This window comes from Quercus suber, unplaced genomic scaffold, assembly GCF_002906115.3.
Source record: "Quercus suber isolate HL8 unplaced genomic scaffold, Cork oak 2.0 scaffold_305, whole genome shotgun sequence".
Lineage (NCBI taxonomy): Eukaryota > Viridiplantae > Streptophyta > Magnoliopsida > Fagales > Fagaceae > Quercus > Quercus suber.
The window spans coordinates 650,165-722,253 of NW_027069761.1; the positions used below are offsets into that span (position 1 = coordinate 650,165).

At 35.2% G+C, this 72,089-nt stretch overlaps 4 protein-coding genes across 4 annotated transcripts; 1 reads left to right on the forward strand and 3 right to left on the reverse strand.

The window, feature by feature from the left end:
• Positions 1 to 8,262: 8,262 nt before the first annotated feature.
• Positions 8,263 to 10,781, reverse strand: LOC112003974 (uncharacterized). The gene is made up of 2 exons (XM_024036200.2): positions 10,445 to 10,781; positions 8,263 to 8,732 (listed from the first exon to the last, which is right to left on the reverse strand). The coding sequence occupies exons 1-2, from the start codon at positions 10,730 to 10,732 to the stop codon at positions 8,472 to 8,474; spliced, it is 549 nt and encodes a 182-aa protein (XP_023891968.2). The 5' UTR covers positions 10,733 to 10,781; the 3' UTR covers positions 8,263 to 8,471.
• Positions 10,782 to 16,616: 5,835 nt separating this feature from the next.
• LOC112025629 (auxin response factor 23) lies at positions 16,617 to 24,538 on the reverse strand. Its single transcript, XM_024058295.2, has 14 exons — positions 23,991 to 24,538; positions 22,709 to 22,821; positions 21,970 to 22,065; positions 21,752 to 21,808; positions 21,042 to 21,197; positions 20,409 to 20,493; positions 19,792 to 19,882; positions 19,450 to 19,614; positions 19,194 to 19,313; positions 18,772 to 18,847; positions 18,490 to 18,658; positions 17,666 to 18,330; positions 17,048 to 17,238; positions 16,617 to 16,932 (listed from the first exon to the last, which is right to left on the reverse strand). The coding sequence occupies exons 1-14, from the start codon at positions 24,061 to 24,063 to the stop codon at positions 16,839 to 16,841; spliced, it is 2,151 nt and encodes a 716-aa protein (XP_023914063.2). The 5' UTR covers positions 24,064 to 24,538; the 3' UTR covers positions 16,617 to 16,838.
• A 7,194-nt stretch (positions 24,539 to 31,732) lies between these two features.
• LOC112025621 (uncharacterized) lies at positions 31,733 to 35,011 on the reverse strand. Its single transcript, XM_024058284.2, has 2 exons — positions 34,624 to 35,011; positions 31,733 to 31,800 (listed from the first exon to the last, which is right to left on the reverse strand). Exons 1-2 carry the CDS (start codon positions 35,009 to 35,011, stop codon positions 31,733 to 31,735), a joined length of 456 nt encoding a protein of 151 aa, XP_023914052.2.
• Positions 35,012 to 42,601: 7,590 nt separating this feature from the next.
• LOC112038215 (receptor-like protein kinase FERONIA) lies at positions 42,602 to 46,111 on the forward strand. The gene is given in 3 exon segments (XM_024071020.2): positions 42,602 to 44,382; positions 44,993 to 45,298; positions 45,301 to 46,111. Coding segments are annotated over 3 exon segments (2,649 nt in total). The 5' UTR covers positions 42,602 to 42,728; the 3' UTR covers positions 45,990 to 46,111.
• Positions 46,112 to 72,089: the final 25,978 nt, after the last annotated feature.

Here is a 72,089-nt window from a genome sequence, read left to right on the forward strand (position 1 = left end):
GAAACTGTTCAATAAGGTTATAGTAAGTAGACTCAAGAAGAGGTTGGATGATGCTAAAGGGAAATGGGTAGAAGAACTGTCACATGTCTTATGGACTTACCGGACCACACCTCGTAGGTCTACAGGTGAAACGCCCTTCTCCATGACTTATGGGGCCGATGCTGTCATCCTTCTAGAGACAGGATTTCCTATGCTGAGAATAAGTTCCTTCACTGTAAGCAATAACAATGAATTGTTGGGGAGAAGCTTAGACTTAGTTGAAAAGTGAAGGAAAAGTGCCATGGTCCAATTAGCCTATTATCAACACAAGTTCAAGCAGGGATATGATGCCAACGTGAAACTAAGACCACTGACAATCAGAGATTTGGTCTTAAGAAAGGTTTTAGAAGCTGTGAAGAACCCAGCATAGGGAAATTAGGACCCAACTAGGAAGGGCCATATTGTATCATATCAGTGGCTAGAATAGGTATGTACTGTCTAGAAGATCTGGAAGAGAGGGTTGTACCACGTCCTTGGAATGTAAATAACCTTAGGAGGTACTATTATTAATAAAGGCTTCCTTCACCTAATTTGGGTTTTGTTGTATTATATGTTATGTGTTTTTCACCATTTATCTAAGTATTAAACAGAACCTTAACTATGCCTAGTTCCTCGAACCATCTGTTTTGGGAAAATTAATACAGTATGACATTTATCTAAGTGTTAAATAGAACCTTAGCTATGTCTGGTTCCTCGGACCATCTGCTTTGGGAAAATTAACACATTATGACATTTATCTAAGTGTTAAATAGAAACTTAGTTATGCCTGGTTCCTCGGACCATCTGTTTTGGAAAATTAACACAGTATGACATTTATCTAAGTGTTAAACAGAACTTTAGCTATGACTGGTTCCTCAGACCATCTGCTTTGGGAAAATTAACACAGTATGACATTTATCTAAGTATCAAACAAAACCTTGGTCATGCCTGATTCTCAGACCACATACCTGGGGAAATGGATAACTTTTAATTATTACTCTAGTTGTTAAATAGACCTTAGGCTATGCGTGGCTCCTCGGACCACATACTTAAGGCAAATTGACACTTTCCCTTAAATTGCAAGGTGTCAGGGCAAAACTTTGGTTATTGTAGACTTTGTGAGATACATATTCAAGGTATTATTACTCCAAATAGCAATGATCTACATTATAACAAGGGTCCCAAATGGATGCTTATGAGCATCACTTAAAACATTTATGGGCATACCTGTATTTGTGCAAAAGTTGACTACCCCTTTTTGACTTTATAATCTTGATTGTGGGTAAAGCACAAAGCAATGTTAAACCAATATGCATGTTGCAATGCTAAATACTTCTTGAAATTAAGATTATACCTTGCCAAGATGATTAACTTAGCTAAATTCGCCTGTTTTTGTTGACAATCAAATGAAGCGGGACAATTACTTTGTTATTCAAGAAGGTTGGTAAGAGAAGTGGTACATCACTATTACCTTTATTAAGTAAATGTCCGAAAGGGAAATCATATCAATTTTAGTACACACATCACAAAGAGAAGGAAAATACTCATGACTTTCATTAAATAAAAGCCTTAAAATAAAACATGTCAAATATAAAAAGACAAGTCAGTTACACACTAAAAAGAAAAAGAAAAACAATCTATTTCTTCATTTTAATTACAAGTTTATCTTTTGCATCTTTGGAAGATTGTGCGTTTGCTGCCGTGGTGGGCACTTCGGCCTTTTCCTTGAGATCCTCTTTTGGGGGTACAGTAAGGGTTGCCAACACCAACTCCAACTCCATACTTTGAGAGGATTCTTTTTCCTTAGAGGTATCCTTTGGAGTAGGAGGAGGAAGGTCAAAGCCTTAGACTGTTTCTCTATTGGCCTTCCTTGTCTTTGAGGTGCCCTCAACCTACTCTAATACCTTGGTAGTAATGACGGCTGCAGGAGGAGCCTTAAGTGGGTCGCCTTGAACTTCATCTGCCTTCGAGGACACTGGGTCGGCTGTGGAGTCCGAAGAGTTTAAAGCGCATATGGCTGGGGGTAAGAGATGTTTTTTGCTCTCTTAAGCATAGAGGAAGCCTTAACCCTAGCTTGGTTGAGGGCTTCACTCCATGTTAGGGTGCAATAAGTTCTACATACGGCCGGGACCTCGACCCTAAGGGTATCCTCAGTCTCGGCCACCCCAACCTCATACCCATGTTGCTCAATTTCGTCTTTAGCCTTCTATGCCTTTTCCTTAGCTTTCTTAGCAAGAAGCCTGGCTTTCTCGACCTCTTCCAATTTCTTTTTTATAGCGGCAATTTGGGTCTTTGAGGTGGCTAGCTGATCCTCAACGCTGCGCAGCTGCAGCCTTTGACTCTTGGCTCGCTTCTCTACATTTCAAGGGCAGCTGCCGCGTATTTTCTTTCTTTTTCCTCATCTTGTAGCTTTTTCTTCATCTCCTAGAGGCTCTTCTGGCCTCTTGAAAAGGCCTCCACGACAGCGTTAAGCCTTCCCTCCTCCTCTTTCATCTGCCGGTGGCAAGAGTTGGTCATCCTTTTGCTCGGAAGGAGGCTTGAACAGCCTGCCAAAGAAAAAATTGGGGGGGGGGGTTTAAAAAAAAAATAGTATAAATAATAAGTCAAGTATAATGAAAAAAGAGAAAATTGTTAAGTAGAATCATACTATAGCCAAATATCTTTTAAGACTAAGGAAGACCTCATGCCTTCTCATGGACCGTAGCTCGCCCATGTCTCCGGAGAGCAGCAAAGCTTGCTCCACTGCATCAACCATGTAGCCGGCCTTTCTGCCTTGAAAGTCCCTAATGGAAACATCATCTAGCAAGGGGGCCCCATCCAACATTAGGGCCGGAAGCCAGGCTACGGGCTCGAGCAGAGGGTCATTCCTCCTCTTATTACCCTTCTGCCCTGTTTTGACTTGTTTAGGTACTCTTTGAACCTCGTCCTCGCGAGGGAGAAGGGTTTGTCCAGCTTCCATCACCTCCTTCCCTTTTTGTTCTCTTTTCCTCTTTAGGTTAGCCGATTAAGGAGGGGGCAGAGCAGGTGGAGGAGTGGGAGGCTTGGTATGGGATGCCTTTCCAAGTGCATCCCTCATAGGTTAGGACTCTATTAAATCTAGTAAACTGGATTTGGGTTTGCGTTGAATGCCTATCTCATTAATTACTAGGGAGAAATGTGGGTCGAGATCAGGGATAGAAGTTTCCTGGGATGAGACTCGGTTGAAAACTTCAAACTTGTCCTCAGAATCGGTCACTTCTACCACCTCTTCTTCTTCTGAATTAGTGGTGCGAGACGAAGTGGCAACTCCGGTAAATTGTTGTGATGAGGAGGCCCCTACTTTTGGTATGCCTTCCGATATTGGAGTTGAACCTTGGGCACCCTCAGTTTTTGGATTAGGAAAAAGAATGGGCTGTGTGGAGAATGTACCTTCTGAAACGGGTGCACCTTGGTGAGGAGAAAACCAAGGACGACTATGTTAAGTTCTAAAGACTTAGGATTTGGTGTATTTAGAACTCTAATGTGTAATTTTGGCAAACTATGATCAAAACAATATGTTTAGTCTTGTTTAGGCTTGCTTAAAGTTGTGTAATTCATGTAAAGTTGGAATCGAGAGGCTGCAGATGCATTGGTGCATTTCAGCCTAGTTCGATTGATCAAAAGTTAGACTTGATCGATCGAAAGTTGGCCAGAATTTTTTTCTGCAGAATTTCCAACTCAGTCCTATCTCATTAAACGTTTTGGTTTTCTGTTTTTGCCCTAGGTATATAAGGCAAAACCTTAGCCACGTTTTTTAGAGTTGCTCTGGGTGTATTGTTGCTCATATTTTTGATGTTTGTGTGAATCTCTTGTGAGATCCTTGAGGAGCTTTCCTTCACATAAACTTAGGGTTTTCAAGGTAGAGATTACTTCAACATCTTGATGATCAACTCAGTTGCTGCCATTGAAGTTTAAAGAAAAACAAGCGTGGGTGCTTGTACTTGATTGGAGAATTCAAGAAAGAATGAGTTTGTGGATTCAGAGCTTGCACTTGGTCGTGTCAGTAAGTTCTACTGGTGGGTAGCATTAGGAAGTCAAGAGAGGGAGCTTGTAAATCCTTTTGTATGAATTTCGATTCTTTCATATAGTGGATTCAAGTTTATCTTGAGGATAGTTAGGTCAAATTCTCCCCAGGTTTTTACTGTGTGGTTTCTTGGATCATCATATTGTTGTGTTATTTACTTTTTCGCTGCTTTATATTCTTGATATGATTATGTGTTTGTGATAACCTAGATTTGCATAATTTGACTAAGTTAATCACTTGGCTAATTAACTAAGTTAATCTGGTTGGGTTAAGGGGTCTAAAACTGTTCATGCTACACTTGGCCTTAATCACGCACTTGGGAGCTTGAAAGCCAGACGAGATCGGCTTGTACCTTAAGATTATATGAGCCGCTCGTAATTGGCTGTCATCGTGTACAAAGACCTCGACTTTTAGTATGTTATCCAAGCTCTCCTTGTTCACTAAGCTAAAGTTCGGTTCGGTGGCGCACCTATCTGCAAATCATCAAGAACAAAAGGAATCTTTTGTGAAAAAGGGGGGGGGGGGGAACAAACTCCAAAAAGAAAGGAAAAATTAGTAAATAAACATTGTATACCCAAAACCCCATCTGGCTATCCCTCTTTCATTGGGCAGGGGAAGCCATTATGCTACTCCCCGGACACGATCAAAAAATCTTTTTTAAGGCCTTTGTTAGACTCCGGAAGGCACTGAATGAGTCTGACTTCGGGGTACCTAGATTTTAAGTAATACACTTGTCCCTTCAGATGGTGGAGGTTATAAACATAGTTGACATCATGATGGGTGAGCCCTAAACCCATCTTTTCATTGAGGGCATCTATGCATCCTAAAATCCTAAATACATTTGGAGCGCATTGAGTAGGGGCTAACCTATGAGCCCTAAGATAATCCCTAGTCACAGGGCTCATAGGAATTCTCATTCCCCTTTCTATGAATGCAATAATCGGGATCACTACTTCTCCCTCCTCCCTTTTTATATGCCACTCTCCCTTTTTACAATACCTAATACCTACATTTGAGGGAATCTTATACTTTGCCTTAAAATTTTCTATCCCCTCCTCAGAATCCACTAAGCTCTTAAATCTATCTGTTTCTAGGAAAGGTTGGGAGAACTAAAGAAATTAAGAAGGGAGAATGGTGCCAAGGAGAAAAGAAAGAGAGAATGTATAGAAAATTAAAGAGCAAAGTTCAAGAAGACTTACAGAAATAGTAAAGGTGTCCTCGGACATGCTTTTGGTATTTGTAAGAGTTTAGATGAGTTGAAAAGGCGTACAGGTTCAAAGTATGTGTGCTAGGACGGAGTGAATGCTAAAGTGAGAGGAGAAGTTGATTTAAAAGGTATTTATATTAAGGAGTAAGCTAGAAGCGGGAAAATTCCCGCTTGGTATCTAATAAAAACATCAGCCGTTGGATTTGTATTGCATCGTAGAACATGGGGGACATAAGGCCTAAAAATTTAATGAGGAATGCATTTCGTAAGCCAAAACGACAGAAGCGTGTCTTGGGTAGTTAAAAAGGTGTATTTGTGAGCAGAGATGGGACGAGACGGACACAGAGCAAATCTACTGAAGTCGAGATCCTCCTTTCTTCCTGAGGTGCCGGAAAGAAATATCTCGAGGGGCTATTGTAGGGATATTGGGCTCGGGAGCTCATCATTTATTCATGTTATGAGGCTATGGCCCAAACCGAGGACAAGGGTTGTCAAAGGAAAGGGAGTCTTTATTAGAAAAGACTGTACTAGTAAATAGAGGTTAACTTTGACCATAATGGCTTGAGAAGGTGGGCCGAGGGTAAATACATCCTCGGCTGATTGATGCCAAGGACAGAAGGCTTTGTCTATCACTTAGGATGACGTTTCAAGTAATCTTGTTGTTGTTGATAAGTACTGTGGAGGTGTTGGACAGGAAAGTGCCCTAAAATATCTAAGGAGAAAGCTGCTGCCTCCGCATTAAATCCACTGCAGCTACCTCTTTGGCCGCATTAATGTGGAGGTGATACTTGAACAATGTTGTTTTAGCCTTACAACTACTATACGATGACATAAGGGAAGGGTTGATGGGACAAGTATCAACACCAATTCTCCAGTATACATGTGTGAAGAGGATACAAAAAGGAGGAGAAGGCAACAAGAAGGGGGATCGGAAATAAAAGAGAAAGAGACTGTAGCTTCTAGGAACTAAATTGGTAAACCAATTTAAGAACAATATATATAAGAACAGACATCCTCGGACCTTTGCCGAGGACTATTTTTCTTCTATACAATTCTTCTTCCTTTCATTCTCCCATCATCTGAACCCATTCCAACATTTGTTTGATTTACTAAAACCCAGTTTTCTAACCCATTCTCTATAAATTCATTGTTTTGGGTTTTTTGGGCCCAGGTCGATCCACGTAATGAGTTGGGAATTCAAATCTGGTCCTTACAATGGTAATAAGAAGTTTTGACTCAATCAATTATTTGTTTGCAGTAATGGATAATTATTGTCTGTGACAATGTTATGGTATCGTGGCTATAGTCTATGACAATCGATTAGTTGAAACTTTTCTATTTCAGATGTCATCCATAGCAATGCCGAGTCACAGACTCACAGGAATGCAGAGTTTATGAAAGGAGAATTGAGAAGAAAACTCCACTTGCCAACAAAATGGTTGTGGTGGAAACATGCTTTTTTGGAGTCAATTTAGTTTAGCCACCTGGAAAACCCATCACCACAAGCTGCCATTTCATATGAGCTTGTAAGTCCTTGTTCTCTTCCTCCAACATCTTAGTCTGAGTGTTTCAGAAACCATCCAGGTTTCAAAGTCAAAGCTATCTAGAAGTGTCTCAGGCATTCTTTTAGAGAAAATGAAAGAATTGTTGATTTGTCACTTCTAGTAGTTGCCCCCAAGGTACTTTATATTTTGAATTGCTTTGGAATATGTTTTGACAAATGGTCCATTTGGACTGACGAGGGGAGGGGGGGGGGGGAGTAGAGTAGAGTAAAATTGGTCCAAAATTAGCCTATTTTAGCCAACTCTACTTTACTCCCCCTCTCCCCCCTCAATCCAAACGGGCTCTTAAACTGCAAGTAGTAGTACTGAATTTCAACGAACTCTTATAGTAAGTTATCTTATTAGATTTTAGTTTTAGAAAGTTGCATTTTTAATGAGGGCCATGTGGAGGTAAAATTTGCTGAATAGTAACTTTTTAAGAAAATTTTAGGTGAATAGCATGTATTTGAAGTTATTTAGTTGCGTAGACTTTTTTGGAACTCGAGTTTAAATCGAGTTTAACAAACTCGAGGTCCAACTAGTATAGGTTTGACGTGGAATTAAAAAATAAATAATAAAAACCATGTGGAACTCGAGTTTAGCAAACTTGAGTTCCAGACTGTAAAAATTAATTGATTGTATTCACAGAACACTAACACATTATTTCTTTGCACGCTTTGTTTTCTTTTCAGTCAAAGTCAATGCTTCAAATTTCAAAGGTTGGGCGTTAATTATTAGCTTTTTGACAAATGAAACTAAATGCGAACTAAATTCAAACCAGCGCTTCAAATTTCAAATTTTTGTTGGAACTTGGTAGTGAGAAGCAGTGGACACTTCATAAGAGGAGTGAAAAAGAAGGGCTTGGAGCTCGAGTTCCATGTGGTTTTTTTTAAAAAAAAAAAAAAAAAAAAAAACCCACATCAGACGATTACCCATTGGAACTCAAGTTTGATAAACTCGAGTTCAAAAAATAGTCTACATAACTAAATAATTTCAAACGCATGATATTCACTTAAAATTTTACTAAAAAGTTACTATTTAGCCAATTTTGCGGCCATGTGGAAGTTTAATATGATAGTGTTGAGTGGAAGTTACACAGAAAAGCATTGTTTTTGGCTCTACCAATTCATAAAGGATTTAAAAGATTATTGATCTGTAGCTCTATTTGAATACATTATATCAATAAGTATTTTTAACAAACTATATAAAGAGATTATGCCCAACTAATCTTGACAAAACAGTTGCATCTTATTATAGTTTATTAGTTTGAGATCTTTAGTTTTTAATAAATTTGGATTTAGAATAGGTCTTTTATCCCAAATGGGCCAAATCTATCTTTTTCCGTTCTTAAGTAAGTACACTGAAATGGACCAAAAGTGCTAAGCTGATGTAGCTCAACAGGAGCGTAACAACAATAAATATTATGTCTTAGCTTAAATATTATATAGATGAGCTTATCCCTATATATGTACACTTTGGATTTAATTCTTTCAAATAACACATATGAAGGAGGCCTTTTTAGCTATCCTGTCTTCAATACTCTCAAAGTTTGCAATTAGAAAATTCTGATTGATATACAAAATCAACTTCATAAGTGAAGGCACAAATAATTTTTCCAATTAAACAGAAGTTAGTTATGTTCAGAACCCAACTGGTTAAACAACTAGACCTGTTCTATACGTTGGGCAATTAAGTTCACTGCTGCGTTTGCTGAGGAGAATGCCCCATGAAAACTTTCTTGGTAGGAGATTGATTGTAACTCTCGAGCCATCTTCAACAAAATCTCGCCCAGGTCTGTTTGTTTCTCTAGCAAAGATTTGTAGTATAAATTGGCAGCAACCTTGCTGATTTCCACATTGGTTTCTTCTGGACAATACTCATCATCCAACCATTTATGCAGGGTAATCCTGAGCCACTCTGATTCCTGAAATAGATGCCAGAATGTCAATCAGTATCACTAAAGCCTAAATTGTGCATGAGCGTTCAAATGATTAATAATCATTTTAAATAAATTACAATGAAAATCTCAAAAGTAAATACAATAAATAAGCATTTCATATCATTTGAACTATTAAAAGATTGATTATAAATCATTCAAAAGAATTCCAGATTGAGGTGGAACACAACATTAATTCTTCCATCCCATGTGATGCAAAATTGACAGTAATGTTGGACACTTTTTCCCAGAGATAGCTAGCAAATAGAGATTCTGTAGGACAAAATTCTAAAATTTGAGAGGTAAAGCACTGTAGTCAAATGATGAGAGATGCCTGCCTACTAACAGGTGATCTAGCTCTAGCAGTTTCAATCAAGCCAAATCATTGAGTACATAGGGTGTGTTTCATACTTAAATGGCTCCCATTGTGGAAAATTTTGGTTTGCATAGAAAACTATTCAATGAAACAGAAAAATAACACCATATCTCCTTATATATGTAAAAGTAAAGGCAGCACCTCCTAGCAAACAGGACTGCTCCTCTCAATGGTGGAAGACGAAGAATTTCCAATGAACCTCACTGAATCATAGTTGATCCAAAGATAATACTATCTCACTGAATCAAATATTCTTCTTAAAAAATGACAATTCGAAACCTTGAAGAGCAGTGCTAGTGAAACAGCGACCCATCCACCTTCCAAGAGAACCGCATTATACCTTAAACTCAAGTGCCTACTACCGTGTATGGCTATTAGAATTTCAAGAACACAGCTTGATGATTGTTGGTTATTGATGGCGATGATAGCTGTGGTCTAGCTATAACAGCAATAAAATCAGCTGATCAAGACAATACAAACAGCTATACATAAAAGATCCATGCTTCAAAAGACATAGAACTGCCTAGCTTAGGAAGTCTGATTTCTAATTGGGTATTTCACTCCCAAAGGAAGTATTTTTGCCACCACAACTAAGCCTTAGTTCCAAAATTTTGGAGTTAATTATGGATCTCAATATATTAGTCAAGGTCTATCATATGTATTCTTTTTTGCCATTCTATTCTATCCGAAGTCATATTCTATGTTACTTCCTTAATTAACATGTCCTTTTTACTAGTTTAATTAATGTTATTTTTGTCATTCTCTATCATTTTGCGTTCCCTAAACTTGAATCAACTCACTATTTCTCACTAGTGCATTAATTGCTCTCCTCTAAACATGACTAAACCATCTCCAAGTTACCCTCCCTCCTCTTTTCATTAATAAGCGCCACCCTTATACTGATTTCCTCATTTTGAATATTATCTTTCTTTATATTTCAACTTGTCCATTTTAACATTCTTGTTTAAGCAACACTAATTTTATGAATATGTTTTTCTTAATAGCTCAACACTTAGTACCATAAAGCATAGTTGGTCTAGTCTTATAAAATTTTCATTATTAACCGTTAAAAAACATTATTAATCTTTAAAATAATCAATTAATAATAATAAAAAAATCCACCCGTTATCATTCTATGAATATCCCTAAATTTTTATGGTCACTACCCAACAATTCAACATTGCAAATTTACAATACCATGATTATTAAAATGGGGAAAAAGATATAAAAGCAATGCACACTAAGCTAGTAAACTGATATTGAAAACAAATTCTATAAGTTGAAGAGGAAAATGGGGTATGAAGATATTGGAAAAAGTTAATACCTCCAAAGCCTTGGAGGGGTCCAACCAATGGTCTGGGACCCTCAAGTCTTCAACTTGAGCATTTTGGCCATCTGGGTCTTCTTCTTCTTCTTCTTCTTCTTCAAACCCATTGGTTAGTGGGTTTGGATGAGACTGTGATTTTAGAACAGTGAGTGAATGCTTAAGAGGCTGAATTGGATGATGTGAGAGAGGGAAGTAGAGGACAGGAGAGGTAGCTGTGAGTGATGTATGAGGATTACTGTTTGGGATGAGTGTAGTAGTTGGTAGAGTAGAATACAAGGACCTCATGGTTTTGGAAATTTTTTGGGTTTGGGTTTCCTATTTTCAGTCACTTTCTGTTGGAGTGGGAATAAATGGGTTGGTCGCGGGAAAGGGTAGTTAACCGGTGAGGACAAGAACAATGTCGTTTCAGTAACATGTTCTTGATGAGAGTCGTTATGGTAGTTAATTACGACAATACTTCTCGACTTAATAAATTTACGTTCTTTAATTTTTTCTTCAACAACAACTCATTGAGTTTGAGCATATTGATATACCAATTTATTAGAGAAAGCCTCTATATAACTTTTGTGTTATGACTCTAATGTATCAATTATGAATGGTAGCCTAATATATAAAAAAGAGAAGGATTTATGTGAAAGTGATAAACAACATCTACTTGTTAGTCACATCAAAATCTTGACAAGAGTTGTAATACAAAAATTATAATTCTAGAAAAACTCAATTTATTACATCAATATTGTTTCATTACCACTTTTATATTCGCCTTACAAGTTATGTTTTTGCTAACATTTTGAGTGCATGATTGTTAAAACAAATCAAAACATTGCCACAATTTTGTTTTCTTTGCCAAGAATCTTATAGTTCAATTGGTATTTCGTGGTGTTTTTAACATAGATATCCAAGATTCAAATCTCCCTCGTCTATTGTTATAAAAATAAAAATAAAAATAAAAACAAATTTGTTTTCTTTGTGCTTTAACATGCATATCGGATGTTATACTGAAAAAAAAAAATCAAGAGTTATGGTGGCTTATGAAGGTGGGCAATGGTTGCCTTCACAATAAATTCCAATTGCCTTAAAAAAAAAAAAATTCAGTATCGCTCATAGGTGGCGCTACAAACTACAATATGGCTCTCTAGGAAGTTATTGCCTTAATAGATGAAATAGTTGTCTCAACAACACTTTTTCTTTTCTTTTTTTAAGTAGTTTTTAAGTCTTATGTTTCTTTTGAATTATCACGATTCACGAACAATATAAGTAAAAGCTCTGAAATTGCATACATTTTTACAGTGGCCCTCTATTAATTTTCAAGAGCCTAGTAAGATATTGATTCGCTTAAAAATGAACGAACCACATCCTATTCACATCTCAGGTAGGAGTATACTAACTCAAAATTTGTTCTTCATAGACCCATACACATAGGGGTAGCAAAATCAACCCAAACTCATTTGCCCACTCAAACCTACCTAATTAAATGAGATCCAAATCCACCAAATTATTAATTTGGTTAAATGGATATTAACCCAATTAAACCCAATTAACATTAATGTTTATTTGGTTTTAATTGGGTGCTCAAGTAGACCCAATTATGATCCAAGTATAATTTCCACGAATCACCCAACTCTAAAATACCCCAAAACCACTGAAAATGACCAAAAATACCTCATAAACCTAAAAACTGACCAGACCAAAATACTCTTAAAACTAAAAAAAAGGCTAAAATACCCCCTAAACCTAAAAATTAACCAAAATACCCCCTAAACTTAAAATATGATCAAAATACTCTCGGAACCTAAAAATTACCAAAATACCCCCATAAACCTAAAAAATGACCAAAATACCACATAAATCTAAAAAATGACCGAAATACCACCTAAACGTAAAAAATGAATGAAATACCCCCAAAACTTAAATATGACCAAAATAACCCTGAAGTCTAAAAATTGACCAAAATACCCTCTAAATCTAAAATTTGACCAAATACCCCTAAAACCTAAAAAAAGACCAAAATACCCCTTAAACCTAAAAAATGATCGAAAGACCCTCAAAACCTAAAAATTAACCGAAATACCCCAGAAACCGAAATACCCCAAAAACCTAAAATATGACCGAAATACCTTTGAAACCTAAATATGACCGAAATAACCCCTAAACCTAAAAAAATGACCAAAAATATCCCCAAAACCTATAAATTGACAAAAATGCCCCTTAAACCTGTAAGATGATAAAAATACACCCTAAACCTAAAAAAATGACTAAAATACTCCCTAAACATAAAAAAAATGACTAAAATACCTTCTAAACCTAAAAAATGACTAAAACACTCCCTAAACATAAAAAAATGACCAAAATACCCCCTAAACCTAAAAAAATGACTAAAATACCCCCGAGACCTAAAGAATGACCGAAATATCCTCAAAACCTAAAAAACGACTAAATGACCTAGAAAATTACTGATATAGCCCTAAAATCTAAAAATTAACGAAACACCCCCTAAAACTTAAAAAATTAGTGACATTCCCTTAAAGCCTACAAAATGACTAAAATACTCTTAAAACCTTTAATTTGATGAAAATACCCTCGACACATCCAAAATACCCTTGTCAGGGAGGTTTTTGCTACAAGGACCAAATATGCAAGATTAGTCCAAATCTCCCCTTGGGTTCTTTGGAAGTATTTATTTGTGGAAAATCAATCCTAAAATTCCAATGTATAATAAACAAAAGCTAATGGTGCTTTAACAAGAGAGAAATGAAAATGCCAATAACAAAAATACTGAAAAAAGCATAAGGACACAACAGTCCCGAAACTTCAAGCCATAGTCAACAAGAAGAGAAAATTGAGAGAGGTTGTGAGGAAGAGAGGGAAGGTTCCTCTGTACCCATATTTCCACCCCTAAGGTTCATAATTGTGAGAATGTTAGTTGGCTAAATGAGCTTTTGCTTTAAAGTTTCAGCTCTGCAGGTAGAACATGGATGGTTGATTTTTGAGTTGAAGAGAGAGTTTTATATAGAGTTTGGGGTGTTGCTAATGATTGGTTTTTGAGTAGTGGAAGAGGCTTTTATCCCCTATGATACTAATTTGGTGTTTTGGCTTGGGTTGCGTTTGTTTAGGAAAGAGTTTGACATGCTTTTATCATGATTTTGGAAATAAAGTGGCTGACTCTATTAGCTATTGTTTCCTTGTCATTGCAGGCTTTTGATAGCTGCATTTGGTGGCTACAATATGCTAGCTAATTGGTTTAGGGTTAGCTGTGTTTTTTGGGTGGAAAAAAAATATGGTAGAAAATTAGGTTAGGGCAGAAACCTTGGGCCACAGTTAGTACAAAAGCTCTTTTGGGGTGAGAATTTTGGGTACAAGACCTTCTCCATGAGCCTAAGGTTCTACCAGTGTCTCTTGCCACTTGGTAGGACGCATGGGCTGGGCTCATGTAAAAGGTCCTAAAGAAACCGACCCATACCCTCCAAACCACACTTTCTTAATTTCCCCCATAAATCACATAGGCTTGGGCCATGCTTAAAAAAATATATATAATATAATATAATACATGAATTGAGCTCACAAGGAAGTGGAGCTTGGTTGAATTAGGCTTGTACAAAATGTGTCGCAAAAATGGGTATCAACAACCTCAAACCCCTATTTTGATAATTTTAGAGTTTTCAGGTGTATTTTTTTCATCTTATAGGATTAGTGGTATTTTGGACATTATAAATATTTTGAGGGGTATTTTGGTCGTTTTAGAGGTTTCAGGGTATTTTTGGTAATTTTAGAGGTTTCGGGTTATTTGTGGTCATTTTAAGAGGTTTTGTGTTTATTTGGGTCATTTTAAAGGTTTAGGGGTATTTTCTTCATTTTATAGGTTTAAGGGTATTTTGGTCATTTTTAGGTTTTAGGGATATTTTTGTCATTTTTTAGGTTTAGGGGTATTTTTGTCATTTTATAGTTTTAGCGGGGGTATTTTGGTCATTTTATAGTTTTGGGGTATTTTGGTAATTTTCTTAGGTTTCAAGGGTATTTTGGTCATTTTAAGGTTTTGGAGTTATTTTGGTCAAGTTTTAGGCTTCGGGATTATTTTGGTCATTTTTTAGGTTTCGGGTTTCGGGGGTATTTCGGTCATTTTTTTATGATTAGGTGGTATTTTGGTTAATTTTTAAGTTTTAGGGGTATTTTGGTCATTTTCTAGGTTTCAGGAGTATTTTGGTAATTTTTTTTTTAAGTTTAGGGGTATTTTGTTAATTTTTAGATTTCAAGAATATTTTGATCAGTTTTTAGTTTTCGGGGGTATTTCGATCATTTTTTAGATTTTCGGAGGTATTTTGGTCATTTTTTAGGTTTTGGGAGTATTTTGATCAATTTTTAAGTTTAGTGGGTATTTTGGTCAATTTTTACGTTTTGGGGGTCTTTTGGTTATTTTTTAGATTTTAGGGGTATTTTGTTCTTTTTTAGGTTTCGAGAATATTTTGGTCATTTTTTTTTTAAATTTAGGGGGTATTTTGGTCGTTTTTTTTTAAATTTAGGGGGTATTTTTGTCATTTTCTTAGTTTTGAGGGTATTTTAGTCATTTTTTAAATTTAAAGGGTATTTTGGTCAATTTCAAGGTTTCAAGGATTTTTTGGTCATTTTTTAGGTTCTGGGAGTATTTTGGCTATTTTCAGTGTTTTTTTTTTATAGCATTTTTGGTGTTTTTTAGGATTAGGAGGTATTTTGGTAAATTTAAAAGATTTTATGAGTACGTTAGTCATTTTCAAGTTTTAGTGACATTTTAGTAATTTTGATTATTGGGTAATTGGGTGAATTGGGATTTACCTATAATAACTGGGTTGGGTTGGGTTTGGGTTAGAAGTAATTAGTTAAATGAGCAATAAATAGGTAAATGAGTTCGGGTTTGGGTTAGTTGGAATTTTTGGAACAATCTTAGGCATGCCCTCAATACAGCACCATATTCTACAAGCAACAGAAACAACCTTGCTGGTGCCTTTGGATAGCAAAAAATTCCCAAGAATGTATTTGGGATGGAGGAAAATCTTGAACTCGAGGAGTGAAGCTAGAAAGATAAAAATTGAAATTAGTATTGGTAGTGATAAATAAATTACAAATTATCCCAAAAGTTTAAATTATTAGGAAATTGTAGTTATAATCATTTAACCATAATTCTATCAGGTAGTTCTATGAATCTTTGGTTGGATTGGCAGCACTTGGATGTAGTTTTATAATTTATATACTAAATATAACCCAAGGATAGTATAGATGCTGGGAGCTTGGGAATTACTATTGAGGCCAAGGTTTCTGCCATTTATATCGGTTGCCGGCTTGGTCTAATGCTTTAGTGAAAGTTCAGATTAAACTTTTTTCTTGTGGAGCTCAAAAGTCATGACAAGCCATTGTGGGTTCCTTCTAAACCCAACAAGTTCTCAAAGTCAACCTCATATACTTGGAATGCCATTAGATCAAGGAAGGAAGAAGTTAAAACTCTGGCATGGTTTCCTTCAGCTCTACCAAACACGTGCTTTTATACTTTTATGTAACTAACTAACTATGCTCAATTGGCCTTCTAAGCTGTGTTTTCTGTAAAAACAGTTGGGAATGCAGAGATCATTTGTTCTTAGAGTGTGGTTTCACAAAGAGAGTTTGGTAAAAAGATCCTGGATCTTTGTTTGAACTCTAACCCACATACTGAATGGGTGAAGATGGTGGATTGGGGTAGGTACAAATGGAAAAGGAGTGGTGTACAAGCTACTATTAGTAAGCTGTCATGGGGAGCTACAATCTAGTAGTCTACTATATATAGATTCAAAGATACAAAAATGTCCAGAGTGAACAAGTTAAATCTGAAGAAAGTATTGTCCAATCCATCAAATGGGAGATAAGAGTGCGTGTAGCTGCTAAAGGAAGGTTAAGTGGTCCTGGTTTAAATAGAGCTTTATAGTGTTACCAGGGTATCCTGTGACTGTTCAGCATAATAGAGCTGATTGAATTGTACTTGTAGCCTTGTTTTTTTTCTTCTTTATATCCATAACTGAGATTGTGTACAGATAAGCCATTGGGCTATGACATCTATAACTGAGTTTGGTAGTGTGTTCTACTAAAAGTTCCTGATTGATTATCATCAGGGGGGAAAAAAAACAACCATCACCACCTTGCCAGTAGATAAAATAAATAGCAGCATTCATGTAGCAAGCATTGCTGCATTTAACTATTTAAAGTGCATAGGTTTTCATCCCAATACAACTAACAGCATAGCATATTGTATATAGCTATGTTCACATAATGTACTGACAAGTGATACCATCTCTCTCTCTCTCTCTCTCTCTCTCTCTCTCTCTCTCATATGTATTATTGAAGTATATAATCAGATGCAAAATAAGGCATAAGTAACCTCGACAAAGAGCAATTAGAGGGGAGTTGGATCTGGTGAGCCTGGCTTCTGCCTGTCAATCTCTTCCTTCGGATAGATGAGCATCTTTCGCACCATGAGGCAAAATTCTCTGCATATATAAAGCAATATCACCAGATTAGCCCAGTTATACCAATATCAAATCAAACTCCAAGACACCACCAAACACATTTTTTGAGACTGTAATAAGGGTTTTGGTCCTTAACTGCCATGGGTAATCTCCTATTGGCATCATGTCCTCTTCATCATCTGTAAAGGTTACATGCCACCCACTGCTTCCATTGATCAAACTTCCTTTGAAATCAAACATATGGTCAAGCTCTGAAATCAGTTCATCATACCCATCAAATCGCATTAGATCAACTGATCTTCCAAGAGCATTTCCATACTTGCGCACCTAGAAGAGTTGCAGTTTACAGTTACTCAAGATTAGCTTCTCCAATCAACTCAACCATAACAAGGATGTGAGAGGAAACAACTAGATTCCATGCCTGCACCATTATGCTTCTAAGGCAACTTCAAAGAAGAATGACTTTAAATGCCTACTTTATATGTGCTATAAAACAAATCAAAACTAAATGATATATAAAAGATGCACCCAGCTGCGTAGCTTCAATTAGGCACTATCATTTTAAACTCCACAAGGGTCCCAACCAACATATCTAGAAATTACGTGAGTACTTGCTTATATTTTAAGTGCAGGAACCTTAATCTCTGTGATGTTGCCACAATCTGATGACTTGTTATTCAAGTTCAGTAATGGCAATTCAATTAGTACTATTTGCCCTGTAAGTGGTAAAAGAAATTAAAAACAAATAAATTACCTTTGTACAACTCCTATTAGTGATAGAACAATTGTTGCATTGTTTGTCCAGAAGAACGTCCGAGATACTCTTAGAGGGCTCTGAAACCTGGATAGTTTGACAAACACTTGACTGAGATGTTAGAGGAACAGAACAAGGACTTGAAAGCTCACAATAAGTGGCTACTTGTGGTGAAGGGAGCTCCGGGTAACTATTAAATAGATTGACACCAAAGAGTCTGTATCTGTAACAGCCAGTTGGTGGGGCAAGCAGAGCTTCATTCTCATCCCTTGATTCAGAAGCCCTGCATTCCTGGTACCCAGAATTGCTAGAGGTGACATTTGAAACTGAAGTGTTTCTGCTAGCTGCAACATTGTCAGAGACTCCACATCCTGTAATTATTGGATGCCATTGGTGTGTGGGGCAAGGAGCCGCTATATTCTTACATAAATATGATATTTTGTTGCTGTTACATTTAGACAATCGTTCATGCATTGGACTGCATAGCTGATTCTCTAATCCCAAATGTCTATGGCCCCAATTAGGATTTGATGGGGCTACCAGATGTGGTAATACTTCAGGGGTTTGTGCACCCAGTTCTTGTGCACCAGTGTTCCTTTTATCTTGACCTTGAAAGACCCTTGGGTGTTTTGGACATGTATATTCAGCTGGATATTGACCCAAACCTAATAGAAAAGGGAATTTGATTAGTCAGAAAATAAACTGCATTTGATGATAAAGGCATTGAGATTAATAGAAAAATATCTCCCAGCTTTCTGAAATACAGAGAAATCTTCCAATAAGAGTTTGAAATTCAGAACACAAGATAAATGAGGGATACATACCATCTCTACTCAAGCAAGAACACTCGGACGATGGATTAACTGGTCGTTTCCTATTTTGTTCGGATATGATAGAAGTGGACCCCTTGTAAGTAGATTCTATCAGCTCAATGTTCCAAGGTGAAACCCTTTCCGGATGCAAAAATGTGTCCGGTGTGACATCCCATTGCACCTGAAAGGAGAAATACCTTGTGAAATAATTGCCATTGAGTAGAAGGATACTATAACTACAAATACTGTTGAAGGGCCAAAAGGCATCTTGAAGTCATGAAAACAGCTTGTTACCTCAAGACACCTCCATTCTGAACCAGGCCACCTAATGCAATCAATATCTTTGTTACCAACTATAGTGCCCATATACCTGATTGGCACAGTAATAACGTTCAGTCAAGAGAATGCAGAGGGCATATATATGTGCTTCAAAATGGGAAGATAAGCTGCAATCACTATTTTCATCAAACAATCGTTGGTTAAAAGTCATAGTGTGCCACGCTGCAATTAAAGCCTCTTCATTCATTTTTCTTAACTGCAGGGACATAAGCACTAACAATGTTGTATATATCTAGTTTCTTTTTCTTCTTTTCATTGGAGTGGGGAAGTGGGGTTGGAGTGATATGTCTTCAATATAACTTGAAATAAGCAAGAATAACAAGAAGATTAATTGTGAAAGATAGAGCTAAGTGGTTGGCAAAGACTTGTCTCATTACCTCTTTTCTGAACATTCTTCACCTTCAAACCGCATTCTGAATCTTGTTCCAATTGAATAGTGATTTTCAGCTGACTTCATGTACTGATCAAAAGGTATGATAAATTCGGAAGGACTTGTCCTGCAGAACATGAATTAAATGGTTTCTTGTTTATTACCTAAAAATATTTTGTCACCAATGATACAAAGATACAAAGTAAACCCCTGATAAAGGCATTGCACTCAATGATTCTTTGCATAAGATGATTACAGCGTACCAAGGGCGGTAGTATATGGTAAACATGGTTCCAGTAGAAACAGCATGGAAAGCACCAGCAAGTATGCCATGTTGCATGCTGTATCCAGATATGACAGATACTGATGGACTATTTAGTTGTTTCATAGCTCGGCGGACCCCAACACGAAGTTGTCCATTTTCCCCTCTGTTAAGCAACAATAACAATAACAATAATAGTAATGTCTACATATATTCAAGAAGTGCCAGGAAACACCCCCCCACCCCAACCCTCTTTTTAATACACATACACCAACCCCAAAAATCCTAGAACATATACCCACGGCAAGAGACAGTGAGAGAGAGAGAGAGAGAGAGAGAGAACCTAAGGAAGATAAATTCATCTCCAGCAACAAGCTTCTTTGCAGTCACAAAGTTACTCCAACCGCTAGTGAGCAAGTGCCGCTTCGGCTGACCTGATTCAATGTGGTTAAGTATTTGCAGCTTAAATCTAAGGTGTTGTAGGTATGAAAAAAATGCACGAGAAATATTCTCCAAAACGTAAACAACTTAATAGGGATATAAACTCAAATATAAAATGAACAAAACTGTGGCTATTCAAACATTGGTCCATTGTGAATTAAGGTGTTTGCATGGGTTGGGTTGGGTTGGTTATAGGACCTTTTCAATCCAACCCAACCCCATCGGTTCGGGAATTATCAAACCAAACCAGCCCAATCCTAAATTTGAAAACCAAAGCCTTTAGATCAATTGGGTTTGTTGTAGGGGTGTAGAATCAAGGAAACATCTAACTCTAATTTAAGATGGTAATCATGGCAATGTCTCCAACTTGTGTTTTTAAACGACCAGTAAAGAACAGTGAACTGATCCAATACAGAATACCCAAACATTCATGTTTAGCTTGTGATTCAGGAATGAAGTTGAAGCTTAGAATATTTCAAGCCTAGATGCTTTCAGAATAATTGAGCTTAGTAAACATACCACGATAAGTATGGCGAAAGTGCCATTCATAGCCATGCAAGTCCTTAGCAACCAATTCCTGTGCAGGTGTTTGCTGAGTTGTGTCCTGCAATAACATAGATAATATAAGAATGAACTGGCTTCTTCTCCAATACTTGAAGTGAGCTCAATGATGTACAAATAATTCCATAAGAGAATATGATAAAAGATTCTGTATGTACAAATACTTGCATAACGGAGAGGACTAACATTATACACTTATTTTTTATTTCTTGCAAATAATCTGAGCAGGAAGAAGAGAGAATGGGATTGGCTACATTTTAGGATTTCATAATATTACAAACCTAGAGAAGAGAACCCAAAATCTACTATTCTAAGGCTTCTTTAGGGAATAACTCATGTGAGCCTAACTCAAATATCATACCAACATTTTGTGGCCAGTCCATTCTTTTATTTATTTATTTTTCTCACACACTGCCTTTAATAAGTTGGAGATAGTTAAGATACAAAGTCTTGACAAGGACACTAACCATAGTTGCTAAGAGCCTTTTAGTTCAACTGGCATATCTTGAGATTTTCAACGAAGACATCCAGGGTTCAATCCCCCCACCCTCCCCCAACTATTGAATTATAAAAAAGAAAAAAGGCACTAACCAGAGGCGGGAGAAACTCAGTAGCATGGCGCTTGGGAACAGAGAATCCACCATGCGTACTTGTGTCAGAGGTAGTGAGAGTCTTGATAAAGGAGCATACACCAGTTCTCTGAGGCAAAAATAGAGCATTTTCATCCTCCGAACTTGGCTCGTCTTGCTGCAAGTAGCCAAAGCAATAACGGAATTCTTTTAATAATGGAAGTAGCAGGAGAAGACAGAAATATTACTTAAAGATGAAATTATTAAGATCAAACTCTTAACGGTATTTAGATGCACCAAGTGGTCACATGGATGGTCATTGACATCAGAAGTTTTAAAATGCTATCAAATGACCAGAATAAAGCTTAATGCCCCGAATTTTTTGACACCTCAATAAAACTACTGACAATTAGTGAACCCCAATTTTATAAGTAGAAACAAACTGTGGAAAGGAACACAGCAGAGACAAGAAATTTGCTTTTATCAGTTTCCAAAAACTAGATGAAAAATAAAATATCTCCTTGCACACAAATGCGGGCATTGGATTTACCATAAATCCTGCAAAGAGAACAGAACTCTCAAGTTGACAAATTAAAAATGGCTTTGAAAATCTATTAATCTCAGGTCCATGTAATTTCCAAATGCTCCCCAAGTTAGATAAGATAAGATACCATTCATTTATATGCACAAATGATATGTCGGACCCAAACATCTCAGCACTAATTAACTTACCTCTGCCACTGGAAGCAACGTAATTTGAGCAAACACCTCATCTGTGTTAGCTTCAGCCTGCAAAACCAAATCAATTAGAAAGAACTCCATAAGTTTGTATACATATGTGTGTGTTTGTGCAAGCTTGTATGTGTATTTTTTTTCGAGTAGCCTAAAGTTCCAATTCAAACACATTATCAAAATTAAGGAAAAAACCAAGAAAAAGAGAGATGATGTACCTTTAGCTGAACATAAACAACCTTGCAGAGGATCTTAGAACGTAAATTGTAAATTGGCATTTCCATTTTACCATCTTCAGAGGTGTACGCCTCAACCTATATCAAATTTCATATAACCAAGTATGAACTCAACTAACCAAGAAGAACAATAATGTTGCTACATCATAATATGTCAAGCAAACATGTCAATTAAACATATAGGGCACATTGGTTACTACATGGTATATGAACGCATCCATTAAAACTTACATGGGAGCAATGGAAAAATCAAAAGTCATCCCAAGATTTATAACATCTACTGATTTCATTAATTGCCACAACTTGATTTTCTACTATCTAGTGCCAGTGGATTCGATTTGAAAGATAGCCCCATCAAAGATGATGGATTCACACATAAAATCCTACAAGGACGAAAATAGGGCAATGCAATGCAACTATCATCAAATACCAAATGCGCACAAAATGTTTGTGTCTATCTTATCAAGTCACATATTCCAAATTGTGCCTTCATTATGTCCTTTACCAAAAAAGAAATCATATGTATATCTATGAAAACAATCTTTAGCAATGATTTTTGGTTTAGGCAATGAGTCAACATGTAACAGAAGATACAAAACTACAATCAGGATTCAAATAAATGTAGTTCAGGAAACAGAACAGAGTTAAGACTTACGAGGCAGGGGAGCTGATAAAATAATAAGACTATAGAAGAGAAAAAAGAGACAAACAAGAATGGAACCTGTTCCATGTGACCTTGAGGGAAGTAGAATACTCTCTCTCCAGCGCGCGGGATGTAAACAAGAGGTCCAGCACATGCATGCCATAGTTCAACATACAATTCATCTTTCTCTCCTAGGATCATTACAAGAAAAATTACCACCACGTACAACCAAACATAGTAACAGAAAACCACTCATAATCATACACAGAGAGAGAGAGAGAGAGAGAGACAAAACCCAGAACCCATATTTGGGATAAGTAAGTATAACATATTGGAACTCAATTTAGTGATGATTAAGCAAAACAATGTTAATCCAATTCTCATTCTGGTAATGACTAGCACAATAGAAAGTGAGAAACCCATTTCAATGGGATATTAATAGACCAAGACAGTCATTTGCATTAGCCTGAGTCTCAAAGGAAATACAGAAGTAGAATCAAAATACACAGTAGTGTTCATGGATTCTAATGAGATTTGAAAATCTAAATTCTGGAGCAAAAATTTGTAAAAACGGGAAAAAAAATTAACAAAATAAATAACATAGGAAAATATGAAACATGATTGAATGCAAAAAATAACATTAAAAAAAATCACATTTTTCAGGAAAACTTTCTTTAAAAAATAGGATTCATTAACATGCAAAACACATTTGTTCATTGGATTTATTTATTTATTTTAACTAGTCAAATCACCACTGAAAAATCAAAATTAAACATATCCAAACAGTCCAACACAAAACACACAAATAACAAAAATATAAATTAAAAACAAAAAAAAAAAAAAAAAAAGTGATGATTAAGCAAAACAATGTTAATCCAATTCTCATTCTGGTAATGACTAGCACAATAGAAAGTGAGAAACCCATTTCAATGGGATATTAATAGACCAAGACAGTCATTTGCATTAGCCTGAGTCTCAAAGGAAATACAGAAGTAGAATCAAAATACACAGTAGTGTTCATGGATTCTAATGAGATTTGAAAATCTAAATTCTGGAGCAAAAATTTGTAAAAACGGGAAAAAAAATTAACAAAATAAATAACATAGGAAAATATGAAACATGATTGAATGCAAAAAATAACATTAAAAAAAATCACATTTTTCAGGAAAACTTTCTTTAAAAAATAGGATTCATTAACATGCAAAACACATTTGTTCATTGGATTTATTTATTTATTTTAACTAGTCAAATCACCACTGAAAAATCAAAATTAAACATATCCAAACAGTCCAACACAAAACACACAAATAACAAAAATATAAATTAAAAACAAAAAAAAAAAAAAAAAAAGAGATCTTACCTTGGTTGCTGTGAGGAAGCAAGCCAGTGTGGATACGTCTTTTTCTCTCAGTACTTTCTGCAACGCTACCCATCTTTTTCTTTCTTTGTTTCTCTTCCAAGCTAGCAAACGAAAGCTTTGAGAAAGTAGAAAGAGAAGAGAAAATAAAGGAATACCCAGAAGATTAAAAGAGCCTAACACAACAAGTGTGAGAGAGAGAGAGAGAGAGAGAGAGAAAGGCTTAAGAATCAGGTGTGTACATCGTGTCCACAGCAGATCGTTCAATGTGTGAGACTGTTACAACAACTTACACTGCTACCTCTCTCTTTCTTTGTCATCTTCACTATCAAGCCAGAGCTAACACAGCCTCTCTTTCTCTCTCTAAAAGGTCTGTACTTACTGCCTCTGTGTGTGTGTGTATAGCGTGATGCCTTTGGTTCTGGTTGTAACGTTTGTTTTTGTGTATCTGAGAGAGAGAGAGAGAGAGAGAGAGAGAGGGAGGTTGTTTTTGTTTTTGTTTTTGTTTTAGTATGGAACAGCAAGTGGTACAAAGACAGGATATAATGTGGCGGGGGATATAAGGTAATCAAATCAAATATAGTGCTTTTGTTTGTACAACTTCTGCACATTTTTTCACTGCTTTTTCCTCTCTCTCTCTCTCTCTCTCTCTCTAGTGTTATAGCCATTAGCCCCTGGCTATATTTGCTAATTTGGGTCCGATAAGTTCAATGTGCATGCCTTGTATGTAAGCCAAGCCTGCATGCATGTCACGCCTGCGTGTCTTCTCCATAGCCTATACTTTTTCCCCGCATTTATTAGCCACCTTTCGGAATCTCGAAAATATAGTGTTTATTAAAAGATATTGTTTTTAATATTTTTGTTAGTAAAAAACGAATTATTAGTATTTTAATTTGTGCTTACTCTACTTCAACCAAAGTTTAGAAATGGAGAAAAATAAAAGTTGTACACATGACATATCAAAATTGAGGAAGCATAAAGCGGATACAAGAAGTGTGGAACATAGAAAAATTTATTCTATTATGTTATATATGTCTAATTTTCTTGTCTTTTAAACTCCGGTTACTTTATAAGAAAGTAATAATGAACTTGTTGCAAGTTGTGATTAGTGTAATATAAAGTGTATTATACTAATATTCCAAATGATTTTTATTCACCTCACACTATGTGCATAAGATAGGTAAAACAATGGACCAACTACTCTATAGACTACACCATATGTCTACTTTTCTTTCCTTTTAAAATTTTGTTACTTTGTAAGAAAAAAAAAAAATGAAGGCATGTTAAGTTGTGATTGGTTAGAAATAAAGTGAAACGCTCAATGTGGGACAATGAGTTGTTATTCCTCACGCGATATGGTTTTTATTCCCCTCACGCACCATGCGTACAGGTTAGGTAAAACAATAGATGCTAATTACCAAATAAAAATATTATGTCCCACTCTTAGTGTTGTAATTTATGCTTCATCATGTAGTCTACATCCCTTTATTTACTTTATAGAATAATTAAGGTTTGAAATTGAAAAAATAAAATAAAATAAAATGCACATCGTATTCTAGATGGTGGAAAAGAAATTAAATTACTAATGTGGTTCGAATAAAAATACTCAATACATTCTAAGTGTTCAACTTTATATTTTACTAATTGTAGCCTGCCACACACACACACACATATATATTTCCTTATATAGTAATTAAAGTTAAAGGAAAAAAAATCAATGGAATGTACAGTAGAGCACTAAGAATTTTTATTCAACATGTTCCCGTTATTAATTATTAAGTAAAAATTTAATTTGATTATTAACCTGTTAATTGTGTTAATTCAGTCTATCAATTTTCAAAATTAATTTTGTTTTATCATTGAATCTCCTCTTGACTCAATTTTTAATAAATTAGTCGCAATAATGACACTAATTAAGGTTGATAGGAAAATTGTGAACGTATTAAAATCAAGTCAATTTTGATTATTAATTTCGTTAAAATTTAAATGAAAAATGCACATAGCTAAGAATAATGTTAAATTAATTTTAAAATTCAAAAGATTTATTATTAATTTCGTTAAAATTTAAATGAAAAATGCATATAGCTAAGAATAATGTTAACTTAAGATTAAAATTCAAAAGATTGATTGACACAACTAATAGTCAAGCGACCAAATTGAACTTTGCCCAATATTAGTAGGGTCAAATTAGTAACTTAACCAAAAATGAAAAAAATAGAAAAAAATAAATAATGATGTATATATGTTTTTTCTTGGATGTTTGAGAGTTTTAAAAAAAAAAACACACACGTACATATAGTTTGAGTTAGGTTTGTATCATCTAATACATAAGTTTCTTTTTTAACAAATCAATTTTTGGATTTTGTGTCTTTTTACATCATACATGCTTGCAAAATATGATCAATTAATAACTATCTCACTTATAATTTTTTTGTTCTTTAAAGTGATACATAAAATTATTTTATGAAACAAATATAAATGACATACATCAAATTAACACGAATTTAAGAGAACGTGTAAATGAAACCAAAATGTATTTGTTAAATATTAAGCGTAGTATTAACAAAAAGTTATATCTTGTATATCTTAATCACATAGTTAACACTAATAAAATTTTACTCATTTCTGTTATTCTCAAAACAAAATAAAATAAAATAAATATTTCATCTTTATTTCAACAGTAAATTAATTAATATTATTCTCATTCTTGAAAAATATGCATATAAAAGAATAAAATAAAACATGGGAATTACTTCTTTTCCATTCCTTTTTAATATATTTTCTTCAAATTCAATCCATTGATATATTCCCCTCTTTATCTCTCTCATGTGGCATTCTATGCGTCGTAACATTTATCTTCTTTGTCTGTCTTTACTTTGAGGAAAAACATAGGATAATGGACCTCTAAGTTAATTTGTTCTCACAGGACCACCCTATACCATTGTGTTAGGGTCATATTTTTTATGTAATTGACTAATCATTTAACAAATCACACTTTACTTGAAACTGGGTAAATCTAAGTTGGGTTTAATGTATCAAGAAGTATGTTGTTTAAACATATCAAGTGGTATCATTAAAGATATGAAGTTTGATCCAAGAAATAAGTGAAAAAAAGTTGTTTCATTAAAGCTTGACACTAATTCGACACTAGCTGCTATCAAGGATTAATGAAGAAACTCGACACAGGCTTCATCTATTGAGAATTACGATTTTAGAATTCTCAGATGTAAAATTCGGCCCATGATGACTTGAATGTTTAGGGTTTCTCTCTCTACAACCCTAGTCATATATAATGCTTATTTTAAAAGTCATAAAGTACGGAAATAGAGACCTAGAACTCAAATGCTCTATGTAAATTACTGCATTTGTACGCCTTAAGGTGTTGTAACCAAGTGCTTTTTTATCTTCATCGTTTATGAAGTGAAGAACTTTGCAGTTAACAACAATCAATCAAGTTGTTGGAGTTAGTCACATACTGTGATTCATGCAAAGAAGTTAGTCATAGATTGGAGATTTGTGCAAAACAAAGAAGTCTACTACAAAATCAAGTTCAATTGGGTATTGAAGCAAATGTTCAACTATATGTTGGTATTTTGGGATAGGCCAAGATAATGGTAAAATTTCTTATACTAGTAACCGCTTGAGTATTGATTAGTGGATTTTTAGGAATGGTGACCTTAAATTCACCCGGTAGAGTCTTTGCCTTGTGAGAGGCTTTCCTCATTTGTCAACAATTACCGTGTTAATTTATTTTCCGTTACATTTAGTTTATTGGGTGATTTGTTGGTGCCTCCACGATTTGCATGTAATTTGACCTAATTAATCAATTTAGGTAATTGAATTAATTAGCCGGGATCAATCTATTTTAACCCAACATATTGATTAAAAATAGATATTCTATGGAGCAGTACCAAGTACCAACTATATGTGATGATTATATATAGAGATTATAACTTGGGTTAACCTCTAAATATGTACGTAGTTGCTATTAGCAAAAACATATTAATTACCAGAAAAAGATATTGAATTCTTATATATACCGGAGAGCTTCCACCCTACCCCCAAAAGTAAGAGTTATTTTGTTATTGTCTCAAGCTTTCAAGTAAGTTAATTGATAAAATCTTTTAAATCAAATCAAAATGTCCTAACAAAAAAGGACTAAATGTATGTTTGTTATTGCTCACATAGCCCTTAAATTAAAAAAAAAAGAAAAAAAAAAAAGAAAGAGAGAGAAGAAGTAATAAAAATAAATTTGAGGCTTGATTAAATTGTGCTTATGCATAAGAAAAAACAAAGTTTTAAACTGGTGTATCTCGAGAAACCAACACTCTTAATTTATAAATTAAGCTGCAACAAATTGACTAATTAACCCAACTTTTAAGGAATCATGTGCATACAGAATATATAGAGCATGCATTCATATCCCACCCTTGAATATCTCTTCTTCTTTTTAGCCAAATTATAGTCAGTTACTGACAAAATTGGTTTTACATCCATTAGCTACAAGTTGTAAATATATACATACATATATATATATATATAATTATTTTTGAAATTTTTAATTGGATATATCCCAAAATGAAGAGTAAAATGCATGTGTATTGTAAAACGTGGATGGTTAATTTAACCAAATTAACTTTGTTATACCCAGCGATTTTAATGATGATCCAAAGTGTCATCTTGGAACAATGGTTATGCATAGCAAACTGAACAATGGTTATTCATTTAAATAGTGAAGAGTCTGAAGACATTAAAACATTTTAACTGTTTCATATAAATCATGAGCCGCAGGCTAGGCATTGAACTATTGGCTGTAGCTCTCTATCTTAGTATAATTTTCTTAATTAATTGCCTAAATGGGGTTTAATGTAAACATTTGATTATCATATATAGACCCTCAGGCCTCAAGTTTTCAAGTTATTAATTACCCTATTTTCGTCACTATCTGCCTATTTGGATTCCAAAAATATGTCAACATTATCTCATTGGTTATTTGGTACATCCGACCATAAATGAGAGAGAGAGAGAGAGAGAGAGAGAGAGAGTGATAGAGAGCCTCTTTTTCTTTGGTAGGAGTAGGACTCAGCTATATATCCTATGGTAGAGAGAGAGAGAGAGAGGTTTTTGGTTTTTGATGCGGAAAGGCGAAGAGGCTGCATGGGTTACAACTTACAAGGTGAAAACGACAAGCATGCTGGGTGGTACATTCAAATTTAATGGCAAAGGCGGCTCCGTTAAGTTTAAGGTGGCATTTTAATTAGAAATTTTTTTGTTAATATTTTCGTAACAAATTATAAACAAACGAATTATTATATGTGGGGAAAAAAATAATTAGATTCAACTTGGGTCTAATTCTTTTTTTTACTAGACATGTTAAGATGTAGGAAAAAGTATATTATATTTCGGTAATACTAATTCAGTATTTATTTTGGTATTTTTTGTTCAATAAATGAGTGATACTTGTTTCAAAAACAGATATAGTTTTTTGAAACAAATATCACTCATTTATTGGGTAGAAAATACCAAAACAGATGCTGAATTAGTATTACCGAAATATAATATACATTCTAAAGACGTAGCATCTTATTTATTTATGATTTATTGTAAAAATATTATAAATATAATATATTTTTTAATTAATTAATTAATATATGACCACATTTATATTCTTGTTTTTTAAAAAACTAGTTAGGGTAGTACGTGCTTGCCGTGAAAAAAGAGTAGTGATTAAAATCAATTCTAGATTTTATTTATATCACAAAATAAAAATAAAAATCATTTAATTTTTAAAGTACATAGAAACTTACATTAATAATAAAAAAAAACATTAATTTTAAGAATTTTGATAATTATATCATAAAAAGTTAATCTTATTTGTAAAAGAATTTTGATCATATACAAAGTTAGGGTAGCTATTTAACATATAAATATCTATTTTACTATAATAGTTTTTTAGTACCTATAATATATCCACTTACTAAAAACGTCTAAGAATGATAACGAATATCATCATCTTCCAACAATAAACAACTGAGTTTTGCTAAGAAAATAAAAAAATAAAAAAAAGCTAAAGTTATGTGTCATCAAATTTTCCATTAGATAAATTATAAGTTTAAAAAATTTAAACTAAGAAAATCAATGTTCTTTAGATAATAAATAAAACACCTTATATTATCATTTCAACTTTTCAATAATTACTACCATCTAAAACTCAAAATATGTGAAAAAAAAATTTTGGAATGTTAAAATTTAGTGTGAGTATTTTAGACGTTACACAAGAAAATATTTTAAAAATCATAAACTTTCATTAGGGTTTAATTAAGAGAATAGTAATATGACATATTTGCTCTTTTTCAAAATATTAAGGGAAAATTTGCTTGATTTTAAAGTTTAAAAAGAAATTATAAACTAACCTAAACATAAAGGATGAAAAATGTTTTTAACCTAAGTTTTTGTTTTTTATTTTTGGGTGTAAAACTATGTGTTTTTACTTAAAATGGTGCGTAAAGAAAAAAAAAAAGGTTAACCCAAGAAAACTGTACGTGAAACAGTGAATTTTGGCTCAACAAAGTTTACTAAACTAACAAAAAATTTCTAAAAAAACAATAGAATGACACAATATTTTCATAATATTTTTATAATTTTGTTATATTTTATTTTAACTTGTAAAGAATTGACAGTTTAGTGGTTTTGAAAATATTGTAACGATAACAAGATGTCTTAATATTTATCACAAGAGAAATGTTATGTTCATGACATTTTCATAATAAATATAAGTAGTAGGTTGTTACAGGTTATTATTGTAGGCAAAAAAGTAGTTTCATCAGTAAGTTTAAATTAAAACCGATAATAATTTACCACCTATGATTTGTTATGAAAGTATTATGAAACATATTGTGGATGTAGCATTTCTTTTTTCACAATTCTTTATTTTTAGTTGTAGTTGGTTCCAGTATGATATTTTATTATTTTATTTTGACCTATAAAGAATTAACACTTTAACAATTGTGAAAATATTGTATGAATTTGTTGTGTTAATATATATATATATATATATTGAAATTGTGTTACTATTTTATTATAATGTGAAATAGTGTGTATTGGAAAAATAAAAAATAATGTAGCAAAACTACTATAGTTTTTACGCATTCACAGGCAAAAAAAAAAATCAGAGAAACATTAGAAATTGAACAAACATTAGTTCAACTGCAATATTAACCCAAAAAAGAAAAAAAAGAAAAAAAAGAAAAAAAGCCAGTGGAACAGTGCCACTTTAACAAACCAAAAGAATATTCCTTTTATATATATATATATATAGACTTAAAAGCCTAAAACGTCATTTCCATTTCCCAAACGGAAACAGGTTAACGCCGTTACTTTTCTCTTGCTGCCTTGCTGCCCGACCGTCCCCGCAACTGTACTCTACTGCAAGAAGGCGTCCAGAGAAGGACATGGGGTCCTTACCTAACGTGCCTTGTCTATTTCGAAGAGTAATACTTGCACCGTATATTTATGACAATGTTTGCCTTTTCACTCGAGATTATAAGAGTTATTTTATTATTATTTTTTTGATGAAAGACGATCTCATTAAAAGAAAAACTAAGGGATTACAAGAGAGGCAGGACAAGTCTTGTTCAAACAAACTCTATTATAGTCATCTTCAAACACTTTTAATACGTCCACGGATGAACTAGTAAACTCAATACAATCTTCTTCTTGGCTGTAACTCATCTTAGCTAAAGTGTTTACAACTCGATTCCCTTCTCGATAGCAATGTTTAAACTGTATCCGGCTGAATCAAGAGTTGAGTAACCTGCAATCATCCAATATAGGAGAGATAATATTATTCACATAGTGATTATTACTGAAGGCATCCACTACCGCTCTAGCATCTAGTTCAACAATTAGAGCTGCTATGTTAAGGTTGCAACACATAATAAGACCCTCCCTTAGTAATTAATAAGACCCTCCCTTATCACATTAGTTCACCTTTTTTTTTTTAACTGCTAAGAGTTATTGGCCATGTGAGTATTGCGGGGCTATTTCTTTTTTAGTTATTTAGTACTATAAAAATTTATTTTATCTATTTGATATTTTTACTTTACAAAACGTCTAGCATTAGTGATTTTATTTTAGTTTTAAACAAAATAAAATAATATAAATAACACAATAAAATAATATATCTATTATATTAAATAATTTATTTATTTATTATTTTTTCCCTATTCTTTAATGTCTTCATCACTATCTTTAGGCACCACCTCCACCACCAATGTGAAACTTAGCACCTAGTAACCCCAAATCAGCACAAACCCAACATAAACTCAGCACACAAACACAAACTAAGTGGAAATCCAACATAAACACAAACACAAACTCAGCTCACAAACACAAATCTAGCACAAACTCGATGAGAATGGGGCTTGGGTAATAGATCGATGATGAGGCTTGGGGAGATGGGGTCTCGACAGGATGGGTCTGTTGGTCGGCGAGATGTATTGGTGAGCTGGCTGGCATCGGCGAAGTAGAGAGGAGATGAGGGAGGCGCTAGAGAGAAAAAAAATGAGAAGGAAAAAAAGAAGAAATGAGAGAGAGAGAGAGAGAGAGAGAGAGAGAGAGAGAGAATATTTTTTTTAATGAGAGAAGAGAGAGAAGTTTAATAATAATAATAATAATAATAATAATTATTATTATTATTATTATTAGCTTCTTGCTACAGTGCATGGCACCACCACTAGAGCATCCTTTTTAAGTATTAGTGATGCTAAAAATAAAAATATAGCTATTTAGCACCACTAATGTGGATACTCTAATTGACTTTGATTGCTAATAAATATTATTATAGACTTAATCATTTGAGTTTTAAAACTAAAATTTCCATGACTGTTCATTTAAGTTGGTTTAATTATTAGTGGGTTCTAGTTAGTTCAAATGGTAAAGTCTCTAATAGTTGAATAAGAGATCTGGGGTTTAATATCCGTTTACACCAAAAACTGATTGGTGACTTGGTCTGATGACAAAGAGCTATCATCAGCAGCAAACGTCATAAATTGAAATTCTCTAAAAAAAATTTGGTTTAATTATTAAGCGAAAGACGTTTATATACATAGATAGATAAAATAAACCACACGGGGTGTGACTTGATGGTAGGAGTCCTTGTCCTAGCACCTAGAGAGAAGCAGTATGAACAATAGTCTTAGCAAAGCTCGTGTGGTACATGTGGTATTACTCATTGCCGTCACGTGTCGTAAACTCGATGAGTCCACACCAAAAACCTCATTTTTTTTTCATTCAGCAAAAAAAAAAAAAAAAAAAAAAAAAAAAAAGAAGAAGAAGATAAATAAGATAGACTTTGAACATAGTTTCATGATTATTATTATATTAGACACTAATTAATTTTCAATATACGTTAAATTAAATTTTTTTTTTTTACCAATTAAGCTAATTGAAACCCACAACAAATGAAATATGTATTGAATTTATGAAAAGTGAACATCAAAAGAGACTACTCTATTTCTAATACTAATATATGAATACTAGCTTCTTCATGCATGTTAAGTTCTTATTTTATTTTATTTTATTTTATGTCTAAGTTGTAACCACAAGTAAATATAATTTAAATACAAAATTTGTACATAATTTGAATTCTCAAATTTTCTATATATTATTATTATTATTATTATTCAATAGTTACCATGATTCTCAAAAAAAAAAAAAAAAAAAAAAAAATCAATAGTTACCATAAGAGGTAGGGCGGAATTTTTTTTTTTTTTTTTTTTTGAAGTATCAAAAATAGACATTAACAATTATATATATATATATATATAAACAAACAATGGACAAACCACCTAAGGGTTGAATTTCTTCCACAACACCACATAAGGGTTGAATTTCCATAATTAACTGCCAAATTAATTACATGGTAGGCTTTAGTTTGGAGAATATGTCGTATCATAGACCTAAACTAGGTTTTTTAAGAGAATATGGGATTGACTAGGATTTATAGCTTGTATATCTCTAACATTGCCTCTTAATTAAATTAAGGTGGAAACTGAGGACGTACAAATTGGGTTTAGAACGTGGAAGAAAGCATGACCACGTACGTAGGACTGAACTAGATCTATAATGTATTGAACTTAATATGAAATAAAACGTATACAAGATAGTTGTGTTCCCAACATTGAAGCTAGAAGATAAGGCTACTATGATCGAAGGGCAACTATTATCGGTTGCAATTTATTCAAGGAATTAAAGAGTGCAAGTTGTAAATTGTAAACGGCTAAATCCTATATTATCCTAAAGTTGCACGTACTATTTACTTTACAAATAGGATTAGAGTTACTTATACTACGTACAAATATTATTAATTAGGTCACAATTAAGAAACTATATAATATAACATATATATTTTTTTTAATGGTAAAATCACAACTTCTTTCGTTACTTAGGACAAACTGTCCTCACAAATTACATCCAACTGAATTTGGTTTGCTATTACAGGGGGTGTCTTCCACCCAAATTTGACAATCATGAATACTCATTGCTTCCCTAGCCGTAATGTGTGCAGCATTGTTAATCTGTCTGCGAATATGGCTTACCGACTAATACTTGAAGGAACTCAGCCCCATTTTTATACCCTCCACAACCTTCAGAATTGATCTTGGCCTCGGGTCTGCTCCTGTGACTGCTGTTACTACAACCTGAGCATCACTCTCTAATTCAACTTCCCATAATCCCAGGTCCCGAGCCAAAACAATCCCCTCTTCCATTGCCTTTGCTTCCACTTCCAAAGCTCCTAATGGGAGGTGCAATTTCTTACTCATCGCGCCCATAATCTGTCCATTCTCATTCTGGATTACCACCTCGATTCCGTTGCTTCTCTGGCTTGTGAACACTGCCCCATCAACGTTAACTTTGTGCCTCCCATTTCTAGGTGGACACCATTTATTTTTGCCAGGGGCTTGACTGCGACTAGGGGGTTGTGGCTCCTCGCCCACTTCCTTCGCATACTCCTTGGCTTTCATCGCAATTCACTTAGGATCTTTGCACCTCCCCTTGTGCTTGAATACATTCCGGTTGTTCCACACCATCCACGCAATGATAGCAAACAGCTCCCAATCCAAGACACCTTCCCTCTCTTTTAGCGACCACGCCACATCAATGAAGTCCTTCATAGGGTGATCTAGTTTAGGGAGATTGAGGCCCACTTCCTTCCATACTTCCGAAGCTACAATGCAGTCCCATAATCCATGGCCAGTTGATTCATAGTCACCACAGAAACCACAGCTACTATCCGAAGTCACTCTTCTTGAGGCTAAGCAAAAGTTTGTTGGGATAATGTTCTTACACGCCCTCCATAGAAAATGTTTTATTTTGTTTGGACATTGAAGCTTCCAAATCGACTTCCATAGCACGACAATCTTCTTCTTATCTGAGCAGTCTCCTACTTCTTTAGCCGAGTTTGCTTTCTTAAGTACCTTGAGGGCCACCCCATATGCACTCCTTACTGTAAAATTGCCATTCTTTGACCAGCCTAGAGCAGGGAGTCCTCCGGAAGTCTAGAACTTAAAGGCATTCTGATAATGACATCAGCTTCATGGGGAAGGAATGTTTCCTTGATTAGATCCACCTTCCACATTCTCGTATCCCCATCGATGAGTTGCGCAACCTTCACCAACTCCACGTTCGGTCCTTGGGGGCTGATTACCTTAAAGTTGTCTAGGGTTGGAATCCACTTATCACGCCAAATCTCCACTTTTCTGCCATTACCAACACACCATCTTGATCCCATTTCAATCGTTTCCTTTGCTGCCATTATACTTCGCCACACATAAGAGGGCTTCCTCCCCACTTGTGCTTCCATAAAAGAGCACCCCACAAGATACTTTGCTTTAAACACTCTATGGGTGAGAGAAGTTGGATTTTTGCTTATCCTCCAACCTTGCCTTGCGAGAAGAGCCAAGTTGAACGCTTTTAGGTCCTTAAACCCCATTCCCCTTTCCGATTTAGGTCGGCACAGATTTTCCCACGAAGTCCACTCCATCTTTCGCTCCTTATCTTTTTGCCCCCACCAAAATTCTCTCACCATTGAATTAAGATCATGACAAAGGGAATCCGGGAGCTTGAAGCAACTCATAGTGTAGGTTGTAGTCGTTTGGGCTACTACTTTAATCAAGATTTCTCTACCCACATTCGACAAAAGTTTTCCTTTCCATCCCGGAATTTTCCTTCCAACTTGGTCTTTGATGCGACTAAAAGCCTTATTTTTACCTTTCCCCACTAGAGTAGGCAGCCCCAAATACCTTTCGTGCTTGTGGATAATTTGAGCCCCAAAGATCTCTTTGATCTCCCCTTGTATCTCCTTGCTGGTATTTCTACTAAAGAAAAGGGATGTCTTCCCTTTATTCAATTTTTGCCCCGATTCGTTTTCATAGTCAGCCAACACCTTGAGCAGTCTATTCCTTTCATCAACACTTGCCCCTCCAAAGATGATGCAGTCATCGGCGAACAAGAGGTGAGAAATCCGTGGTGCCCCTCTACAGATTGAAACTCCACTAATCAAGCCCCCACTCTCCTCCTTTCTAAGCATGACTGTGAACCCCTCTGCACACAATAGGAAGAGGTAAGGTGAGATAGGATCGCCTTGGTGCAAATCCCTCATTGGTATAATCTTTTCTTTTGGCTCCCCATTTATGTGCACCGAATAGGATACAATTGTTACACACATCAACATCAGCCCAATCCATCTCTCACTGAAACCCAATTTCCTCATCATCGCCTCCAAGAGGCCCACTCCACTATCGTAGGCTTTACTCATATTGAGTTTTATCGGCATTAATCATTTCTTTCCCTTTTGTCGTTGGTCTATGTAGTGCATTGTCTCAAACGCCACTAATACATTGTTTGTAATTTGCCATCCGGGAACAAAAGCGCTCTGGAACTCACTAATCACCTTAAACAAATTTTTTTAAAACCTATTTACTAGTACTTTGGACACTATTTTGCATACTACATTACATAAGCTAATTGGGCGGAACTTCGTAATCTTTTGCAAACAATTTACCTTAGGGATGAGACAAATGAATGTCTCGTTTAAACCATTAGGCATCACCCCGGTTCTAAGGGTTTGGAGCACACTGTTTACTACACTCGATCCGACAACATCCCAATATTTTTGGTAGAAAATAGGTGACATACCATCTGGGCCGGGGGCTTTGGTATGGTGCATTTGGTTCAAGGCCAAACTAACTTCATCCTCTCTGAACTCACACAGTAATGCTTCATTCATCTCTGGAGTAACCCTCTGACACACTGCCCTTAAGCTTGCTTCAAAAGAAGATGGATGGTTCGAGCTGTAAATGTTAGTGAAGTAATCCAGAATCACCCTCTCAATGTCATCTTGGTTGTCCAACCACACTCCTTCATCGTCAAGCCCTTCAATCTTGTTCGTTCTCCATCTCTGTGAAGTTGTCGCATGAAAGAACTTTGTATTTTTGTCTCCACACTTGAGCCAAAGTGCCCTCGATCTTTTTGTTCTTTTTTTTTTCTTTTTTGGTTAAGAGGATAATGCATTAAACAACTAAAAAGCCTCTAAACCAGAGGCAACAAACTGATCAAACAGAGTTCCATATTACCTTTTCTCTAGCCAACATCTCATTTATTTTCTTCCTCACTTCATTAATTTCCTTTGCAATCTCATGTAGCTTGTTCTGTACCTCAAGCTGATGGAGGCGCTCCTACAAGAACTTCAGTCTTTTATTGACCTTGATAAGCCACAAACTGAATGACCCATTGTGATTAAACTAATTAATTTATTAGCCAAGTTATTAATTAATCAATTTATCATGTAAACGCGTGGAAGTACAAACAAATCATCAAAAACTAAATATGCAACGGAAATTAAAAGACACGGTGATTTGTTTACGAATGGGGAAGACTCTTGCGACAAAAACCCCACCGGGTGATCTTCAGGTCACCACTCTCGAAACTCCACTATTATCAAATCAAGCGGTTACAAGTAAAGGAATTCTAAGTACCTTACCAACCTACAGTTGAACCCTTACCCCAATACCCAATTAGACTTAATCTATTGTGACAGTTCCCCCTTTTGATGCACGGCTCCTAAGTACTTGACTAACCAATGCGCGGATCCCAGTACGCGACTTCAAACACCAACTTAGAAGGAGAAGTTGGCTGCAAAGTTCTTCAGTTCATCCTACACGATGAAGATTAGGAAGATGCTTAGTCACAAAACTCTTTAGTGCAAATACACGGCAACTTCTTCAGAGAAGATGAACTAGGTCAAGAACTTCGTCTTTGATCACAAATTGCTTGAACAGAGTTTGCTCAATTCTTGTGCAACTTGTGTACAGTTTGATGGCTCTTAAAACAATCATTTTATATGTTTAGGGTTAGGAGAAAAGAAGGCTCAAAAGTATATTCACAGATCCCAGGAAATCAGATCAGAAAATCTAATTTTATAAATCTCGACAGATAGTAGGTGTCGAGCAGCTATCGAGCAGGTGTCGAGCTTTAATGATTTTGCACTTCAGCTTGTTTTTCTTAGACAGACTTGATGACTTCAACACTTAATCTTGAAACCTTGTTTCTTAAAGTATTAAAAACACCTAGAACTACCCAATTACAAGTAGAGTGCGTTTTGTCAAAAGATTAGCCAATTTACATAAATATTTATTGAGTAGAAAACAAAGTTTAAAAGGAGGGAAAGAACTATCTTTTGCTGCAGCCCATAATCCCAACCGGGCTCCTAGTGGTATTGAAATATAAAGCATACATTAATTGGGCCTGAAGTGAGTCCTGTTTAAGCAAGTACTAAGCCCTGGTTGAATCCTATGCATAGAATTAGCTATTTGCTTCCGACTACAAAGAAAGTTTGTTTTCCTTCTAATTGCCTATTGCCTCACCAAAGAATGAAGACAGCCAGAGAAGAAAATAGAAATTTGGGTTCAATAGGATTAAAACGTACTGGATTAACTTACCTCAAGCATTTTTTTTTTTTTTAAGAATTTTCTTTTATTTTAATAAGAGACTGCCACATTACCTACTAACTAAATAAAATGTGAAAATTAAAACGTACTACTATTTGTCATTGTATATTTAAAACAAAAAAAACATGTCCACTTAAAAAAGTATTGAAAATAAACCAAATGCAAAATGTACAACCTTCTCACCTTGAATTGAAGAATAATAAATTATCCCGTTGTACTTAATTACTTTTTTATGCATAATTTACAAATACGAGCAACTGATCATGCATAACTTGTAACTTCTTACATCTTAATAGTTAATGAGTTGCCAATAGCAGTATGGTTTAATGGCATTGTCCAATTCTTTCAATAAGGTGAACTTGGACTTGAATCTTCCACTCTCACTTATTATAAGAAAAAGGGAAAAACAAAATGTATAACTCTTATATTGATTTTATTGACCTTAATTATGCCACGATTCATGAGATCAATTTTACGAGCAAGAATACAAATTTATGAGTTATGGCATGTCTGAGCCATATTGACAACCAGTAACCACTCTTTCATGCATAAACTTAATTGTCTTTTAACAACAAATAGAAATCATCTATTTCACTAACTGCAATATGTCATATATCTGATTTAGTTCCATTTTAAACTTTATTTATTTTATGAGAAAAGTATAAAAAATATGTGATAAATTATGATTGGTAGAGTATAAAATAAGATACATTTTATACTTTAATAAATAATAATAGTTGCGCCACTTATCAAGACCTCTACTCATCAGTCATAAGAATACAACCGTCGTCTCCATTTAAACTTTAAAGTGAGATGGAAATAGTGTATTCCAAAATTAAAGAGTTGTATTTTTTATATCCAAATCTGTTTATCATATCACGATGTTGTAATATTTAATTTCAATATTGAAATAGATCTATTTAAATTGAGTGTTTTAAATTTACCATACTTAATTTTAAATCTTGAAAATATATTTTAAATTAAAATAGAGACTATATATCATTTTCCTCCATCGATCGTACTGATATTGGTCCTGAGACATTTATGTTGAAGCTTGAAAGGGTTCAAGTACATATAACTTTTAGGACCATACTAGAGCTAGCGAATCATGATGTTGCCCTCTTAATTAATTCATCAAGTAGATCGGAGTTCATAAGAATAGTTGTGCATTGATTATAGGTCATCATATCACATACTGACACCCATAAAATGAACCAAATGGCAACACATACAAACACATATATTGACAATATTGTTAAGATATCTAAATCCAATCATAGTCAAGGTTCAAATCTGTTATATTATCTTCGGGAATATCAATTGTTAGGACATATGTGTTTTCACTTGTTAAGAACATATGTCACTATTTATGTAAATTGGCTAATCTTTTGACAAAACGCACTCTACTTGTAATTGGGTAGTTCTAGGTGTTTTTAATACTTTAAGAAACAAGGTTTCAAGATTAAGTGTTGAAGTCATCAAGTCTGTCTAAGAAAAACAAGCTGAAGTGCAAAATCATTAAAGCTCGACACCTGCTCGATAGCTGCTCGACACCTACTATCTGTCGAGATTTATAAAATTAGATTTTCTGATCTGATTTCCTGGGATCTGTGAATATACTTTTGAGCCTTCTTTTCTCCTAACCCTAAACATATAAAAGGATTGTTTTAAGAGCCATCAAATTGTACACAAGTTGCACAAGAATTGAGCAAACTCTGTTCAAGCAATTTGTGATCAAAGACGAAGTTCTTGACCTAGTTCATCTTCTCTGAAGAAGTTGCTGTGTATTTGCACTGAAGAGTTTTGTGACCAAGCATCTTCCTAATCTTCATCGTGTAGGATAAACTGAAGAACTTTGCAGCCAACTTCTCCTTCTAAGTTGGTGTTTGAAGTCGCGTACTGGGATCCGCACATTGGTTAGTCACGTACTTAGGAGCCGTGCATCAAAAGGGGGAACTGTCACAATAGATTAAGTCTAATTGGGTATTGGGGTAAGGNGAACCAAAAAAAGATTATAAAAACCTATGAGAATGCATGTAGTGCATGCAATGAGTTTGTATAAGATACCAAGATTCAATAAGATAATTACTTAACAATGATCTATGGTAATGTGAATTTTTTTGGTAATTTTATATTACTGTAATTTTTTGTACATATAAATGAACCAAACACTATAATGCCACTATAATGTCAAAGACAGAGCCAGAAATTTTTCTTAGGGGAGCCAAACTATTATGACTAAAAAAAAAAAAATTATTTCAAAAATTTACTTTAAGTCAACATGTATTTGATAGATCATGTTCTAGAGAAGCAACATCTATTTGCTTATGTTAACATTTTCAAGTGTTTCTAAGGGGTTTAACATATAATGTTTGAACAATAGCTTTTCACTCAAAATATTCATCAATTATGGATGGTTTCTCCATAAATTACTTACATTTTGAATTCTAATTATTAAATTTTATAAACTAATTACAGTTATATGGCCTGGTTAAAAAGAAATTGTATAAATATGAAATGTAGCTGCTATATTATATAATATTCAATTTTTTTTTATAGAGAATATAACATTAATTTTAAACCACACTATAATTTGACAGCCACACTCCATCCAAATAATAATAAAATAAAATAAAAATAAAATAAAAACAGAAGTTAACAGCCACACAATTTTGAAACTTAACAAAATTAAGATAGTGTGGTACAACTGTACAGCACACACACTATCACAAAAGAAGAAAACTAAGAGCAGTAACTAGTAGTTTGTTGTGCATAGCAGTAAACACCAAATAGAGCAAGAGGGAAAGAGGGCGAGAGATATGTACCAGTGATGATGGTTACCGGCTTGGATTGGAGCCGGTCAGTGACTGGCTACGCAAGGGGTAGGTGTAGTACAGCAAACATATAGAAACTAGACCGATTTATTTTGGTTTTTTTTTTTTTTTTTTTTTCTTTTTATTTTTTTTTCTCTGGTGATTTGAGATATATTTAAGGGAAATTTAGATTTTGTTAGTATTTGGACTGCCAGAGTGAATGGGCCATTGGATAAATAATATTTATTTGTACCAATTTAATATTTTTCTTGTATTAATTTAGTTCTTTTTGTTTTCTGGACTGCTTAAAAATTTGAGTAGTCAAATTAATTTTATGATCTAAATTGTGGGTTCCAGTTAACTCAACTGGTAAAGTTTTTTATGGTTAAATAAAAGATCTGGGTTTCAATCTCCGCCTACACCAAAAACTGATTGGTGTCTTCGTCTGATGATAAAAAGCTATCATTAAGAACGAACGCCATAAGTTAAAACTCTGTCTCAAAAAAAAAATTATGATCTAAATTTTACATTTTAAGAGGCAAAATTTGAAATTTCGAGGGGAGCTAATTTGCATATCTTGATCTAAGTTATTGGTATTTTCAGCTACTAGGGAAAATTAAAAAAAGCTAGGCCCCCCTAGCTCAGCCTCTGACCATAATATTGTCGTAATGTTTGTCGCCAACCAAACGTCCCTAAAGGTCAGTATGACCGAGTCCAAAACCAAAAGCAAACACGGGTCTCCCCCATTAGAAACTTGAGTCAACTTGCTATACTCAAGTCTCCCCAGGCAACTTCCCACGGGCCCACCCCCACCCGCTTATTCCTCCAGCATTTTTAACTCTGTACAGAATACAGACCTAAAAGCTATTTTGGTTGATAGCATCATCAAGCGATACAATAACTCAGTACCGCTTGCTCCCATGAAGAACCACTCAATGTTTACACCTTTCTTCTTCATCTTATTCCTCTTTTTCATCTTTCACCATATCGCAGTTGCTACTTCTACACCCCCTTACATAGCTGTTGATAACATTACCCTTGACTGTGGCTCTTTCGGCAACTCAAAGGCTACCAGTGAGCGTGACTGGATCGGAGACATAGGTTCCAAGTACGGTCCCATGGAACAAAACAACGAATCTATTTCCTCTGAAGCCCAACGCCAAGCATCCGTTGAGTCTATCCCCTACAGTACAGCCCGGTTGTCTTATTCCCAATTCACATATGTGTTTCCGGTCACCCCTGGCCCGAAATTCGTTCGGTTGTACTTTTACTCAGCTGCATACTCAGGTTTTACCAAGTCTAAAGATTTTTTTACTGTCAAAGCGGGTTCGTTCACCTTACTTAGAAACTTCAGCGCTTCCATTTATACTGATTCTTTAGACGAAAAGTATTTTGTTAAAGAGTTCTGCATCAATGTTGAAAAAAATAAAAAGTTGAACTTAACCTTCATTCCTTTTACAAGTGGTTCTATTAGTTACTATGCTTTCATTAATGGTATTGAGGTTGTCTCCATGCCTATGGACCTGTACTATACCTCAAGTAGTTCTATTATAGAAGGTAAAGTTCCTGTTTATGTTGGCCAGGATCCTCAGTTCTACATAAACTACAGCATGGCACTCGAGATGGTTTATCGATTAAACATTGGCGGGAGCTCCATACCCCCAATGCAAGACACTGGATTGTTTAGAAAATGGTCCGAGGGCAGAACTGATTATTTGTTGAGCGACGGTGTAAACCCTCGTGATCCATCTTTGAAACTTAAATACTCAAAAATACCAAAATATATTGCCCCTGATGCTGTCTATCAGTCTGCAGCTTCAATGGGTCCAAACAGGACTAGGAACTCAATGTCTAATTTGACATGGGGATTACCTGTTGAGACAGGATTCAATTATCTGGTGAGGCTCCATTTCTGTGAAATAGATCCTGAGATACAGATCTCTGGCATAAGGGAATTCACCATCTATATAGACTATCAGCTAGCAGAAGAAACGGCAGATGTAATATTGTGGGCTGGCAATAACGATACGCCATACTACAAGGACTACGTAGTAATGATCCAAAACAAGGGCGAGGATAATCATACTCTGGCCATTGATCTACACCCTGGAACAGATTCAACTTTGCGTGATGCCATTTTAAACGGTGTGGAAGTGTTCAAATTGAGCGACTTATCTGGCAATCTTGCTGGACTAAATATGTTCCCTCCACCGATGGATCAACAACCTGCTCTTACAGCCAACAAGTCTAATACAAAGAAAACAATGTTCATTGCTACTGGAAGTGGTGTTGGCTTTTTAGTCGTGGCCGCTCTAGTGTGTTTCATGGTTTTCTGTAAATTGAAGAAGACTGAGCGTTATGGTTCTTACCATCCACTAGCAAAGTGGTGGTGTTGGTTTAGGCCAGATCCTTACAAAAGAGAGTTCTCAAGGAGAACAGCTTCATCACTGCCTGGAGAACTATGCCGCTACTTCAGCCTAGATGAAATCAAAACAGCAACCAATAACTTCAATGAAGATCTAATTGTCGGTGTAGGTGGCTTTGGCAATGTTTACAAGGGTCTGATTGAGGAAGGTAATGAATAATACAATGATTACCTTCTAATTTTTAGTTTTTTCCTGAATTAGTCCTAATTGCAATCTAACTGCATATAATTTAGATTAGTGATACTGTATTTTGCAGGGTTGTTTCATAATTTGATCAAATCTGACTTGTGTCGAGTTCCTATACATATTGGACATGGTCATATATGAAGGGAAAATATTTTCTTACATTTTACATACACTATTTTACAGAATATCCACAATCAATGTGTTGACATACACATTTTAGAAGATAAAAGAAATGCCCTCTTTTAAAACATGAAAGTGAGTGTCATTGCCCATATATATAAACTGTTTAATGTAACCACCGTGTCCTATTTTAGGACGTCTTCACATCTTATAGTTTCCAAAGAGCATAGAAACTAGAAATAAGTCATACTCTTTGTTTATGCACAATAATACAAGAGTGGTGCTAGAGATGGTACAAATTCCATTATATAAAACTTACACATTAATGTGTTCTCATAGATTGTTGAAAGTTGCAAATTAATGTTATAGGTTGTTCAAATCCACAAATCACATTCATCGCTACATTTATTGGGTTTTAGAAACACAATAATACAATATATTTTGTCCTTTAGGTAATATAGTGGTGGCAATCAAGCGCATGAAACAAGAGTCTCAACAAGGTGCTCGTGAGTTTATGACAGAGATCGAGATGCTTTCTAAACTTCGTCATGTGCACCTTGTGTCTCTCATTGGATATTGCAACGATAAGGGTGAGATGATACTTGTTTACGAGTACATGACAAATGGTACCCTCCGCCACCACCTCTATGACACCCCGAATGATCCCCTCACCTGGAAACAAAGGCTCCAGATATGCATAGGAGCATCACGTGGTTTGCACTACCTAGACACATGTACAAAGCACCCTATTATCCACCGTACGTGAAGACAACAAATATTCTATTGGATGAGAAATGGGTATCCAAGGTTTCAGATTTTGGGTTGTCCAAAATGGGTTTGGATAACACTGCTGTTAGTACCCTAATAAAGAGGACATGGGGGTATTTGGATCCAGATTATGCAAGGCGCCAACAATTAACTGAGAAATCAGATGTGTACTCATTTGGTGTAGTGATGTTTGAAGTGTTGTGCGCTCGGAAAGCATTGAACCAAAGACTCCAAGAAGAGGAACGAAATTTGGCAAGCTGGGCTCGAAAATGTATTGAGAGAGGGACCATCAATGAAATCATTGATCCATATCTAATGAACAAGATAGCGCTAGATTGTTTCAAGGTATACGTGGAACTTGCAAAGAGTTGTGTAAGTGATCATGGAATCGAACGGCCCACAATGAATGATGTGATGGAAAAGTTGGAGTTTGCATTAGAGCTCCAAGAGTATGCAGAAGCAACCAAGGATACCAATTCAGATGTGGTATCATTTCGTGTTGCCACTGGCAATGGAGCTCCTTGGGACAACAATGTTTACCATGGACAGGTGTTGGAGTCGACTAGTGGAGCTGAGTTAAGTACAATTAACACTGGATTAAGTTACCCTAGTCTTAATTCTATTACTATTAGTACCACAAGTCAAGATGACTCCTTGGCTACTAAAAATAGTAGTTCTTAAGCTATATAATTATAGTTTTGTCTTTCTAAAAGTCAGAAGTAGTTATGTTATGGAGATGACAACAGGATTTGTAATATTTATTATTAGGAATAAAAAGTGTTGTAATGGAACAACTAAACCTATTCATGAGTTTGGTTGTGAGTTGTAAAATTAAAATAAAACTTAAGATTTATTTTAAAAAATATCTTATTCATACAATTATATTTACTAAAAATTAATATTTTTTTAAAAGAGAGATAAGTTATGTTTTATGATTTTTTTATTTCCATAATTGTTAAGTGAATAAGGAAAGTTTGTTTATTTTAAATTATCGTCTTACAGGAGCATGATGCCTAGTTAAAGGATATCTAACACCAAATGATATTTTCAATGAATAATTAATTTTACGCAGAGAATTAAATAATAAAGATAAGCCATAATGGTTTGCTTAAGTGAAAAAAAATACGTCTACATTTACTTACAAATATTTAAAATAAATTAATTATTAAAACAACAATTAAATAAATGGATAAAATATCGGCTATAATTTCTTCTAGGTTCAATATTTTATGGTTCCAATAACGAAGGTGGTATGAACCTTCATTTCTTTTCATATTTTGGAGCATTAGAGCACTAGTATTTGAGGATGCAAAAAAAGTGTTTATTTTTATATCTTTAAAACTTTATTTATTTATTTTATTATCTCATTTTACAACTCACCCAATATCTCAGTTTCTATTTTTACACACAACTCGTTAAAATAATATAAAATATACCAAAAATAATATAAAAATTTTGGTTTCTCAATCTTCTCCTCCATCTCTCTACCTTTTTGTTTCTCTTTCCTCATTAAAATAATATTTTTGTTTTACATTTTTGTGAACAATTGGTAAAAATAAAAAATAAGAATTGACCCCCAGATGTGGGGCAATTTGGCCTTATTGGTTGCTAAAATAGCAAATGGGGGTTTTTAACACCCCTCCAATGCTAGTGCTCTAAGCATTGAGGGTGTCACCAAAATTCTATTTTTAGCAACAAACACACGCAAACGGGTGTGTTTGTTGCTAAAAATAGAATTTTGGAGACACCATCAATACTTAGAGCCCCACTTTATACGGGTGTGTATCGCTAAAAAAATTTGCCACTTTGCTACCGTAAGTTGTTACTTAGAGCATTAGGATCTAGGTTTTTATAACAATTCTTATTTACCATTTGAAAACTTACTTTATCTATTATACCATCCAGCTTTATAATACACCTAACATCTAGTTTTTATTTTTCCATACAATACATTAAAATAGTATAAATTACACAATAAAATAATATAAAACTATCTATCTCTCTTATCCATTCTCTCTTCTCCCTCTAATTTCTCTCCCTATCTTTGTCTCCCTCTCAACCACCCACCACTAAACCCAAACCTAAAACCACTACCAACAACTACAATCAACACCACTGCAATCCTTCATAGAAAACCCAGCCCATCGTGTCTCTCTCTCTTTGTCTGCCAAAACCCATGGCAAAGACCATAGCCAAACCCACAAATTGCAACAAAAACCCACCACCACCACCACCTATCAACAAACCCAATCTAAAAACCTACCACCAATCAACAAACCCATGATCTCAAAACCCACCACCACTACAAATTTGGCACCAATCCAATAGAGGGACAAGAGAGGGAAGAGAGGGAAGTGAAAGAAAAGAGAGAAGTCTGAGAAAGGGTGTTGCACTAAGTGAAAGAGAGAAAGAAAGAGAGGCAGAAAGAGAGTTAACCTAGGTGAGAGAAAAGGGAGAATGTGAATCAAAATAATAGATTTAAGTATACAACTCAGCTATAGTGAGTTGTGGTGGTGGTATCATAGTGAGTTGCGGTTTTTTGTTTTTTGTTTTTATCTAATTTTTGGTATGGGTAAGTGATAATGGTGGCTACTGCTAGTTGTGGTTATGGTGATGGTGATTGATTTCTGGTTGGGGTGGTGGTCGTTGTGGTTGATTTTTTTTTTTTTTTTTTTTTTTGGGAATATGTGGTTTGATTTGTGGGTGAAGAGAAAGACACTGCTATGAAGTGAGAGAGGTGGTGAGAAAGAGAGAGAGTGTGTGTGAAATTAATAAAAAATGAATAATATTTGATATGATGTAGAAAATAAGAATTGGATGTTAGGTAAATTGTAAAATGAAATTATAAGATAGATAAAATAGCATTTTAATTGCAAAATAAAATTTTTTTACAACCCCGATTGTAAATGCTCCAAGAGTAAAAGAAAATATCAAACTAATTGATCGGTGCATGACTTTTTGTCTAGATGGTATGAGATATAATTATCTATTTATTTAAAATAAGTATTTTGTTTACAACCTCCATTGTAAATGCTCCAAGAGTAAAAGAAAATATCAAAGTAATTGATCGGTTCATGACTTTTTGTTTAGACCGTATGAGACAAAAAAGATAAACCGTGACCACAATAGTGGGCCATACTTCATAGATGAGACATTGAATGCGAAAAGACCATCATGAAACAAAATTAAATGATGAGAAACAATGGGAAAAAGAACCTGGACTCACAATCACGGACTAGGCAGATGTTGTACTCTCCTCTAATTCCAAAAAGTCTAGCTCTAAATACTTTTCCAATGGGCCGTAGCCTAATTGTATTCCATCTTGATATGTGGTGTGAGTGTGAGGTCATGGATTCATTGATCTATCAACTATTTGTCTCCCGTTTCTTGATGTGAAATGTTTCACATGACACTTTCTTCTTCTTCTTTATTTTCTTTATTATTATTATTTTTTTTTTAAACATGACACTTGTATATTAGATAATCATGTTAGGGTTAATACTCTTGCACTCGATTTATTACACACAAGTTTACACATATTCTATACATTTTTTTTATTACACAAATACTTGTAAACTTGTGTATATTAGAGTGTGTATAATAAACATAACCCATCATTTTATACAAATGTGAAAGAGTATGGAGATTGTGAAATACGAAATCATCGTAGCCTAACTCAAAATATCAATAAATGATAGTGTTAAATCAATAATATAATAAATAAATAGTTAGTTATTATTTCTTTATTAGAGAAATTTCATAAACATAACAAAATATCATAATATCTTTATAGTAATTTTATTTTGAACTATTGTTTGTTTGGGTATAATTTTATTTTATTTTAATGTATGGTAAATTGACATCTCAACTTGTTGAAAAAATATTTTAAGATTTTTTATTATAATAGTAGAACTCTTGACATTACCTGTTTAAAAATGGTAAATCAATTTGTAAGATAGTAAATTTTAGGTTTAATTATACATTTAGTGTGTGTTTGGCAAAAATTAAAAAGCCAATTTAGTTTACTATTAAGCTTATTTTTCCTACTATTTATGGACCCTACTGCACTTTTTGGTACTATTCATGGATCTCACTGTACTATTTCAGCTAACTTTTACATTTATCTATAGTACTTTCAATAAAAAGTTGTTGAGGTACAAATTTGCGGGCCTTAGTTTCATTAGCCCACTCACAAAAATACCCACACAAGCCCATAAATTATTTTAAGCCCACATAAATATTTTCCACATATTACTCTAATATTCTCCATGTTATTGGACTCCCACAAATATTTCATATATAAAGCCCCATAAATTGCCTTGGGCTCTCTCACAAATATTACCCATTATATCCCACATGTTATCCCACTTAGATTTTCCACAAATAATACTTATCACATTGCTACCAAAATTGGGTCACAAAATTACACTATCTCCACAAAAGGCCCAAAGTCATTTAACTTGTGGGCAAAGCCCAAAAGCCTAACAAAACTTTTTTTAAAAGCCCGTTGCTACACAGCACCTATAAAGCCCATTGCTACACGGCACCTTTACAAAGCCTGTTGCTACATGGCACCTTTAAAGCCCAGTGCTACATGGCACCTTTACAAAGCCTGTTGCTACATAGCACCTCTAAAGCCCATTGCTACATGGCACCTTTACTAAGCCTGTTGTTACATGGCACCTTTACAAAGCCCGTTGCTACACAGCACTTCTAAAGCCCATTGTTACATGGCACCTCCTAAGTCCGTTGCTACACGGCACCATTTACTAAGTCTGTTGCTACATGGCACCCTTACTAAGCCCGTTGCTACACGGCAATATTTTTCGAAATCTTAAATTATCTTACAAAACCTAAATATTAATTTGGCACTATTTTCGTAAAGCCCAAATTAATATATTTTCGTAAAGCCCAAATATTAATTTGGCACTTATTTTACAAAGCCCAAATAGTAATTTGGCACTTATTTTACAAAGCCCAAACATTAATATTTGACACCATTTTACTAAAGCCCAAATAATAATTTGGCACTATTTTCATAAAGCTCAAATAATAATTTGGCACTATTTTCATAAAGCTCAAATAATAATTTGGCACTATTTTCATAAAGCCCAATATTATTTTGTCACCTATTTTACATATGCTAAAGTCCTTCACTCATGGGAAATATAATTACTCATCTCTAAAAAAATTTCTTTTACAAAATTCATGGGAACTATGCTTATTTTCCCATAATCAACTAACTACAAAAACCCATGTATATTACCCATGGCAAAACCATTCATTTTTGTAAGGATCACCAAGCCCAAAGGAGCTCAACTACAAAGTCAGGCCAGCCCACACACAAATCCTAGCAATTGAAGATCACGTGAGCTGACCAGCCAAATTTTAGCACATCCAAACAATTGGAGCCCCTTCCCATCAAGTCCCAACTTGTCCAATCAGATCAGAAGAGGACAGTGTCCATCAGGGGTTAAACCCTTCCTTAACAAGCTAAAATCTCATCATTTCTCATGAGACATAAAGCTGAAAGTGATGTGATAGAAATCTGGGAAGCTTCAGCCAGCTGTCCCTTCTTTCTTCTCCTACCCATCCTATTAAGAGCCAAGAGCAGCCATGACAAGGCCCTTAAAGCTCTTGAAACAACTTGAAATCAACTCATTTTCATACTAAAAATGCATACTCTTTGGTTCATGGACCAAGCACATGAACCCCAAATGGAAAAATTTAGGGAAATGTGGTTTGGAGGGCAACAAGGGAATCCTAGCAGAGTTCCCAACAAGGGCTTCAAGATTGACACCTGGCTTGTGGTGGCACAATCTGCCCTAGGGAGCTCTGATTCTAGCAGCAACATAACCAAGATCATTAGCCTAATGCATGCTCTAATCCCATCAGCCAAGGCCAATCAGCATTCAATGCTAAGTTAGAATCTCAGCTGTTATTACCCAAAACAACAAGAACCTTCTAAAAGTTGAGCTTACCACTCTTAGCTAAAATCCTAGAAATGATTCTCTAAGGATTTTCTTAAGATTGAGGGAGATTTAGCAGAGATTATTTGCTAATTACCCCTAAAACCCTACTATAAATGGAATTCTCCATTAATGCTTCAGGGGGAGGAGGGGGCGCAAGATACACTAAGATACACGTCAGAAAAATAATTCTTCTTCCACCTCTCTGTTTTAGCCTTCTTGAAGCTCTGAAAAAGTCACTGAGTTCTTTGTTTTCAAGCTCAAAAACTAAGTTGCCCAGCTCCTAGCTCATAAACACTCCTCATAGTTTTACTCATAAACACTTATCTACTCCTAGCAGAAAGTCCCAGCAACCTTACTATACATTCCCACTCATTACTAGTAATGAGTACTCATATTACTCACAAATGACTCTCTACTCACTACATATACTATATTCACGAGCATGCCTTGGCACCATAATAATCTTGCTGTGCTAGCTGAGATCTCTCTCTCTCCCTTCATCTCACACTAAGTTTTCCTCATTATTTGTTATTATGGAACCCATGTTATTTACTTATTCATTTACTATTGATGGCTATGATGTCACTGTTACTATAGAATTTTTCCCTCATATTGTTGTATTAGAAGACTTTTCTCCAGAGCTAATAGATGATGAGTTTGAAAATGTAGATATTTCCTTTAATCTGTGAAATAGCTAACAGCTGGAGGTTTATCCTGTTTTATCTTATTTTACCACTTGGCCATCTTCTGCAGAAACATTTTACTACTAGGCTATTTTCTTCAGAAACACTTTACTACTGGGCCATTTCTTGCTATATGATTTTTTTTACCATATTGACGTGTCTGGTGTAAGGATTGTTTACTGGTCATTCTTGTCAACTTCAATCTAGGCCCAAGGCATAAAATACAGTGAATTCCTTGGATCTTCACCGATAGCCTTTGGGCCGTGCATCAAGACCACCGTTGAGTTTCGGTTTAGACCCCCAACCCAATATAAATCTCATTTGTCAGGAGGAAAACTTTTTCGCCCCCGACAAAAGTTTTCAATTTCAGGAAAACAAGCAAATCTCAAACAGACCCTTAGAGGGAGTTTGGATAGCATTTATCACCAGCATTTATGCGTTTTGCTGAAATAATGTGGGTCCCACAACATTATTCACAGACCTACAAAAGTCATCCAAACACAAATTTCAATATAAATTTGGGTCCCACAACATTATTTACACATTTAAAAATTATTTTGCTACAGTGTTTTCAGTTTTCAGCAAATAAGCGATATCCAAACACACCCTTAATGTCTGTTTGGGTCCAGTATTTTGTTTATTTTTTAGCTTTTGTGCACAAACTTATAAATCCTTAATTTTTTCTTCACTCTCTTCAAAATACAAGCATATTTTGGCACACATTTGGTAAAAAAAGATTGGCAAAAAGTAAAATAATCTGATCTTAAACTCACACTTAATCCTCAACTTTTATATTATATTTTAAGATGGTATTCATCTATTGAAATGTTTCATTTGTTTGTTGATTCTTACTAAGATATAAGTAATACTATAGATATAACAAAAAGTTACAATAATTTCATAATATTTTTTAAATTAGAATGCCAATTCATACATGAGTCCTTCACAATTTCTAATTTAAATTATGTGGCTTGCTAATTTGGGAATGTTTGTAAATTTAAACATTGCATTCTATATGCATAGATCTTTTCACTCAAAAAACACCAAGAAAACTTTTAGGCTTTCATCGTAGACATTCATTTCTTTGGCCCCCAAACCCATCCCATGCCCCACTTCTTATGCATACACTTTATATGTGATTATTTCTTTTATGAATGGTCATTGTCCTCACTTGACAGGGGTGCCTTTCAGAGCTTAAAATTGAATAAGAGATGAGGATGGGTTAGGAGATTCCCTTTCTAAGCATCTACCTCCAACTCCAACTTATATGTCATTTCTTTTCCACATGTTGAAATTAAAGCTTCCAAACAATTTTGACGAATTGCACGTATGAAGGTTACATTATTGATGGGGCCACCCTATCTACAATCAGTGGATAGAGTTAGACTTGGTAAATGATTTGGGTCAATCAGGTTCAGGTTTGATTCAATTAGGTTTAGAGCATAAACAAATTAACCCTAAATGGGGTTTTAAAACTTATTACACTTAATTCGATCTTTCACAAATCGGATTTTCATGTATATTTTTATTTGCAAAAATTTATAAATTTTTAAAAAAGTTTAAACATATTCTATTTATCTTCTTTTTGATTAAAATAAGAGAGCAATGACTTGAAGTAATACATAAATAATATAGAATAAGAAATAAAGTCAAAAGAATAATGACCAGAATTTTAAATTTTTACTAAAAAAAAATAATCATGGTAAGATTATATGTGGATTGCATAGGACAGTTTTTGTTTAAGCCATGTAATTTAAAAATATTTTTAAAAAGACAATAATATCTTATTATAAAAAAAATAATTATACACTAAAATTATAAAATTCCATATAAAAATAACTTTGACATATTTAATATTTATTTGTAAATATTAAATTTTTTACATTATAAATAGTTCAGCATTTTTATGTAATATGAATCACTAACGAATATTATATATAAAAATCGAAAACAAATAAAATAAACGAGTAATTGAAACTTCTTGCTATAGTTTATGTAACATACATATTCATATTTTTGTTAGAGAATTTATAAAATAAGTTTCTTTAGCATGCATTTTCACTTTTTTTTTTTTAAGGTCAAGTAGAAACAATCTCACAAAATGTGGGTGTTTTCAATGGCTGATAAGCAAGAGTGCAAGACCAAAAAAGTAGAAGACACTAAACTGCCTTAGAACATCCCAAGGACAAGGGCAAAAGCAGAAAGGGAACACATCTTACTCTTTAACAAAAACCTAAATTATATTATGAAATGGGAATAGACCCCAAGCATTACAAGATACTGCCCAATAAGCTAGATTACGAGCAAGAGAATTAGATTGTCTTGGGGAGGAGGAAAAATACCAAGCAATAAAAGAGTTAAGCATAATTCTAATACCAAGAATTATATTAACAATCTCCCAATCTTGATGGATTTCTTGATTGATTGCCTTCAATGTGAGCTGGGAATCCTCTTCAAACAAAACATAGTTGAAGTTAAGTCTAGATGCTTCAGATACAGCTAGAATGGCTGCTTTACATTCTGGGCATAGAATACTTACTGGTGTTTCAAAACATGTCCAACCATATAATTTGTTTTAGCTGGGTCCACATATTAACATCAGTGATACATTTTTCCGAATAAGACTATAGTCTATATCTGTTTTATTTGTTTATGAAGATTATACCAACATGTACATTTTCATGTCTTTATTTATCACGTGAAATGCCCTTGGCACCTCACATCTGGTGAAGACTTTTCAACTTGTCCAGTCTTTGGCACCTCATTGGACTTAGTTTGAGTTCAATGCATAGATGTCATTATTGTACGATATGAGATATGTATTGTATTAACAATATAAAGTGAGAGAGAGAAAAACTAAATAGTCTGTATATTGTTTGTAAATAATAATGTACAATAGAGAGCCTTATATAGGCTAAGTATATGTGCAGTACAAGTAATATGAGTAAACAACAAGTACAGTATACTAGGCTAAGTCCAATGGGCTAATCTAGTCTAAGCTATACACTAACATCCCCCTTCAAACTTGAGGTGGTAAGGAGGAAGCCAACTGGAGTTTGGATATAAGATCTCGAAGACGACTAGGTGGGTGAGTCTTAGTGAAGATATCAGCAAGTTGGTCAATAGAGGAGATGGAGAACAACTTGAGATTGCCTTTCTTGAGATGCTAGCAAGTGATGTGGCAATCGATCTCAATGTGCTTGGTGCGTTCATAGAAGACATCGTTATGAGCAATGTAAATAGCACTACGATTGTCATAATAAAGAGTAGCAGCAGTGGGTTGTGGAGCATCCATGTCAGCCAAGAGCTAGCGAAGCCAGACAAGCTCGCTGGTGATGTCGGCAAGGGCATGATACTCAGCCTCAATACTAGAACATGAAACCACATCCTGCTTCTTGCTACGCCACGAGACAAGAGAAGTACCCAACAAGAAACAGAAACCTGTGATAGAGCATCCATCAGTCAAATCACCTGCCCAGTCTGCATCTGAATAAGCATGAAGCTCAAGAGAAGGCTGAAAGGAGTAGTGGAGTCCATGATAAAGTGTGTCCTTGAGATATCAGAGAATTTGAAGAATGGCAGCATAGTGGATAAAACGAGGGGCAACCATGAACTTACTGACCATACCCATGGCATGTGAAATATCTGGATGAGTAATAGTGAGATAGATCAAACTACCAACCAACTGACAATAGTGAGTAGCATCAGATATAAGTTCACCATCCAAAGGTGTGAGCTTTGCATTGTATTCCAAAGGAGTGGAAACAGTCTTGTTGTTGGTGATACTGGCTTTGGAGAGAAGATCAAAAGCGTATTTAGCTTGGGAAAGATAGTAGCCATCAAATGATGAGGTAACCTCAAGCCCAAGAAAATAGCTGAGAATGCCCAGATCTTTCATCTCAAAATTTTGACTAAGGAAGTGCTGAAGAGAGCGGATACCTGCAGAATCATCTCCAGTAATAATCATATCATCAACATAAAGAAGAATAAGAGTGATACTAATAGAGGATCTTCGGACAAAGAGAGCAATGTCATAAGGACTCAAAGTGAAACCTTGCTGAGTAACAACTGAGCTAAACTTTTCAAACCAAGTTCGAGGAGCATGCTTAAGGCCATAAAGAGCACAGCAAAGGCGACAAACTTGATTGCCTAAGTGTGGATAGCCAAGGGGTGGCTGCATGTACACTTTTTCTTAGAGGTCTCCATTGAGGAAAGCATTTTTCACATCCATTTGATAAAGAGGCCAACGGCGAACAGCAGCCACAGCAATGAGACATCTGACAAATGTAAGGCGAGTAACAGGAGCAAATGTTTCATCATAGTCAATGACATACTCCTGAGTAAAGCCCTTGGCAACTAAGCGAGCATTGTACCGTTTAATAGATCCATCAACATTGTTCTTAATCTTGTAAACCCACCTACAACCTACAACAGACTGACCAGGAGGCAAATCAACCATATCCCAAGTGTGATTCTTATGAAGGGCATCTAGTTCTTTGTTCATAACTTGCTTCCAAAAAGGGTCAGTATGGGCCTCACGATAGGTGTGAGGTTCATAGAGGGTGGCAAGAGCAAAAGAGCAATGATAATCAATGAGATAAGGAGGAAGAATGCTTACCCGAGTGGAACAACGAAGTTCAAGACCAACAAGAGACTTAGGAGAGGGTGGTGCCATAGGATCCAAGACAGGCGAGTCATATGTCGGGGATAGAACCGGAGATAAGTCGTCTGGAGAGGCAGTCGATGTTGAAGAATCCTCCATAAGTTTAGGATAGAGAGGGAGGAAAAGATCAGTAAAAATGGGAAACTCTAAGGAAAAGGATGTAGGAAACTACTAAAGACTCGTGAAATGACGATGTTCCCAAAACTTAACATGACGGGAGACACAAAAGTGATAAGAAATGGGATCATAGCAGCAAAACTCCTTTTGAGATACACCATAACCAAGGAAACAACAGAGACGAGCATGAGGTTGGAGCTTTGCTCGTTCATGAAGAAGAAGAGAGACAAAGCAAGCACAACCAAAAACCCAAAGAAAGGAGTAGTCAGGAGTTTGACCATAGAGAAGCTCGAATGGAGATTTTTTTTTTTTTTTTTTTTTTTGTAGTTGGTGAAGGAATACGATTAATGGTGTACACAACAGTGAGTGCTGCCTCACCTCAAAAGCGTTTAGGAAGAAAGGCAGAAATGAGAAGGGTGTGGGCTACATCAAGAATGTGATGATGTTTTTGTTCTGCACGACCATTTTGTTGAGAGGTGTAAGGATAAGACCACTAAGGAAGGGTACCATGACTGTCTAAAAAGGATAGGAAAGATTTATTATTATATTCTTGAGCATTATCTAATCAAAAGACTTTAACGGTGCGATTGAGCTATGTTTCAATCATTTTATGAAATGTTTGGTAAATAGACACAAGTTCAGACCTATGGTGAAGCAGATAAATCTAAGTATATTGAGAAAAATCATCCACAAATATTGTTAGGAAATTTAGACCCCAGTTGAAAGAATTAACAAGTTTTAAACTCAAGTTGTTAATTAGATTTATTATAAATAAAACTTGTTAAAACAAACAAACATCAATATCATGTCAAAATCATGCAGTGGAAAAATAAATAAGACAAGATATGATGACCCAGGAAAACCAATGAAACCAACTAGTTTCACAGTAAAAAACCTGAGGGAAAACCTTTCCGAAAAGCAATCCACTATAGTAAAGAGAAGTTTCAGATCTAGTACAAAACCTTTGTCCCTAGACTCTACAATCCTCGTAGATGAACTCACAGCAGAAACCTTCTACCGCTTCAGAACCTCTGAACTCTTCAATATATGAATGCCACCCTTTAATGTTGCACAGATCCCAATACGTGACTAACTCCTTTGCACGAATCCCAGTACGTGACTCACTCACCAACTTGAGGAAGAAGAATGTTTGCTGCAAAGTTCTTCACTTCATTAACAATGAAGATCACGAAGCACTTGGTTACAAAACCCTAAGGCGCAAAAGACACAGTAGCTTCTTTTAGAGAGAATAAGGTATCGGTCACCTTTTGCATATGTTCTCCTTATATTCTCTTATGTGACAGTCTTTAAAATAAGCCTTATATAGGTCTAGGGTTGTGAGAAAAGAAACCCTACACAAATACAAAAGCCTAGCCCAAAAATTAGATCTGAAAATTCTAATTCCCGTAACCTCGATCGATCGGGAGGTATCGAGGAGGTGTCGAGCTTTAAATCTCGATAGATAGCTATCTGTCGAGAAGCTATCGAGGAGCTATCGAGAAGACAGAAGATTTCTCGATCGATCCACCAGCTATCAAGAAGGTGTCGAGATTGCGATAAGAAAACACCTTAAAAAGCTCGATAGATAGCCAGCTATCGAGAGGTGTCGAGAAGCTGTCGGGCTATCTGTCCGCAGGTGTCGAGCTATTAGTCCAACTTTAATGAACACCTTTTCTTCACTTGTTTCTTGGTCCAATCTTCATGACTTTAATATTAGACTTGAACAACATGTTCCTTGAAGTATTAAACACATCTTAGATCTACCCAAATACAAGTAAAGTGCGTTTTGTCAAAAGATTAGCCAATTACATAAAATATGTCCTTAACAAATATGACAAAATATCTAGATGCCCCCTCCGTGGGAACAAATGTAGGACCCCAAATATCAGAATGTATAAGATCAAAAGGCGCAAAAGAAAAGGAGTCACTATTATTAAAAGGCAATTTTGTTTGTTTGCCAAAATGACAGGAAGTACAATCAAAATTTTGAAACTGAACTAAACCTAAATGACCTTGAGAAGCTAACAACTAAAGATGAGATAAAGATGGATGACCAAGACGAGCATGCCATAGATCAGGTGAGGGGGTGGCAATGGTAACAGTTGTAGAAACAACTTGCGAAGGAATCTTCAAGTCATGAACCTCAAACATGTGACCAACTTTACGGCCTGTCCCAAGCACTTGACCCGTCCGGGTATCTTGCACATCCACACCATGATTAGCAAATAGAAGATCTATGCCTAATTCACAAAGTTAACGAACAGAAAGTAAATTAAGGGATAACTTTGGGATATGAAAAGTGTCACTAAGTGATAAATAAGGAGGAGAGATTGTTCCTTTATGACTAATAGGCATAGGAGTTCCATCAGTAGTGTAAATGGTGATTGGATGTTCTAAGGGTGCCTTATCAGAAAATTGGAATTCATCAGGAGTCATATGGTTACAACATGCAGTATAAAAAAACTAAGGTTGTTTACCTGAGGTGATAGAAAGGGCAGTGGAAGTGCGGGATAAAACCTATTGAACTATTGTCTCAATATCAGCCGTAGTAAGTGAGGAAGCCAAAGATGGACTTGTAGGAACTGATGAATCTGAAGAACATACAGCAGCTACCTGAGGAAGAGAAGCTTTATTCTGCTCTTGCATAAATTTTTGTAGTTTGTGACAAATTGAGATGTCATGGCCTTTGGCATGGCAAAACTCACAGCGAGTACCTTGAGAAGATTGAGAGGTAGGACAACCAGAGTTTATTCGTGGAGGAGCCGTGAATGTAGCAATGGGAGGTTGTGGAGATGGTGTAGCCAATACATGATCAGATGATGACATGTAATGAGTAGGCCGACAATTCTCCTCAGAAATGAACTCCTTGATTGCAGTATCAAGAGAAAGAGTAGGAGATCGGCTAAGCAAAGAAACCCTAATAGGCTCAAAATCCTCACATAAACACATCATGAAGTGCAAAATTTTTTGGCGATCTCGATATTTGACAAAAAGCTCAATGTCCTTAGAACACACTAGTGGACGATCTACAGCAAAGAGTTGTTCCCACGTAGTAGAAGTCTAAGAATAAAAATCAGAAATAGACTGACTAGTCTCTTGGCGCATTTGATAAAGTTTTGATTCAATGTGGAACTCCAGGCTTGAATCATTAGTACAATTATAGCGATTGGCCAAAAATATCCAAGTAGCCTCAGCAGTCTCAAGATGAGGAAGAAGATTATGGATGGAGGGAATAGAGTTATAGATAAACTAAGACAAGATCTTACTCTGAATACTCTCCCATTCCTCTAGGCGTTCTTCATAATCATCCGTTGTAACAGTAGTCTTAGAGGCATCTTCAGCAGCTGTGGCTTTGGACTTAGGGTTTGGTACCAACTTAGGAATTGAACCAATCACATATCTCCACAGTTTACGTACCTTGAGAAAGACAGTCATATTCTAAGACCATGCATGATAGCTAGTAGGACCATCCAACATAATAGTGATAGGATGAATGATATCTCGTTCGTTTTGTTAAGCCATAATGAAGAAAATGACCAAAAAGTGGGATTTAGAGACCTCAAATGAAGAAACGGAGCCCAAAATCAGAATCTACGTGAAAAACTAAGCAAGATAGGCCCCTTCGAAAAATTTTGACCTCAGTCAACGGCGGCGGTCAAAGTCAACGGATGCTGACATCAGTAGGACTGACGTCACAAGGATGACGTGTGCTAATGTCGCTAAGGCTGATGTGGTGATGTGGTAGTGAATGGCGTGTGAGGTGTGTGTGGCGCATGAGGGCGTGTGAGATTGGGAGGCGGCACGTGTAGGCGCGTGGGCGCATGTTGCGACAGGCAGAAACTTTGGGAGGCACGTGAAGGCGCGTAGGAGCTCCTTTGGGTGTGGTTGGGTGTGACAGCAGTGACTCGCTTTTGACGGTGGCTATCGGTGAAGGCGAGGGCAGTAGAAGAACTCCGAAAAATACCACTAGGTCAGAGCAGTGGCTCTGATACAATGTTAACAATATAAAGTGAGAGAGAGAAAGACTGAATAGTCTGTATATTGTGTGTAAATAATAATGTACAATAGAGAACATTATATAGGCTAGGTATGTGTGCAGTACAAGTAATATGAATAAACTACTAGTATACAGGGCTAAGCCCAATGGGCTAATCTAGTCTAAGCTATACACTAACATATTGTACGATACATATTGTATCGTGTGTAAAAAGTTCTGTATCGTATTGGCGTATCGTAAATCCTCATGAATTGTACAATATAGTGTATGTATCGTATAAATCGTGTCGTAACGTAAAATCGTACATATTATACGATACATAGACAAATACTTTAAAATGAGATTTTTTGTCAAAATTTGAGCTTTTATTTGAATCTAACAAGTTGTTGGACTTGTTTCAAATACAAAATTATTAGGTTAATTTAACCTAATAAAATAACATATTCATAAGTTTATTTTTTTTCCCCTTCTCTTTCTTCTACAAAATTTGGACTACACAGTACACACTTATACTTCACTTTAATATTTACAAATTTAAGATACTAATTGAAAATATACTATAATTATTTTCTATTCTATGAATAAGATATTAATTGAAATATAATTACTTTTTTTTGTTTTTCATTATTGTTATAAGTCCAAGAAACTAGAATGCCAAGAAGAATTTTTTTTTTTTTTTAATTATTAAAATAAAGAGAAGAAGAAGAGATAGAAGAGATAGTAAATGTTAAGATGATGAAGAAAATTTTAATGACAAAATAAATTTGAAAAATGATAACTGTGATAATAGCATTGACTTAGATGGGGTTGATTAGCCAATATGATGAATATGATGAAAATAAATTAATTTTTAGGCCATTTGTAGTATATTATCACTTTTGAATTTAAGCAATTTGAATGTGTATGTTATAAACATATGCTAGTCGGATTTATTTTGTTAGCTTGTTAAATATTATTATATAAGTGATGAATAAATTAGTCATTAGCTGAATATATTCAAAATTTATAATGAATATACCATTTTTATATGTATATCTATAACTTTTTATAAATTTCATTAAGTGTTTGTGTATCTTACGGTACACAATACAGAAAAATAAAAAAATAGATTCACGATACAATTCACGTTTTGATAACTATGGTTCAATGTATTAGAGCAACACTAGACTGTAAAGATGTCATCAGGATTTAGTTTGAGTTCCGTGTATAAGAGTAATAGACTGTAAAGACAATGATATATGTCTAAAAAGATTAGAATAATCACACCAAATGTCCTTTTTGAAGTTCCTCAAGAGGACTTTTCAGATAGTCCATGCCTCACCTATTGGGATTTGGCCTCAATCTAGTGCTTTTGTGTGTGACTCGTCAAAATAATGATAGTGTAATACTCACTCACTTCCTGACTATGTATCATAATTTTCGCGAGTTTAGAGCGTAGGACCACTAGATCCAATTGACAAAGCACTAGTTCATAAGTAATATTGTCATCTAGAGTCCAAACATAGTCGAACTTCAGAATGACCATGAGCTGCAAAACAATAGTGGAACACTCCTCCCCCTAAAGATACTAGTGTGGTGCCAACCAATGAATCTCTTGTAGTGAATTAACACAAAATTCCCAAACCCGTGAGAAACAAAATAGAGAAAACACATGCCAAAGAAAAATAATCACATGCACAAGATAGTATTTACGTGGTTCGGCAATTTGCCTACGTCCACGAAATTGCAGGGATTTCACTATTATTAGGGAAAAAATACAAAGTGCGGCAGTACAGTTTTTTCTCTCTCGAAAAAAAACTACATCAAGAATCCCTAATCACTAAAATAACGGTTTCTATATCCTGCGCACAAGATTCACAATTGGCTATAAAACATAACTAAGCTCCACAAAGCCCAACAAATCTCCCATTTGGAGACTAGTTCAATCACCAACATCAACCTCAATCCTCCAAAAACAACCCCTCATCCCTGCAACTCATCCTCCGGTCCTCAAACTAGAAGACCAACTGAAGCTGCACATAGCTTCAACCTCTCAATAGTGACACCCTTAGTCAACATGTCTACCAGGTTCTTAGATCCACAAATCTTCTCAAGTATTACCAACTTATCTTCAACAAGGTAACGGATAAAGTGGTATGCTTAGACTTTGAATGAAAAGCCAAATTTTTGGCAAGAAAAATTGCACTCTAACTATCACTGTGTAGAATGTCCATCTTCTACTTCTTACCTAATTCATCTAAGAAGCCATGAAGCCAAATCATCTCCTTTTCGGCTTCAATTGTTGCAACATACTCAGTTTCTGTAGTAGACAAAGTAACAATCTTTTATAGATTTGAAGCCCAGGATATAGTTCTACCACCCAGAGTAAATACAAACACAGTAGTACTCTTTCTACTATCAATATCACCAGTAAAATCAACATCTACATAACCCTGCATTTTCAAAGTTACATCTGTGAAGCAAAGACATGTATCTGATGAACCCCTCAGATATCTCAGAATCCACTTGACTACCTCCCAATGCTGCTTTCCAAGCCTACTCATGAATCTGCTCACAACTCTCAGTGCATGTATAATGTCTTGCCTTGTATACACTATAGCATACATCAAACTGCCAATAGATGAGGCATAGGGCACCTTGCTCATATGGTCACTTTCTTCTTCTGTCTTCAATAACTGTTCTTTGCTTAGTTTGAAATGACTATCCAAAGGTGTGCTCACTGGTTTAACTTTATTCATGTTGAACCTGCTGAGAATTTTCTTCACATACTCTGATTGTGAAAGCTTCAATGTACTATTAGCCTTGTCTCTAATGATTCTCATACCAAGGATTTGCTTTGCAGCTCCTAAATCCTTTACTGCAAACTGTTTTGACAATTGCTTCTTTAGATTATTAATCTCCTAATGTTGGACATTGCAATGAGCATATCATTCACATACAATAGTAAAATGATGTAAGAATTGCCAAAGAACTTAACATAGTAATAGTGATCAGCTTCAAATCTCTTGAACCCAATTCTATGCATAAAACTGTCAAATTTCTTGTACCACTGTCTTTGAGCTTGTTTTAGGCTATCTAAGCTATTTCTCAATTTACAGACTAGATTCTTTTGTCTCTGAACAATGAAACCTTCTGGCTAAATCATGTAAATGTCTTCCTCCAAGTCACCATGAAGGAATGCCGTCTGCACATCTAACTGCTCAAGATGTAAATTTTCTGCAGCCACCATTCCCAATATCAGTCTAATTGTTGACATCTTCACAACTGAAGAAAATATTTCTGAGTATTCAATGCCCTTCTTCTACTGGAACCCATTGATAACTAATCTGGCCTTGTAATACTTGCTACCATCATGCTCATTCTTTATTCTATATTCGCACTTGTTATGCAAAGCCTTCTTTCCTACTGGTAATTCAGTCAATTCCCATGTCTAATTCCCCAACAAGGAATCCATCTCATCCTTCATGGCTAACTCCCACTTGCTTGAATTTTCATCCTACAAGACTTCATCGTAACACTCTGGCTCATCACCATCAGTCAACAAGAGATAATTTAGAGCAGTTGAATAACGCTGTGGAGGTCTAATGGTCCTGGAAGATCTACAGACTTCAGCTATAGGTGTATTTTGATCTACTTGTGAATCTACATTCTCCTTATCTTCTTCACCCCTTTTCTAGACAGTACTTTCAGTCAATTCATCAAAGTTGACAAACTCAAATTTCTTTTAATCTATCTCTATAATATTTAGCACTACAGTTGACCTATCCTTGAACATAACCTGTTCATTAAATATCACATTTCTACTTCTGATGATTTTTCTATTTTGTTCATCCCAAAACCGATAGCCAAATTTCTCATTACCATAGCCAATGAAAAAGCATATTTTATACTTTGCATCAAGTTTACTATGAGCAACAGAATCAATATTGTTAGGTTCTAAGGATTTAGGATCTAAATATTTTAGAACTTCAATATGTAATGTTGGCAAACCATAATCAAAACTTAGAGTCTAGATTTAGATTGCTCAAAGTATGTTTATTGTAAAGTTGGAATTGAGTAATTGCATAAAATTACTGTTCACTTTCTATAAGGTTCGATCGATCGAAAATTAGACTTGATCAATCAAACCTCGTCCAGAATATTTTTCTGCAGAATTTTCCAACTCAACCGAAGCCCATATGACGTGTAGAGTTTTATGTGTTTCCTTAAGTATAAAAGGAAAAACCCTAGCCACATTTTGATGTTGTTGTTTATGCTATGTGTGTGAATCTCTTGTAAGATCTAGAGGGGTTTACCTTTATACACACTTAGGGTTATCAAGATCAAGATTGATGTCAAGAGCTTGGTGATCGCTTCAATTGCTGCATAAAGAGCTTAAAGAAAAACACAAGTGGGAGTACTTGTGGTTGCTATGAATCCAAGAAAGAAGTAGTCCGTAGACTCGGAGCTATCACGTGGCCGTGGTAGTAAGTTTTCTACACGAGGTAGCAATAGGATGTTAATGGTCTAAGTCACTACTGTGAAACTTCAATTCTTTCATAGTAGATCTGTTTTACCTTCAGGATAGCTAGGTTAAATCCTCCCCAGGTTTTTTACCGGTTTGGTTTTCCTAGGTTATCATATCGTTGTATTCTTTATTTTCTGTATTGTTTACTTGATATGATTTACTTGTGTTAACCTAAATTTGAATAATTTACCTAAGTAATCACTTGGCTAAATAACTAGGTTAAACAATTTGTGTTTTAAGGGGTCAAAAAATGCACAAGTGGTATCAGAACGAGTTAGCTCTAGTATTTAGATCCTTTGATCTAAGAGTTGATCCTTGACCCCTGTTGTCATGGATTCTTGGAAGTTCTTATTGATAAAGTTCCAACTTGTTTACTTTTGGTTTGTGTCTTTTGTTGCTTTTGTTAAGTCTTCATTTGAGTATCTTGGTATAATCACATGTGATGATAATTATGTGTGCTACACTACTTTAACTGCCTTAAAGGCATGTGATTGTTCTAGGCATATGACAGGAAATAAAGCTTTATTCTAGACACTCTTTGAAGGAAAGATTGGGACTGTCACGTTTGGAGATGGAAGCAAATCTGTTATCAGAGGCATTGGAACTGTGGACATTCTAGGATTGCCAGTTTTCGAAGATGTTTGGTATGTTGATGGGCTAAAGGCTAACTTACTCAGTATTAGTCAGATTTGTGACAATAGACTGAATGTTCTCTTCACCAAGTATGAATGTAAGATACTTGATGGAGGAGGTGACTATATGTGTATTGGTGTGAGGACAGCTAACAATTGTTATGGTATTACACCAAGTATAAGCAATAAGCGTTTCAATGCAAAGATCAACCAAGTAGACTTATGGCATCAACAGTTGGGACATGCAAATCATAAGCAATTAGAGAAGATTTCCAAGTGTGATGCAGTTATTGGTTTGCCCAAGTTTGAAAAGATAGAAAAGTGCATATGTGGACCATGTTAGATGGGTAAACAAGTGAAGTCCAAACATCCATCTGTAACTAAAGTTCAAACTTTAAGACCTCTAGAGTTGTTGCACATTGATCTCATGAGTCCTCCCAGAGTTCAAAGTTTAGGTGGAAAGAGGTATATTCTAGTTGTTGTGGATGCTTTTACTAGATATACTTGGGTTGTGCTTTTGAGAGATAAAGTTGAGGCTCCTGAAAAGATGATACACTTGTGCAAGAAATTGTAAGTTGATAAAGGTACTGTGATAGCTAGACTTAGAAGTGATCAAGGAAGAGAATTTGAAAACACAAAGCTGGCTACCTTCTACATTGATCAAGGCACACATCAAGAGTTCTCTTCACCCAAGACACCACAACAGAATGGAATAGTGGAACGGAAGAATAGGGTTTTTCAAGAGATGGCTTGGGTCATGCTACACAACAAAAAGATGCCCAAGTCCTTATGGGGAGAAGCAATTAACATTGCTTGCCATACACTCAACCGGGTGTATTTCAAACCTGACTCCAAGAAAACTCCTTATGAACTCAGAAGAGGAAAGAAGCCTATTGTCAAATACTTTCAGATATTTAGCAGTGACTGTTATATTCTACATGATAAGGAGAACCTAGAAAAGTTTGATGCAAAGAGCGACAAGGGATATTTTCTGGGATACTCTTCCACTAGTAGAGCATACAGAGTATACAATCTGAAAATTAAAACAATCATGGAGTTTTCAAATGTGGTGATCAATGATGAACTTTGTTCAAAACCTCATTCAAAAAACACTTTTCCGGTTCAAGAAAAGATTAAGGAGGTTGAGGATTCTATTCCTGATGATTATATTGGGAAGCGTAGTGATGGAGAGCTACTGTTGTTGAATGATACTGTTTCAATACCATCAAGTTTAGAATCATCCACACCGGTTCATGAAACTCAACAAGAACAAAGAGAGCCTGGTCCTTCATCAAAACAAAAAGGTACCTCCATATCTCTGGTCAAAGGTCCATCTTCTAGATTAAAGTTAAATCACCCTGCCACAAACATATTGGGTAGTTTGAATGATAACATGAGATTGAGATCCAAAGCCTTGAATGTAATTACTCACTCATGCTACCTATCCCAATTTGAACTGAAAAAGGTGGATGATGCACTTCAAGATGCTGATTGGGTTAATTCTATACATGAAGAACTTCATCAATTTGTTCGGAATGATTTGTGGGAATTAGTTTCTAGACCAAAGGGAGTAAATGTGATTGGAACTAAGTGGAATTTTAAGAACAAATTAGATGAACATGGTACTGTTATTAGAAACAAATCAAGACTTGTTGCTCAAGGATACACACAAGTGGAAGGGATTGATTTTGATGAGACGTTTGCACCAGTAGCAAGACTAGAATCCATTAGGATACTTTTGGTCATAGCAAATCATTTGAACTTCAAGCTGTATCAAATGGATGTCAAGAGTGCATTCTTGAATGGGATGTCGCAAGAAGAGGTGTATGTTGAACAACCAAAGGGTTTTGTTGATCCTCATAGACCGAATGATGTCTACAAGTTGAAGAGAGCCCTCTATGGTTTGAAACAAGCTCCCAGGGCATGGTATGATAGGTTAACCGCATATCTCATTGAGCATGGATTCAAAAGAGGATTTGTAGATACTACTCTCTTCATACGAAAAGATAAGAATTATTTTGTAGTAACTAAAATTTATGTTGATGATATTGTTTTTGGTGCTATTAATGATTCTCTTGCTCAATCTTTTGCAAATGAAATGAAGACGATGTTTGAAATAAGTATGGTTGGTAAACTAACTTATTTCTTGGGATTACAGGTAAAGCAAATGGATTTTGGAATTTACATCAATCAAGCAGAGTATGCTAGAAATCTTGTCAAGAGATTTGGACTTGAAAAGGCTGCACATGCTAGAAAACCAATTGCTGCTAATGCAAAGTTAACCAATGACCCTTCAGGTGAGTCTGTTGATGTTACATTCTATAGAAGCATGAATGGTTGTTTCTTGTATTTAACCACTAGTCGTCCAGATATTGCTTTCAATGTTGGTGTATGCTTTAGATTTCAATCTAATCCTAAGGTTTCACATTTGAATGTTGTTAAAAGAATCATAGAATATGTTAGTGGAACTTTTGATTATGGATTGTTCTATAGCAAAGAGTCAAATTTGTCTCTTGCTGGATTTTCTAATTCCGATTAGGCCGACAATGCCAATGATAGAAAAAGCACCACTAGTGGATGTTTTTATGTACGAGCCAATTTTGTTGCTTGGATGAGTAAAAAGCAAAATTCTATCTTTCTGTCTACTGTAGAAGCAGAATATATTGTTGCTAAAAGTTGCTATTCATAGTTTCTTTGGAAGAAAAAGCTTTTGAGTGATTATGGGATATCACAAGACACCATGGTTGTTTATTGTGATAATTCTAGTTCTATTGATATCTCTAAGAACCCTGTTCAACACTTTAAGACTAAACACATAGAGATTTAGGGATCTGGTTGAAAGAAAGATTGTGGCTCTTTAATATATCCCTACTGAATGTCAGAATGCTAACATCTTCACAAACGTCTTGATAAAAGTAAGTTTGAGACACTTCATCAAGTAATTTGTGTGATTTTGTGTCTCTAATCATCTTTGGCTTCCATGGTCCTTGTGCTTCATCTCTCTATTCTTTGTAACCATTCTTCTTTATTGTTTTTGTTTTCTTTGTTTCTAGGATTTACATTGCATAACATTCATGCATTTCATATTAGGTTATTTTGTTATTATTTTCAAAACAAAAAACAAAAAACAAAAAAAAAGGGAAAAGGAAAGAAAAATGTGTTTTGCATTATTTTTTTTGGATTTGAAATCAAGGTTGGCCATATTATCTTTACATAACATGTTTATGTACCTTGTTTAGTTTGGATGAGCTTATTTTTTGCACTTTACTAGTTTGAGCTTTGTAGTGCATGTTGTGAGGGATTTGCTTATAGTTTTTTATCACATGATCTTGATCTTGAAGTCACATGCTTATGATTGTAAGGACTAAAAAATCCTAAGAAAAAGGCATAAATAACCATCTCATCACTCTTTACTAGCCAATCATGAACACCTTAGTGCATATCATAAGATTTTGTGCTCGAGAAAGTGTAGCACATGTACAAAAAGAACATAAGGTGTAGCCTTGGCTTAATAATAAAATTGGTGTGTACATTATTGGGATATAATAAATTTCATATCAAATAAAATTGGTATGTACATTATGAGGCAAAACAAGAAACTTACATGATTGCAAGTTTTTATTATAAGAGATGTGAGAGTTATATGATGTAACTCTTCAGGTGATAGTCACTTTCAAACCTATATGATGAATTTTGTAGAAATTGTGATTGATCACTATTTACTTATCACCTCACATGTATCTCAAGCTATTGCTAGTTGCACACACTACACAAGTTACTCTTTGCTAAACTTAGTACATTATATTGTGTGTGATCTTGTTGTGGCCATCTAAGATTAAAAATTCCTTGAATTTAATGCAAAATGTGTTTAAAGTTTGAGATTTGAGGACAAATTGATTGAAAAACTTGTTTTTGGAAGATTTGGGTTAAATTCAAGGGTTTTTGAAAAACTTCTCATCTCTTACTCATGCATTCTATTCATAAAACATTGTGCTTTAAGGAGTTTCTGCATTAAAATGCTATGTTTTTCGAAAAATTGATTTTTCCAGATTTTCGATTGATCGAACCTGTTGCTCAACCGATCAAAATTGTGATAAAAAAAAACTTGGTTTGAATATGCCTGGCTTGATCGCTGCTCAATTGATGCTGGATTGATCGAATATGATTTTCGATCGATCGAAAATTAGGATCGATCGAATCTAATTTTCGATCGATCGAAAATCGTTAAGAGAGCTTTTAAAACAAGCTTTTCACGTGTTCTTCACTGTTTCAAACTTTTCAAAAAGCTTTTCTCTCTCTCTCTCTCTCTCTCTCTCTCTCTCTCTCTCTGACCGATCCATTTTAAGTCAACTTTTTGTCATTTTCCTTCCAAATTTTTCTCAAGGTTTTTGTCTTCTAGTGCCGGTATGACCTTTATACCCTTTCTTTTTTAGTTTATTCACTATTTTCATGCATTTTTAGGGATATTTTCAGACCTATAAAAATTTGGGGTTTTTGAATTTTGAGTTGGTTTTTGTCCAAATTAATCAATGGATTTTTGTTCTAAGATGATGTAAACATGTTTACCATGCTTTAATTTGATTAATTTGGTGATTTGAGAACAATTTGAATCCTAGGGCTTGTAACTACACGAATTTAGGGATTTTGTTTGATTGGACTTAATTTGGTAAAATTGACTTGTGAAATTGATTGATTATGTCATTATATGCTGATTTCCATCTAGTGTTCAATTCAATTCTTGGTTTTTAAAAGTATAATTGGATTGTTCTCACTGCATTAGAGCATGCATCATGTGTTTATTATGTTCATGCATCATATAGAGTGATATTTTCAATTGTTGTTTTCTCTCTAACCTTGTTTGATGTAGTTTACCCTTAGTTTTCTTTGTTTTGTTTCTTTGATTTCTTTTCTATCTATCCTTTCTAACCCTTAGCATCATGGTTAGGAAGACTAGAGCCCATAGGACATCCATCTCCACCTCTACTCCAGCTTTTGATAATGATAGGTTTCGAGCTGAGAAAACCCAAGAAACCTATGAGAAGCTGAACATCCTTAGATCTATTTGGGCTGAGAGGAAGGTAGTGTTAGGTGAGCTTGATCCAGAAATTAGGAGGAACTTTGAGCGTAGGGGCTAGTTACCTTTGTTGGATATAGATTATCCTCCTCCGGCTACCTTGATTAGAGAGTTCTACTTGAACCTCTCTGTCCACTTCAACGATTCCAACACTCAGTTTGTGAAGAGTTGGATACAGGGTGAAGAGTATGTCATTACTTCTTCGGTAGTGGCCTCTACTTTTAGGGTGCCTAAGGTACAGCAACCCTGTGTACCCTTATGATGAGACCCCTCCTCTAGATGACATTATGTCATATCTCACCTGTACTTCCATTTAGTGGGGTATCGATTCTCGGATTACCTCTCATGAGTTGACTAAAATTCATTACTTGTTTTTCCAAATTTCTTGTCATTCCATCTGGCTCATCTCTCACTTGCACACCATTCCTATTGAGAGATGTGCATTTTTGTATGCCTTTGTGACAGATGCTTGTATGAGTTTTCTTACTTTTTTCATTCGATCCTTGGTTGAGGTTCATAGGAGTAGTTCTACTGCACATGGTCTTTTCTTCCCTGTTTTATTCGTCGGATTTTGTTACATCTAGGATTAGATGAGTTTCTTGCATTTGAGCCTGTACACATTATAGCTCCTATAGGTGCCACCTTTCTTCGGCAGAAAGCTACTCAGATGAGAGCTAGCTCTAAACAGCCTCGTGTAAAGTCTTCTTCGGGTGTTGCACCTCTTCCTCCTCCTTCTTCAGGTGATCCCACAGCTGAGAAGTACGTTGATCCGATGGCCGCTGTTGATCCTTCACCTTCTACTTCGGGTGATTCTAGCATTCAGAGTATGTTGGACACTGTCATGACCATTCAGGCGGCTTATGGTCAACTTTTGGTGGATGTACTCATGGAGCTTTAGGCCCTACGTGCGGACTTGGCGAGCATTAGGCGGACACCTCCACCACCTCCTTTTGATGATGAGTCTTGATTGCCCTTTGGCAATTCGTGACAAAAAGGGGGAGTACATGTGGATGGAGATAAGGGGAAATTTTTAAGTTTTTGAAGCTTTGGAGCTTTAGATTGTATCATGATGTATTTATCTAGATGTATCTATTTTTATATGTTGTATATGTTAGGGGGAGACATTCTGTTTTTTA

Coding starts and splice junctions, on each gene's coding strand:
- LOC112003974 (XM_024036200.2), bottom strand. CDS start 10,732: ATGAGGTCCTTGTATTCTACTCTACCAACTACTACACTCATCCCAAAC. Junction 8,733..10,444: donor ACCCCTCCAAGGCTTTGGAG/GTATTAACTTTT, acceptor CATCTATTTCAG/GAATCAGAGTGGCTCAGGAT.
- LOC112025629 (XM_024058295.2), bottom strand. CDS start 24,063: ATGGGTAGCGTTGCAGAAAGTACTGAGAGAAAAAGACGTATCCACACT. Junction 19,314..19,449: donor ACCATATACTACCGCCCTTG/GTACGCTGTAAT, acceptor CATGTTCTGCAG/GACAAGTCCTTCCGAATTTA. Junction 18,659..18,771: donor CAGAATGGAGGTGTCTTGAG/GTAACAAGCTGT, acceptor TTCTCCTTTCAG/GTGCAATGGGATGTCACACC.
- LOC112025621 (XM_024058284.2), bottom strand. CDS start 35,011: ATGAAAGCCAAGGAGTATGCGAAGGAAGTGGGCGAGGAGCCACAACCC. Junction 31,801..34,623: donor AATTCTGAAGGTTGTGGAGG/GTATAAAAATGG, acceptor GGATGATTGCAG/GTTACTCAACTCTTGATTCA.